This window comes from Neltuma alba, unplaced genomic scaffold (assembly GCF_004799145.2).
Source record: "Neltuma alba isolate B1F8T4 unplaced genomic scaffold, ASM479914v2 tig00004188_pilon, whole genome shotgun sequence".
NCBI classification, from domain to species: Eukaryota; Viridiplantae; Streptophyta; class Magnoliopsida; order Fabales; family Fabaceae; genus Neltuma; species Neltuma alba.
The window spans coordinates 1-52,977 of record NW_021633600.1 but is presented as its reverse complement, the minus strand read 5'-3'; the positions used below and the strand labels follow the sequence as shown (position 1 = coordinate 52,977).

At 33.6% G+C, this 52,977-nt stretch overlaps 4 protein-coding genes across 4 annotated transcripts; 1 reads left to right on the top strand and 3 right to left on the bottom strand.

The window, feature by feature from the left end:
* Positions 1–7,083: 7,083 nt before the first annotated feature.
* On the bottom strand, positions 7,084–9,609 carry LOC114743937 (putative F-box protein At4g38870). Its single transcript, XM_028932132.1, has 2 exons — positions 9,167–9,609; positions 7,084–7,707 (listed from the first exon to the last, which is right to left on the bottom strand). Exons 1-2 carry the CDS (start codon positions 9,600–9,602, stop codon positions 7,379–7,381), a joined length of 765 nt encoding a protein of 254 aa, XP_028787965.1. The 5' UTR covers positions 9,603–9,609; the 3' UTR covers positions 7,084–7,378.
* Positions 9,610–21,717: 12,108 nt separating this feature from the next.
* On the bottom strand, positions 21,718–22,923 carry LOC114743934 (putative F-box protein At3g16210). The gene has a single exon (XM_028932130.1). The coding sequence runs from the start codon at positions 22,921–22,923 to the stop codon at positions 21,718–21,720; it is 1,206 nt and encodes a 401-aa protein (XP_028787963.1).
* An 18,372-nt stretch (positions 22,924–41,295) lies between these two features.
* LOC114743935 (ethylene-responsive transcription factor 13-like) lies at positions 41,296–41,931 on the top strand. The gene has a single exon (XM_028932131.1). It carries the CDS (start codon positions 41,296–41,298, stop codon positions 41,929–41,931), a length of 636 nt encoding a protein of 211 aa, XP_028787964.1.
* A 2,042-nt stretch (positions 41,932–43,973) lies between these two features.
* Positions 43,974–48,290, bottom strand: LOC114743933 (ubiquitin C-terminal hydrolase 22-like). The gene is made up of 3 exons (XM_028932129.1): positions 47,204–48,290; positions 46,749–46,873; positions 43,974–44,858 (listed from the first exon to the last, which is right to left on the bottom strand). The coding sequence occupies exons 1-3, from the start codon at positions 48,076–48,078 to the stop codon at positions 44,083–44,085; spliced, it is 1,776 nt and encodes a 591-aa protein (XP_028787962.1). The 5' UTR covers positions 48,079–48,290; the 3' UTR covers positions 43,974–44,082.
* Positions 48,291–52,977: the final 4,687 nt, after the last annotated feature.

Here is a 52,977-nt window from a genome sequence, read left to right as displayed (position 1 = left end):
TAGCTTAAATTCGGATGAACAGTGTATGGACAAAATTAAATGTAAAATTTTGAAACTAAAATTTTTTGCTCGGAAACACTAGGAAATGCTTTATAATGGTTTCAATTGACTTATAATAGGATAATAAAGGAAGCGTTACATTGGTCTCTCAAGTTTGCCTTCATTTCAGTTTTGGTCCTTCAAGTTTCAAACTATAAGTTTTAGTCTTATTTTTTTTTTTTCCCCTCAATTTATAACATTGGTTCCTATTATCTAAAAAAAGCCTAAACCCAAGGCCGGAAAAAATGTGAGGGTCGGGCTTAAAATTTTTTTCTTCAAATGGGAAACTAGTTTAAAAAGGCTGATCTTGTTTTATGTCATATTTAAAAAATTTTATATAATGCTAATATTATTAATTTTTTATATTGTTAATAATATTTTAAATATTTAATTGTGTTATCATTGTGAAATTAAATTTCATAAAATTGTTTGCTTTATTTTGTTTTGGGCAATAATTTGTTCAATTTTAAATTTAAAAGAAACGTTAATGTGATCCTTAATAATGATTTGATTTGCATTATATGTGTTGATTTTTTAAATGATAATATTTAATAAGAGTGTTATTTTTATACTTATATAACTTGTGATTCGACAATTTCAAAATTTATGAGTTTCAACAATAATATATCTCAAACTAAAGTAAAATAATAGCTAGACTACAAGATTTAAAAGTGAAATTTCTATGAAGAGGAAAAACTTGATATTTTTACCACTAAAGAAGAGTATTTCATATAAAAAACAGTTGATGATAGTAATAATGAAATTTCAAAAAATTAATGATAATATTTATCTATTGCATATTTATACTGTTGATGAAACTTTTGGATAATATGTCTTGTTGATAGACGTTTTAAATGTTGATAGATATTTAGATATGATGATGTTTTATGTTTATAACTTAATTTTATTCAAATATGCCTTTATTAATAATTTTATTGCTTTATTTTTATTTTTTGATAAAACATATGAAAAATATGAAAAATTGTATTTTTTTTTAAACAGGCCGGCCATGAACCATCAGCTTAAGGGTCAGGCCTAATAAGATGGGATATTTTTGAAACTTTGGCCCTACAGAGCCGGCCCTTTTAAGCCTAAGGCCCTGAAGGGCCGACCATGCACCTAGCTCTTGGATCATTTTATCCTTTTACGGATCAAAACTTATAATTTAAACTTAAAGAACCAAAACCAAAATGAGAACAAATTTGAAAGACCAAAGATTATATTAACCTTTTACAAATATATAAGTCTATCAAAGAAAATCATTTGGAAAATCGCAACTAAAGACCCTAAAAATATAAAATTGTAACTTGGGTTTTTCAAATCACAAAATTGCTTTTAGAAACTGAGTCTTAAATATGAATTATAAAACATTTATAAAAAGACAAAAATATCCTTTTTCGTTTCTTCCTCTACCGTCTCATCCTCTCCTCTTCCTTCTTCTCTTCTTCTTTCTTCTCTTCCTGTTTCTCCTCTCCATCTTCCTTTTCTTTCTCCCATAACCTCACCTTCCTCCCTCCACCATATCTCCCCATTCCCACCCTACCTCTCCCCCCCCCGGGGGGCGGCCCCAAATTACTTGTGCAGCAAAGCCAATGACGAAGCGGGGTAACACGATTGAAGAAGCTTTAGCAAAACTGAATGAATATGCAAAGGGCAACTGCAAAATCTAATGCACACATGGTTGGAATGGGAGATTTGCAAGCTTTGCAAATTCTCTCTCTATGTTCCTTTTGGGTTTATGTAAAGATTATCATGAATAAAGCGTCAGATTTTTTAGCATTAACCTTTTTTCATCACTTACAATCGTTCAAAAAACTGGCTTGTATATTAGAAAGAAAACAAAATTTGTTAAAGTGGTGCTATGTGTGTCTCATGTTTGGAGCTTTGGTGGTAGGCATTCGCTGGAAAGTGAAACAAACTGTGAAATTGAAATAAAGATATGAATAAAGATTTGCTGTGACTTTATTGACTTTGAGCGCGAAAAATAATGTTGGTTTAGCAACATGTAGTGAAGAAAGCAATGCACGTGGCTGGACAAACAGGGAAAATAAAATTAATGGCAAGCTCTAAATTTTGCTGTCATGACCATATTGATTTTTTTGTTATTGGCCATAAGAATATTGTTATTTCCAACACAAGTGTTGTTATTGGTATACTAGTGATGAAGAATATTTTGTTGTCATTAAAAAAATAGTCGATGTCGTGGTCATATTGGTATTTTGTTATTAGCCACAAGAATATTATTATTTCTAATATAAGTGTTGTTATCAGTATACTAATAATGAGGAATATTTTATTTATTATTATTTTCACATTTCACTACTAAATGATAAGTATGGTAAGTCCAATGACAAGAGTAGTACGTAAGTGAAATAACAATTTTATGATTGAATTCTCATGAAATCAAGTTTCATGAAAAGTTACTATTATTTTCACATTTCACTGTCAAATGACAAGAGCAGTAAGTCAAATGACAAGAATAATAAGTAAAATAACAATTATGTAATTGAGTTTCTGATAAAATTAGGTTTTATAAAAAATTATCATTATTTTCACATTTCACTGCCAGATGACAAAACCAGTAAGCTAACTGACAAGAGTGGTAAGTCAAATAACAAGTTTCGTAAGTAAAATTACATGTTTGTGACTGGATTTCTCATTAATTTTAGATCATTAAATAGATTTACATTATTAGTATTTAAAATTGATAAATGCAAAATGTTAACATTGTTTTGTCCAAAAAACAAAAGACCAATATTTTCAAAACGTATTGTCATGTGACTACCATCATAGTAACAAGTCCGCAATTTCAACACTATCAGCAAGCCAATAAAAAAAAACGAAAAGCAAAAAAACCAAAGATGTTTTGGCAGCAACCAGTTTTTGAATGATTTGACAACAAGTGCACCTCAAACTAACCATAACTTATTCAATTAACATCTCCATCATCGACTTTGCCTCTCATTCTTTTCTACTGTATAGTAAGTGTAGTATACCAAATAATAAATTGTGAATGCCAAATTACAATTTTGGACTACGTAAATGCAACAACTTTTCACACACTTAGAACTGTAATATGTTTATATTGTTATCTTTTACAATGTTAAAATTTTGTATTTTGTAGTCACCAACAGAATACCAATATTGTCATGTAGTATTGCTGCCATTATAGTATGAAGTCTATAGTTATAATATTACCATGAAAAATTACAACAATGGTATAGCCAAATAACAAAAGGAAAATCAGTATTACTTTAACAGTAATCATTTTTTGCAATATTTAATGACAAGTGCACATTAAAATGATATAACAACTCAATGTTCCCCTATCATCAAACATATTACTTACAAACCACCTCTTCATAAGTTAGACATTCAGTTAATAGTCTATCCACTTAATGTTCACTCTAAACCATTACACATGCTTCTTTGACTTAAACCACCTCCCTCATAAGTTAGGCATTCACCACTATTCTCAACACTCATTGACACATGTTCATTATCAAAGGTCATTAGAACTTCATTCATTTCTTGTAATAGTCCCAGGAAATTTTCAATCCTACCAACATAATAATAAGTTGGGATGCATATATTCAAATTACAAGTTTGATTAATGAAATAACATTACAAATTACAAGTCTCACAAGTTAAAAAAAACAAGTTTGGATAAGGGTAGTGGAAAAAAATCTGAATATGAAAATTACAAGTCTAGCAAATGAAATACTCCTTCGGTCTTTAAAATAGAACCCAATTGTTGAGTTGGTTTGGTCCTAAATATAAGACTCATTTTTCATATTTATCAGTTTTCTCTAAATTATCCCTATGAATGCTCCATCAACCATAATCAACTAGAAGAGGAAGAAGAAGTATTAAGAAAGATAATTATGGTATTTTAGAAAAAACGTGTCACATTTTTTATAATTAACTAACTTATCTAATTTTTTTAATCTAATCAAATTAGTTAAATGGGTTTTATATTAAAGATCGAAGGAGTAACAAGTTTAGATATAGAAATTACAAGTTTAATTAAAAAAGTAAAAGCATGGATGTAAAAATTATAACTTCAGTTAGTGAAACCACAAGTCTAGATATGAAAATTATAAGTCTAGTAGGTAAATTAGCATCGATTTGTTGGCAAAATAATAAGTTTTAACTACAACACTATAAGCATAATAACAACATTTTCAAGGAAAATAACAACAATGCATTAGCAAATAACAACTTTTAATTGTAAAAACATAACCATTTACATTTCTACAGTATTCATTGCTCCAAGTTCCATTTTTCCCCCACATTCTGCCATTTCTAACATTCCTAACCCTTGTCCATCACAACCAACCCATGCAAATTAAAGATTAGGAATCAGACTATAAAAGCAAAAATATTCTATCTCAAACTAATCACAACCTCTTCCAACTAATATCTTTTATCATCATTTCATCTCTCACCCCCTCCTAACTTATAACACATTGAACCATAATGCAACTCACCAAAACGAAGAAGAGAATCACATTGCTCGATTTTAGAGGGAAGAATAGAAGAATATAGTTAGAAACTTTACTCACTTGATCACCACAGTTGGAAGCTACAAAATATGTCGACCTTTCCTTCTCTCTGTAGATCCCACCATAAATTTTCTTTCCCCACCTTCATTAACGTTTCTAAATAAAATAGGAGCATTTTAGTCTTTTAGGCTTCATTTTATATTTACAATTTAAGACCCACACTTCTCAAAAAATTATGTTAATTCAGGAACTCATTTTGTTATTTTATATATTCAAAGGTGTTTTTATGCGATTTGAATAACTACTCTAAGATTATATAACCCCATTTTAAAAAAGAATAATGATGATCCTAACCCGCAACAAGCTATGCATGAAAGGTGCCTTGTGAACTTTCAATTTTGAAGTCGAAAAAAATATCAATTTTAACCATCCACATAATTTAATTAAAAAAATCATATAAATAAATTTAAAAATAATGCGTAACTAATTAGCTTCAACCCATCGCCTCACAGATATCTAACCACCTATTAATCTTACACCCTATGCATCATTAGACAAAGATGAAGGGGAAATGAAGGAATGAGTTCAATTTAAAGAAATGGATAAGCAGCGTTCGAAAGGTTTAATAGAGAAAATATATAAGATGAAATGGTTAAAAAAGTAATTAAAATCTTTCAACCACACACCATTTTTTCAAATGATCATATAAAATCAATTTAAATGAAATGAACAGGAAAGAAAATAAAATTAACTTCACCTGCTTTTGTGTGCTCTCATATGATATAAAACTATTGGTATAATCCATAATCCATATATCAGCGATCTTATTGATGAAAACTAAGGATAACAACCTGAAATTAGAGACACACGCATGTGCACATATCTATACAAACAAAGCTAAAAATATTTGGCAGTGAATATGTAGCAGTGATGTTACTTGAAATTACAGTCAGAAATGCACAAGAAAATAGAACAGAGATATGGATGCAAATCTAGTACCGTATGGTTCGAAATTCATCACAGATTCACAGTACAATCGCAAAGAGAGAAATAACAGTTATAGTACTCAAGAACCGTCACAGGGACCCTAAGAAAATAACGGAAATCACAGAAAGAAAGGAGAAAGGCACAGGTTCATAGGGAAAGATTCACAGGTAGAGAAGAGAAGCCAGAGAGATTCTGCATAAATTCTTCCACACCCCACACTGCCTCCTATTCTCCCTTGTATTTCCATCTCCAACCCTATTTGGATTCCATCTATTTGGGTCCATGTAAATGAGCTTTGGGCCCATCTCTTTCCATAAGGCCCACACATTTCTGGACCATAACATTGCTTCCTCTTGAAATTGACCTTGTCCTCAAGGTCAAAGGTATGAATTAGTGTCGGATAGCAAACATCGAGCATCATCTCATTATAAAGTGCCAATGCAGTAGCTACATGACAGTTCTCAAGTGCAGTAGCCAAAGGGAATTTACAAATAACTGGTGAATACAGCATGCTGAGCAAATAAGTGTTAGGATACCCAAGTGGAGCAAGCCAAGCCAGAGAATAAAAGGTAATCATAAGCCAAACAAGGATATGCTTCACAGGAGGATCCAAACCATTCCAAGAAGTTAAATATAATAGATCCCAAAAACACGGTGTTGAAAGCATAACTGACTTGTAGCTTTGACGAGGGCGACAGGCAATTCAACCATCGAACTGAAAACTTGTAAAACATAGTCTTGATGTTTTTTTCAACAATAATACCACACGGCTCAATTTGGACAACCAAAAGAACTGAAACTTGCTCCCAAGCAAAAGGAAATAAGTTGATGAAATTAACTGCAAAATCCCTCTGCACTATGGGCAAAGGAAGAATTGACTTGCTTATGTGGGTCCTTGTATATAGGTTCATAACAATACAAATATCATTTTGGGCTTCCAAGGCATCACAACAAGGTACTAGCTGCTTGTGGAAAAACAACGCTAGTAATTTAGTCGTTTTTAAGAACAGTAGACATGAGGCGATGAAGAGCAACAGATGATCATCTAGCCAACAGTTATCGTGTCCACAATGATAAAGACCTTCAAACTGATGTAAACTTAATCCATATGCACTGAATTTACTGAGAACCAATCCAGTAATGTCCAGATCAATACTCTCTATTATCCATTTATTGTCGGCACTTGGCTCCATAGGTAGTTGTTCAAAGTTTGCATGCAGCACATGTTAAGCAAAATGCTCGTGTCCCCTCCAAATCAGTCCTTGATATGCAATAATTCTAACAAGTGTCTGTTATAATCATTCAAGCTCTTATAGGTAACAAGAGGTGAAAAAGTAGAACAAAAATCACCGTTAATTAGTTGCGGCAGAATATTCTTATCTGGAAAAATAATCACACCAGTAACTGAGACATTACAACACTTCAGAATTTTGGATTCAAGTTTCATGACTAATGCACAAATAGGTGCAATGTCAATAAAAACATTTATCATTGCCTCTGTAGTTCTTTGCCATCAAAACAAAATGCTACAGAGGTGAAACCAAAGTATGATACCCAAAAAGTACAAGGCATGGCCACAAATCAGTAGTTAAGAATTGAACAAGGATTGAGGGCCCGGGATCAAACACCAACTGTATATGTAAGCGACTATGTGATAAACAACAATGACCAACATCTGTAAAACCAGACAACAGGGGAATAGGTAAGGCATAGGCATAACATTCGAAAGCCAATGGTTTAGAATTTAATAAATTGAGGAAGTACCCATGGTTTTTCAAAGCACCAAGCATAAGCCTTGGGAGCTTAAAAGAATTTAATAGAGCTGCATTAGTAAGCGCATCAGAGAGTCACTGAGCAGAGTTGTAACAACTGCAAGTCGGCTTCACAAGGTGGGGTGCATCGTGTTTTTTGAGAATGTCATCTTCAACACAAATCTTGCTCATCGTCATCAATAAGGTGTCAGAATCCACAACAGTTGAAGCACCAAACCCATTTATAGGATCAGAACTCACCATGGAGCCAGTAAGCACTGAATAATTCGCCAAATGTGCTGAATCAGAACACAGAACATGGAACTCCAACCACTCATCAAAAAAAAACCCAATTGTAACCTCCGCCATATAAGAATCCAAGCCGTCAAAAATGGGAGAATTGATGGTAGAAGCCGAACTCGTAACTATCATGGTCGGCGAATACACAATGTCAGATTTGGGGTGGATATCAACTATGGCAGAAACAGAGCTCATATCCATGAAGGTAGGGGATAACATACGATTGAATTTATTATGTAGTGATTCCAATTTGTGTTTGATAGAATCAATCATAACGTTCACACGGTCATAGCGAGCTATGTCTGCAGAAAGTCGGCGCTCCAAGAAATCAACGAATCGTTTAGTTTTGGCGGCTAAATAATCAAAATCAGTGGTGGCAGACTTTAGAAAAGAATCTATCATGGTAGCGGAAGGCAATGAAAGCACCAATGTAGCAGAGGTGTTACTTGAAATTATAGTCAGAAATGCACGAGAAAATAGAACAGAAATATGGATGCAAATCTGGTAACGTATAGTTTGAAATTCATCACAGACTCCCAGTACAATTGCAAAGAGAGAAATATCAGTTATAGTACTCAAGTGCAGTCACAGGGATTCTAAGAAAATAACGGCAATCACAGAAAGAAAGGAGAAAGTCACAGGTTCAGAGGGAAAGAGTCACAGGGAGAGGAGAAGAGAAAAGAGAGATTCTGCATAAATTCTTCCACATGTTATAACATCTCAAAAGGGCATCAAAAGTTTATGAACAATCAAATGATCTTCCACCAAAAGTACTTAAACAAAGTAAATTTACAATGTAAAACTAAGATTAAGGATCAAAGTTCTTAAATGTGAATGTTACGAACTGGTACAAGGCTTTCCACATAATCTAAGATTCTAGTACAATAATTACAACTATAATTCTTCATAACAAACTTGTTAGATTCATAAGTGGTGTGAGATTCAACAAATATAAAGTTCTTCGATCCTCTATGACCTCACCAAATTCTTCAGTTCTCCGACTGAATTCATTAACTGTGCAGACAATTTCATTCCTCCAAATGTTCCTTGGAATTAAACAGTATGGATAGAGATTGGGACTGCTGCTATATATTTTAGTCCAAGTCCATCTCCCTCCTCCAGATGCACACGCATTCACCCCAACCACCCACAAATGAATGAAACCAGATCTGGAGTTTCCTATCTCTTTGTAAGAAATAATACCTGGTTTGTTCTCATAAAAAGTAGGAATACAAGTGGAGCTGGGGTGTAAATCAGGCATTGGTATTAATGTAAACACTTCCATTGCTATGTCAAATGAGACTATCAGATAACCATTCAAATTTTGTGCAAGCCAGATAATGGTTCCATTATTATCAGTGGCTGCTTCACAATAAATACGTATATCCTTTGTGTCCCCAAATTCCACATCTTTCCACAACCCCGTGCATAACGAATACACTAAAAGTTCATTCACACCCCTCTTGTGTACCCAATATGAACCCCTATTCATATCAAAATAAAACTCAGAAACAGAAATCTTAATTATCTTGTAATCATTAACAATCTTACTGAACCCAAATCCTATAGATAACTGATTCTTACAATTAGTAGCTTGGGGTACCTCTGTCACCTCCTTAATAGCTGGATTCCACACTAGAAGCTTATGAGGAGACACATAATGATCACAGAGTTCAACGCAGAGCAAGCCGTTGCTGGAACCGATCATCCGAACAACTGAAAAACTATCAGAACTGGACAAGTCGTAATCAATCAGAGGAGGGTTATGAGCTTCATGGAGTTGAAAGTCGCGATCGAATGAACACAAGTACAACGAATTGTTTGTCCGATAGAGTTGTTGGACGAGAAAATAAGGTCGATGACTGGAGTGGCGGAGTTGATCTGCAATGAACAATGGATCCTTCAAGAGATTTTTCCAGTTTTTACAGACACACTGAAATCGAATTAGGGTTTTCACAGGAAGTCTCTTGAGAATGTTGACGATGATCTCTTGCGGCAGAAAAGCGCTGTTGCCTTCCATTACCGTCGCTTCACAGAATTCGCAGACGAAAGAGACGGCGGTTGGCGTAGGGTTTATGGGTTTTAGCTTGAAGTGTTGGTGCATAAATATTTGATATTTCGATTTAATTTTAATTTGAATTGCAATTTCAATTTATTCCTGCTCTTAGTATAATACTCATTTAACTAATTTGATTAAGTTAAAAAAATTAAGTAAGTTAATTAATTATAAGAAAAGTGACACATTTTTTTAAAACGCCATAATCATCTTTCTAAATACCCTTTCTCTCTTTTCTATTTGATTATAGTTAACGAAGTATTTATAAAGATAATTTAAAAAAAAATGATAAATATAAGAAATAAATTTTATATTTAAAAAAAATAAAAATAAAAATTAGGTGCTATATTAAAAATAGTAGAGAGATAATATAATACTCCTCCGGTCCTTATTATAAGACCCAATTTGACTTTTTATTTGGTCCTAATTATAAGACCCAATCCATTTTCTCTTTTATATTTATGCATTTTTTTCCAAGATAATCCTTTTAATAATGATAGTTTTAGCCAATATACTTAATTAGCAAGAATATTTTAGGAATAACAACACTTATTTATTATAAATAACCAACTTAACTTACTTCCTTAATCTCTTTAAATAAATCAATTGGGTTTTATAATTAGTACCGGAGGAGTATTAGTATCAACGGAATTTGAGTGCGGTTTGACCAGTAGTATTAATAAATGGAAGAATTTCCCTACCAAACCCCCCCGGGTACTTGTTATCCAAAACCTCCCCGCAAAAACATTGTCAAATTTCACTGTACCCCTGAACAAAAATTAAATTAAATTTTATGTGCAGGTGAAAAGATATTTTTGTGGTTATTTATTGTAAATCCCTCACTATTTTTTTTTATAAATCACCTCATTTTTGTTGTAATTTTCTTATGTATTGTTAATTAGTTTATGTTTTTTATAAATTGTCTAATTTTCATTATAAATCTCATTATGTATCTTATAAATCCGCAATAAATAATCCTTTTTTAAGATAAAATAAAATAAAGGCATAAATGTCTTTCCCCTCCAAAATTTAGCTACAAAATAAACTTCATATCATAAATTATCGCTAACATAAGATATTATTATTAAAATATCTGCTATGATCTTCTTCCATTACCCTCTCTATCAAATCTTATTTCTAATTTTACAAATAATATTGCAGATTTTACAATACGAAAGAGACATCGGTTGAGGTGTAAAGGCATTATTGATGGTTAGGGTTTGTTGGCTTCAGCTTCTGGAGAGTTGGTGCAGTAACTAACAGGAATATAAGAGTTGTTTCCGCATATTTCTATTTAATTAATACTACTAAGTTATATTAAATCCCTCAATAAATTGTTATATATACATTAGAAGAGTTATATGAATCATATCTTAAATACTTCTCATTCCTTAAATAGTTAAAACATAATCCCACCATTATAAAAATAATTTGATATATATTTATAGAATATATATATAGATATATATATATATATAAAGTAATTGGGTTGGAAATTTCAATGTCAAATATTATTTTATAATTTTGTGCTTCAAGTGCTGTTTCTTATAGGTTATAACAATATGCTTTCAAAATTAAGTTTGATAAAGGACTTTAAATTGGTACTAAAATAATATAGTTAATGTAAGTTTTTTGTTTTGATTCATTATATCTAAGTATGATGTGAACAATAACAAAATAAATTATTCTTAAAGTTAGAAAGTAGAAAGAAAATAACAAGACAAGAATTGGGAGAAAAACCAAGGGATTATTTCTAAGGGTATGTTTGGCTCAATGAGAGAAAGGGGAGGGGAGGGATTTTAATGGAGGGAATGGGAGGGGAGGGGAGGAGAGTAGAAGGATTTTAATATTATCTTGTTTGAATTTATAAAAAAAAGAGGGGAGAGTAAGAGTATGTTTGGCTCAATGAGAGGAAGGGGAGGGGAGGGATTTTAATGGAGGGAAGGGGAGGGGAGGGGAGTGGAAGGATTTTAATATCACCTTGTTTGGATTTATAAAAAAGAGGGGAGGGGAGGGAAAAATATTTTAATATGGACAATTTTGCTCTTATTTTATTTAAGGCGTGGGCATAATAGTCATAACATGACAAAATATAAATATAATGGTCACAACATGACAAAATATGAACATAATGGTCATAATATGACAAAATATTGCCTTTTCCCTCCAAATCTTCTCAATTTTGGAGGGGAGGTTGAAGAGGGGAGGGGAGGGGAAATTTTAAAAAATTTTCCCTCCCCTCCTAAAATTTGTGTGTTGCCAAACAAGAGAAAATGATTAAAATCCCTCCCCTCCCCTCCCTTCCCTTCCAAATCCCTCATACCAAACACACCATAAGGAAAAATATTTTAATATGGATAATTTTGCTCTTGTTTTATTTAAAATATGGGCATAATAATCACAACATAATAAAATATGAACATAATGGTTACAACATGGCAAAATATGGACATAATGATCATAACATGACAAAATATTGTCCTTTCTCTCTAAATCCTTCCAATTTTGAAGGGGAAGTTCGGGAGGAGAGGGGAGGGAAAATTTTAAAAAAATTCTGCTCCCCCCAAAATTTGTGTGTTACCAAACAAGGGGAAATGATTATAATCCCTCCCCTCCCCTCTCTCCCAAATCTCTCGTACCAAACACATCCTAAAGTTATGGATTAAGAACATTCGAAGATAAATAATCCTGAGAGTTGGAAGTTATGGACATCCACATACACATATATATACACACACACAATATTTATAAGATATATATATTTTTGGATGCTTATAAGTTATAAATAACTAAGACGTTATAAATAAATTTCATATCAAAAATTTTCAATAACATAAGATATTTCATTATTAATTTATCCATATCTCCGACTTAATATATCGATCATAAAATATCTACTGTAATCTTCTTCCCTTACCTTCTCCAAGAAAATCTTATTTCTAATTATCTTCCAAAAAAAAATATTATTTCTAATTTTACAAATTTATAAGTCTATCAAAGATAATCATTTGATTGACATGTGAATCATTTGAATAACTACACTAATCTTATATAACTTCATTTTATATCTAGGCTAATTTTATATAACATTATTTAATTTTTGGGCATAATAAATCCATAGGTCCTTATTCAACTAATTTTAATCAATGCTCGCACTGCCAGTATATCAGTCGTGATAAATAATAAAGTTGATGAGTAAAGTATCATTTTCACGAGGATTTCATTTCAAAACCCGATCAAATACACTTTCATTTAATTTCACTAACACAAATATAAAGAGTGAAGGAAAAATATTTATAAAATTGAAAATTAATAAAAGCATATGATACTTGGAATTTAAGGATAAAATGGGATCTATGATTATTTATCATCCTTGTATTTATTAACATTCAATTTTCCTCACATAAATCCTTTTAATGATCTGTGATTCAAAAATATATTTGTAAAAGCTTTTCCAAATCAAAAACAAAGTGTTCAATTCTATTAATTGCTCAATCTCTTGTTATAATTAATAAAACCCAATTTTAAATTCCAATCACAAAGTGACTATGCAATTTTTATAATTATATCTCTATCTTACTAATAAAACCATCCATTCAACAAGTAAATTTCAAGTTCTTCCACAATTTTACGCAAGTTCTATCTCAATTTAACTCTCTCAAGTTTCAATCAAGTGAATCAAACAACTAAATAGTGATTAAGCACTTAGAAGCATTCCAAAAAATAAAAGTAAAATGAACACATGTATCATTAATTAATAACAAAATGAAGGGAGTAATCAAAAGTCAATAGAACAAAGTAAAATGAACACATGTATCATTAATTTATAACAAAATGAGATGAGCAATCAAAAGTCAATACATACAATGGCTCAAAATAACTCTAGAACTAAAGGTTTAGCCACATATATTTAGCACAAGCATTGAACAAAAGGAAGAGGGACAACATAGCTCCAAAACCTTAAACTTTCTGGTTTACTAGGACTTAGCATTTTGCTGTTAATGACAAAGTGCCCACGCCCTCGTTTTAGCGCCTAAGCACTAATGTTCTGTCTCCTTTCTGCATTGATCACGTGCGACCCAGGCACTACAGTCATGGCCTAGGCGCTTGGCCTCTCTGTTTAAACTCGGTTTCTCCATGCTTGCACTAATTTTCCATGGCTCTCTCTTTGCTGATAAATCTTCCAAGCTTGACAAGTTAGTTGTTACCACTTGATCATTGTATCAAAATATTCCTACATAAATAACATCAAAAGCATGAAAACTAACGAGGAGAATTAACAAAAGATGCACCATTGAGCAATGATATGCAGCAAAAAATCAAATGCGCATTTTCCTATCTTGAATATCCAAAATATGCATAAATGTATTCAAACGTATATAAAACTCAAGAAAAATGTGCTGAGATGACATAAAACCCAGATGTTAACAATCAAGTCTTTATAATTTTTTTTATTGGGTTCTTACATTTTACTCAATTATTTCAAGCCACTTGGGAAGCTTTTGAAAGTATTTGAGGATCAAGGTTGCTTTAGAATCATATTATGGTAATGAAAGAAGAACAAATAAACTCCAAATCATGGGTGGAACTCCTCATTTGAGCTAGAAGAACAGCAGCCAAATAATCTAACTTGTCAGAGGTTCATTTCTAGTAGACTATGTTTAAACAAAATAAATATGCAATGCAATAATCAAGATTTAGGATAACGATTTTTCTTGTCAGCACACGCCACGTATTCTTCTCTTTAAGGCAATCATATCTGAGATATTGTGCCACATAATGTGAGCATCTCTCTAAGTAGAGATTGGAACCTTCATTCCAGATAAGGCTTTCTTCCCCCCCCCCCCCAAAAAAAAATTTTCAATATGTATGTTACTGACTGAAACAAGGCTTTCTACATAATTGATAACATCACTAAACCCCAGCTGTTGATCAATGACAAACATATTAGATTCCTTAGTAGTGAGATTGATCAAAGATAGCACAGTCCTTACTACATGATCACTCTCCACTTCACATTCAGTTTCACTAAGAACCATAAATCTTAACTATTTATTTTGTAATCATTAACAATTAGACTGAACCCGAATCCAAAATAGCAATCGCCCAAAAAATCAATATTTCTGAGTACCAATTTATCCTCTCTAATCGTTGGGTTCCACAGAACAAGGGAAGTCGAATACAGATGAAGTCATTACTGGAACCGATTATCCTAACGTCGAAGGTGCCTCGTGAACTTCAGTTTTAGTGTCACAAAAAAAGTCAATTTTAACCACTTTTCAATCCGCATGACTTTGTTTAAAATTCTTATAGATACAATTAAAAATGTTGCATAACTAATTAGCTTTAACTCACCGTCTCACAGACATCTAACCCGTTAATCTAACTATATTTAACAACCCGTGCATCATTGAACATAGATAAAGCGGCAATGAACGAATGATTTCAATTTTTTAAAAAAAAATGGATAAGTAGGGGTAGAAAGATTTAATAGAGAAAATATATAAGATGAAAAGGTAAAAAATTAATTAAAATCACGTAACCACACTTCATTTTCTTTTTCAGATCGAATTCATTAAAATCTCTCATTATCTTTCTCTTATTAGCCTCAACCCAAACAGACCCTAAAACTAATTAAGTTTAAATACTCAGTGATTATTATATTATATTATATGAATTTACAAAAAAAAAAAAGTAATAGTATCCGGAAAAACAAGAACATGTTTGCGCAAGGGAAAAAATAAGCATATGATGAATTCCAGTAAAATATTGATCTAGCGAACTGAAATTAGACACACGCACGCGCATGTGCACATGTTCGTGTGTGTGTGTGTGAAATAAAGCTAATTTATTTGCTCATCATATTCTCAACATTGCGTAGAAGTGGGAATACGCAGCTCGGCCTTATAAGGCCGACCCTGTAGAGCCGACATTTTAAAAATACCTTGATTTGTTAGGTCCGGCCCTTGAACTGACAGGCTTAAGGCCGACTTGTGAGTTTTCAGCCCATCTAGGGAAAAAATATTATTTTTCTAATTTCTCACAATTTTTCTCAAAAAAATAAAAATAAAATAAAGAAATTATTAATAAAAGACAAAAACTTGAATAAAATTAAGTCACAAATACCAAATATTATCATATCCAAATATCCATCAACATCCAAAAATATCTAAAATATCCATCAACAAGACATCAACATTCCAATGTTTCATTAATAGTGCAAATATGTAATAGACAAACATTGTCATTAATTTTTTAAAAATTCATTATTACTATAATCAATTGCTCTTTTTCATGAGTATGCTCTTATTTCGTAACAAAAATTTCAAGTTTTTCCTTTTTATAGGAATTTCGCTTTTAAATATTGCAGCCTAACTATTATTTTATTTTAGTTTGATAAGGTTGTTGTTGAAACTCATAAATTTATAATCCAAATTATAGAATCACAAGTTATACAAGTATAAAAATACACTCTTATCAATTATATATAGTTTTAAAATATCAATACATATAATATAAATTAAATCATTATTAAAATCCAAATTAACCCATCTTTTAAAATTTAATTGGACAAATATTGTCTAAAACCAAATTAAATAAATCAAACCATTTTGTGAAATTTAATTTCAAAATGATAATAATAACTAAATATTTGAAATATTATTATAATATAAAAAAATTAATAATATTAGAATTACACAAAAAAAATTTTTAAAATTATAAAAGGACTTAAACAAGTCAGTCCATTTATACTCTTGACCCTATAAAACCAGCCCTTTTAAGTGGCCCGTTTAAGCCTTTGGTTCTATAAAATTAGCCTTTTTAAACCCATTTCCTATGTGAAAGGAAAAATTCTAAGCTTGGACCTCATAATTTTTTAGCTTAAGGCTAGCTCGATTAGGCTCAGCCTATTTTCCAAACTCTAACACTACGAGAAGCAGCTATGTCTTCTTATTCATTGTGAGAACTTCCTCAACTGCTACTCTTGAGGATCTCTTCAGCTCACCTATCGTCATTCCTTGTGATTTGAACAGCTGCGTTGGAAATTTAAATGACAAATATTATTCATTATAATCCTAAATGTGTATTTTGGGACAAAAGAAAAAAAAAAGAAAAGAAGTTAAGTAACCAGCAGTCAATCTATTTATTATTATATATAAATCAAAAGTAGACTATGGTTTGAACTATTGTGAAACAAAAAAGAAAAATCTACCGAAAAAAGAATTTTTATAATTTGGTGCTTGAAGAACTGTTTCTTATAAGCTATCGGTGATAACAACATAATGTGCTTTCAAAATCAAATTTAATAATTGGTTTTTTGGCTAGAAGTTTAATAATTGATTTTAAATTATTAGTATGAAAATAGTAATGTAAGTTTTTTTTTATTGACTATATCTAAGTATGACGTGAACAATATCAAAATAACTTTATCTTAATATTTTGTCGATGGATATAACTAACCAAGACCTTACAAATAAATTCCGTATCCTAAGTTATCAATAACATAAGATATTATTATTAATTTATCCGTATCTCTGACTCAATAACAATCATAAAAAATCTACTATGATCTTCTTCCATTACCTTCTCTAATCAAATCTTATTTCTAATTATACAAATTTATATCTCTGGCAAAGGAAATAATTTGATTGATATGTGAATCATTTGTATAACTTCATTTATATCTATGTTAGATTTATATAAATTTTTTAATCACATTAGACTTGAGACTAATCCCTTTCAAGAGCAACTAGAGATTTCTTCCCCGTGCGATGCACGGCTTAAAATATTTGATTAAATTTTAAATAATAATAAATTGTATTATTTAAGGCAGCTCAAAATTATATTCACTTTTTATAGAAGTGCAATTTTTTTAATTCATTCAAATGAGATTTAAATTAGAGATTCAAAAATTAAGAAGACCATAAAAAATTTCAATTTATTTATTTATTTTTCTGTTTAAACTCCCAATTGACGTACTATTTAATTATGATGTTTTTCATTTAATTCAATATATTCAAATCCCAATTAAGATATCATTCAAACTCAAAATTAATTATTAATTCCTTTATTTGACTCTCAAATTGAAATCCCATTTAATAATGATACTCCTCATTTAATTCAATACACATAATTTCTAATCAAAATATTATTCAAATCTCATCAATTAAATATATTTGGATGTCTTAATGTTATACCCGACCCGTTTTTAAAACGAATTGGATATTACAAGTTTTCAAGAATATAATTATTGATTGATTGATTATATAACTCTAGATAGAATTTGTCTCATTATTTTTGGGACGATTATTAATCAATAAGTCCTCATAATTTCAATTGATTTTAATCAAGGCTTTGTAATTTTTTTATTGCGTCCTTACATTTTACACAATTATAAGCATAAATCCCTATACTCATAAGTTGTTAATTTGTTAAAAAAGAAAATAATGTTAGTAACCAATGATGTGGTTCTTACTCAATATACACTTCGGTTAATTTCGCCACACGAATCTAAACAAAGTTAAAATCAAGAAGATTACAGATTGTGTAGATACAAGGAGATGATTACAGATCAATCCATTTTAACCTATTTTCAATCCTTTTGATTTGGTTGGAAAAGTCATTTAAAAAAGACTGAAAACAACTCATAACTCACAAAGATCAACCTATCGATCTAACTAGATTTTACGCCCTGTGCACAGTCAATTCTCTCTTTCATTCGATTCGAGGAAAATGAGGCGGATGGGGACTTGGGGAGGCATGAGTTCAACTTTTTTTTTTGGGGGGGGGGGGGGGGGGGGAACAGGTAAGTAAAGTTATAGAAGTTAAATAAAGAGAACAAAATAAGATTAAGGAGCAAAAAAAATTAATGAAAAATGTCAACTGTACTCTCCATTTTTAAATTGAATTCATTATAATCTCTCATCCTCTTCGTCTCATTGCGCTCAAATCAAACAAATCATAAAAACTAATTGAAGTTAAATCTTGAGTAAGTATATTAGTTTGATAATTTTACAAAAAGTAATAGTACAGAGAACTAGAAGAACATCTTTGTACAGGAGGGGGGGGGGGAAAGGAAGCATATGATTCGTTCGAGATAAATGATCTAAACTGTGATGAATTCAGTTCAACAAGCCAACATTTTTTCAATTAATTAATCAAATCCATCTGAATGACAAATAAAGCTTAAAAAATATTTGGTAGTGAATATCTGCTGCATCCATCATTCTGAATAACATCTCAAGGGGGCATCAAAAATTTATGAACAATCAAATTATCTTCCACCAAAAGTGCTCAAACAAACTGTAAAAAAAAGCTTATGATGTAACAAGTAAGATTTTGGGATCAAGATTCTTCAATGTGAAACCAACTGGTTTGAGGCTTTCCACATGATTTACGATTCCAACAAAACATAAGCAGAATTGTTGAGAACAAACTTCTTAAATTCATCAGTAGTGTGATTCAACAAGATTAAAGTTTGTTGTTCTTTATCATCATATACATCATCACTTCATCATAGTCAGCGGTTTTTGTTCTTTCTCCACTTTCTATTTAGCTCTCCAAACACTTTTAGCCAGTACATCAACTTTGCAAATCATTTTATTCCTCCAAATATTTTGTGGAATTAATAAATAGAGATAGAAATAGGGACTGTCACTATACTTTTTAGTCCAAGTATTCTCCTCATCAATCACCCACAAATAAATGAAACAAGATTCAAAGGTTCCCATCTTATAGTAAGAAAGAAGAGCTAATTTGTTGTCATATATCGTAGGAATATTAGTTGACCTAGGATGTAGCTTAGGCATTGGTATTAATGTAAACACTTCCATTGCTATGTCAAATCAAACTATCATGGGGCGCTCATCATTCTGCTTTTTGCCAACCCAAAAAATGGCTCCATTACTGGTGGGTGCTTCACAACATATATCTAGACCCTCTAAATCCCAAATTCCACTTCTTGCCATAGCCCTGAGACTAAAGAATACAATTTCACCCCATTCACAGACATTGTGCGAAGTTCAAAATCCCTACAGCCATAAATATGAACTATCTTGTAATCATTAGCAATCATACTAAACCCAGATCCTATAGTGTAATCACCTATAAATTCAATAGTTGTGGGGACCATTTTAAGGTCTCTAGTCGCTCGATTCCACAGGACAAAAGTACGAGTATGTCCAAAATCTGAGAATTTAATGCAGAGCAAGTTGTTGCCGGAACCGACAATCTGAACCTCACTAAAGGCTGTTTTTATTCTAAACACAAGTATTCTTCTATTATATTTCTATTCATGTCAGGCCACAACTTGGAGGTGATCAGCACGCAATATGAGAGACCTCACATTCCCAAGCCTGAACACATACAGAAAATTAACTTCACCTGCTTTTGTTTGCTCTCATAGGTTTTTTTACTCATATACTATAAACAGTAATTTATTTTACTCAGATGCTATAGCATGAAATCCCAGGGTAATTATGTCAAGCCACTTGAGAAGCTTTTGGAAGCATTTCAGAAACAAGGTTGCTTTAGAATCACATTATGGTGATGAAAGAAGAACCAATAAACTCCAAATAATGGGGGGAACTCCTCATTTGAACTAGAAGAACAGCATCAAATAATCTAAGCTGTCAGAGATTTACTTCTAGCAAAAAGCATTTCAGGAAAATAAATATGCAACATAATAATCAAGATTTAGCATAACGATTTTGTTAGCAGCACACATCACGTATTCTTCTCTTCAAGGTAATCCTACCTGAGACATTGTGTCAAATAATGTTAGCACCTCTCCAAGTAGAGATTGGAACCCTGATTCCAAATAAGGCTTTCTTGACCCCCCCCCCTCTCAATGTGTATGTTATTGACTGAAGCAAGGCTTTCTACATAATTAATAACATCACTAAAACCCCAACTGTTGATCAATAACAAACATCTTAGATTCATTAGTAGTGAGATTGATCAAAGATAGCAGAGTCCTTACTACTTGATCACTGTCCACTTCACATTCAGTTTCACTAAGAACCATAAATCTTAACTATATATCTTGTAATCATTAACAATTAGATTGAACCTGAATCCAAAATAGCAATCGCCCAAAAAATCAATAGTTCTGAGTACCAATTTGGCCTCTCTAATCGCTGGATTCCACAGAAGAAGGGAAATCGAATACAGACCAAGTCATTACTGTAACCGATTATCCTAAAGCCCGACAAGTTATTCATCGAAGGTGCCTCGTGAACTTCAGTTTTAATGTCAGCAAAAAAGTCAATTTTGACCACATTTCCATCCGCATGATTTTGTTTAAAATTCTTATAAATACAATTGAAAATGATGCATAACTAATTAGCTTTAACTCACCGTCTCACAGACAGCTAACCCATTAATCTAACTATATTTTACACCCCGTGCATCATTGAACATAGATGATGCAGAAATGAAACAATGAGTTCAAGTTATTAAAAAAAAAAACTGGATAAGTAGGATTAGAAAGATTTATTAGAGAAAATATATAAGATGAAAAAGTAAAAGAATTCCATTTTTTTAAAATCAAATTCATTAAAATCTCTCATTATCTCTCTCTTGTTAGCCTCAAACCAAACAGGCCCTAAAAGCTAATTAAGTTTAAATACTCAGTGAATACTATATCATATAAATTTACGAAAAAGTAATAGCATCCGGAACACGAAGAACATATATGTGCAAGGGGAAAAAATGAGCATATGATGAATTCCAGTAAAATATTGATCTCACAACCTGAAACTAGACACACACGCACGCGCATGTGCACATATATATATCTATATATGTGTGTGTGTGTCAAATAAAGCCAAAAATATATATTTGGCAGTGAATATTTGCCACGTTCATCGTCATTCTGAATAAACGTCTTGAAAGGGCATCAAAAATTTATGAGCAATCAAATGATCTTCCACCAAAGCACTTGAACAAAGTAAATTTACTACGTATTATCTTTGCCCTTAATTATAAGATCTTATTTGTAGTCTACAAATGATATCTTATAATTAGGGCCTAAAAACGAGGTCTTAGTAGTAATAACTAAGATTAAGGATCAAAGTTCTTAAATGTGAATGTTACCAACTGGTACAAGGCTTTCCACATAATTTAAGATTCCAGAGCCGCAAATAAAATTGTTCATAAAAAACTTCTTAATTTCATTAGTGGTGAGATTCAACAAATATAAAGTTCTTCCTCGATCCTTCAAGGCTTCACAATATTTTTCAGTCTTCCAATAGAATTGCCTATGAAGACCAGCTGTGCAAACAATTTCATTCCTCCAAATGATCAATGGAACTAAATAGTCTGGATAGAGATTGGCGCCGCTGCTATATTTTTTAGTCCAAATCCATCTCCCTCCTCCAGATGCACATAATGTATTCTCCTCAACCAGCCACAAATGAATGAAACCAGATTTAGAGTTTCCTGTCTCTTTGTGAGAAAGAAAAGCTGGTTTGTTCTCATAAAAAGTAGGAATAGAAGCTGACCCTGGGTGTAAAGTTGGCATTGGTATTAATGTAAACACTTCCATTGCTATGTCAAATGAGACTATCATATCACCATCATCATTTTGCGCAAGCCAAATAATGGTTCCATTGTTACCAGTGACTGCTTCACAATAAATACGTAGATCCTTTAATGTATTCCCATGTTCCACACGTTTCCACAACCCTGTGCCCAATGAATACACTAACACTTCATTCACACCCCTCTTGTAGACCCAATATGAACCCCTTTTCGGATCAAGATACGACCCAAAAAAGGAAATATTAATTATCTTGTAATCATTAGCAATCGTACTGAACCCAAATCCTATAGATACCAGACTCTTACAATAAGTAGTTCTGGGTACCTCTTGCGCCTCCTTAATTGCTGGATTCCACACTAGAAGCTTATGAGAAGACATATAATGATCACGAAGTTCAACGCAGAGCAAGCCATTGCTGGAACCGATGATCCGAACGTTTGAAAAATTCTCAAAACTGGACAAGTAGTGATCGATCACAGGTGGGTTGTGGACTTCACGGAGTCGAAAGTTGCGATCGAATGAACACAAGTACAGCGGATCGTTTCTCTGATAGAGCTGTTTGAAGAGAAAAGAAGGTCGATGATGGGAGTCGTGGAGGTGATCTACAATGAACAAGGGATCATTCAAGAGATTTTTCCAACTTTTGCAGACACTTTGAAATCGGATTAGGGATTTCACGGGAAGTCTCTTGAGAATGTTGACGATGATCTCACGGGGAAGATAAGCATTGCCGCCTTCCATTACCGACGCTTCAGAGTGTGCTGGGTAGTTTTAGGGTTTAGGGAATCTGGGTGCGGTTTGGTTAGTAGTGTATTAATAATTAATAAATGGAAGAATTTCACCATATCACCCCCGGCGGCTATTTATTATCCAAAATCTCCCCTCAAAAGCATTGTCAAATTTCACTGTACCCCTTGAACAAAAAGTAAATTAAATTTTATAGGTGAAAAGATATTTATATGGTTGTGTCCTTGCTTTGCAAACAAAAGTAATTTTTGTTTCTTATAAATGGCCTATTTTTTGTTCTAATTCCCCTTTTTTAAATCACCTCATTTTTTGTTGTGATTTTCTTATGTATTGTTAATTTCTTTATGTTTACTGTAAATTATCTGATTTTCATTTTAAATCCCCTTATATGTCTATAAATCAGCAGTAGATGATCCTTCTTTGCTAAAAAAAAAAAAAAGCATGAATGTCATAGGTTAAGGCATTGCCACATGCCTTATTCATTGCGAGAACTTCCTCAATTACTCGGTTTGGAATCTCTCCTCTTCTCTTCCTCTTACCTCTTTTTTCTTTTCTAACCACTGGATTAACATATTTCAATGGTTAAAATTTTAATTTTTATAAACTATTTATAAAATTTTTTTACAAATATTTAGTACATTTGCAAACCATTAGAATTAAATTTTAATAAAATTTTTAATTTATTATTTATTTATTTTTATAATTTAATATTTTAATAATAGTTTTAAAAAGATTTAAATCTCAACTTTTAAAATATTAATTCAATGATTAGAAAAGAAGAGGAAGGACTCAATTACTACTCTTGAGGATCGCTTCAGGCGCACCTATCGTCATTCCTTGCGATTCAGCAATTGGGTTGCAAATTTAAATGTCATATTATTCATTATAATCCTAAATATGTATTTTAAAAAAAAAAGAAAAGAAGTTAAGTAACCAGCATTCAATCTATTTGTTATTATATATAAATCAAAAGTAGACTATTGTTTGAACTATTGTGAAACGAAAAAAAAATTCCGTCGTGAAAAGAGCTTTTATAATTTGGTGCTTCAAGAACTGTTTGTTATAAGCTGTAGGCTATAACAACATATTGTGCTTTCAGAATCAAATTTAATAATTGATTTTTTGCCTAGAGGTTTAACAATTGATTTTAAATTATTAGTATGAAAATAGTATAGTTAATGTAAGTTTTTTTCTTTGATTGGCTATATCTAAGTATGATGTGAACAATATCAAAATAAATTGATCTTAATATTTTTTTCGATGGTTATTACTAACTGAGACGTTATAAATAAATTTCATATCATAAATTACCAGTAACATAAGATATTATTATTAATTTATCCGTATCTCTGACTCAATAACAATCAAAAAAAATCTACTATGATCTTCCATTACCTTCTCTAACCAAATCTTAGTTCTAATTATACCGATTTACAAGTCTATCAAAGGAAATAATTTGATCGATATGTGAAATCATTTGTATAACTATACTAATCTTATATGACTATACTAATCTTATATAACTTTTTTTTTTTTATCTTTCTAGTCTTACATAACTTCATTTTATATCTACGTTAATTTTATATAAATTTTTTTAGGTGAAACTAGGAAATCCCCAAATCACATCAGACTTCAAGCTAATCCCTTTCAAGGCGGGAGCAATTATAGCTTTAGATAGAATTTGTCTCATTATTTTTGGGATGATTATTAGTCCACAAGTCATCATAATTTCAATTGATTTTAATCCGGGCTTCGTAATTTTTTTATTGCATCCTTACATTTTACACAATTATAACCATAAATCCCTATAGCCATAATTTTTTAATTTGTAAAAAAAAATGTTAGTAACCAGTGATGCGGTTCTCATTCAATATACACGTAGGTTAATTTTGCCACACGAATCTAAAGAAAGTTAAAATCAAAAAGATTATAGATTATATATAGATACAAGGAGATGATGCCAGAGCAATCCATTTTAACCAATTTTCAATCCGTTTGTTTTAGTTGGAAAAGTCACATAGAAAAGATTGAAAAGAACGCATAACTCACAAACATCAACCTATCAATCTAACTAGATTTTGCACCCTGTGCACAATCAATTCTCTCTTTGGTTCGATTCAAGGAAAATGAGGCGGATGGGGAGGAATGAGTTCAATTTTTTTTTAAAAAAAAAAATCAGATAAGTAAGGTTATAAAAGTTAAAGAGAAAAATATAAGATATTAAAGAGCGAACAAAAATTAATTGAAAATTTCATCCGTGCCCTCCATTTTTTAAGATTGAACTCATTGGAATCTCACATCCTCTTCGTCTCATTCCCAACCTCACTAACGCCTGTTTTTTTTTTGCTCCCAAGCACAAGTGTTCTTCTATTATATATTTATTCATGGTAGGGCCTAACTTGAAGTTTGATAGGCACGGAATATAAGAGGCCTCACATTACCAAGCCTAACACCTGCATAAAATTAATTTCACCTGCTTTTGTTTGCTCTCATGGTTTTTTTTCCCCTTAACTCATATACTATAAACAGTAATTTATTTTACTCAAATGTTATAGTATTGAAAATATTTACTAAGATGCTACACTTCAAAGTCGATTGGATAGTGATCGAGTTTAAATTTGCAAAGAACTCGTTCTTATTAAGAACAAGATCAGTGAGTCCCATATTAAAAATTGGAGAACTCATTTTACTAGGAACAAGTTTAGTTGGCCCCACACTAACAAAGTGAATTTCTTCACACATTGAACAACTGTGATTTTGTCTTTTAGTACCCCTGCTCTTGAGTCTGCCTTTTTCTTTTTTTTTTCTTTAGCTCCTTTATCCTTCCATTCTTCTTCATTCTCTTTAAGCTTTTCATCCTTCCATTCTTTCAGCAGAGTTGGTAGTGTGTGCTGCATTTTATTTCATCTTGAAACACGATTTTTTTTTAATATGTTGAGTTTGTTTTTAAGTTTTATATGCTACTACCTCCGGTCCTAATTATAAGACCCTGTTGACTTATTTGAGGAAATTAAGAAAGTAAGTTAAGTTAATTATTTGTAATAAATAAGTGTTGTCATTCCTAAAATATCCTTACTAATTAAGTGCATTGGTTATAACTATCATTATTAGAAGGACTATCTTGGAAAAAAAATACATAAATATGAGAGACAAAATGGATTGGGGTCTTATAATTAGGACTAAACAAAAAGTCAAATAGGGTCTTATATTAAGGACCGGAGGTAGTAGCTTGTATACTTTGTATACATTGAATTTCATATGTAAAATTTTCTAAATACTAGTAGATACTACCTCTAGTCCTTAATACAAGAGTTAGTTAGACTTCTAATTTGATCCTAAATATAGACCCCAACCCATTTTGTCTCTCATATCTGTTCTTTTTTTTTTTTCCAAGGTAGTCTAATTACACATGTTAAAGATTTCATAAAATGATAGTTTTAGCTAATACACATGATTAGCATCGGCATTTTATGAAAGATAACACCTATTTATTATAAGTAACTACTTAATTAATTTTCTTGATCTTATCAAATTAGTCAACTAACTCTTATATTAAATATCAAAGATAGTATTTCATTTATCAAATTTATCAGAATATTTAATCACAATAGTTATTTGTAGAAAAGCTCTTCATTTGACAACCGTCTCTAATTTTAATTCTTTCCATCAACATTATCCTATTTACCAATCCTCCTTAATTTCAATCATTCAAGTCCTTATTTGATAATCCCACATCATTTATGGTTGAATATAATATTCTATTTTTGAGTAAGATGATCCATCAAATGAAGCATTTTCTACCTCTCGGCAATCAATTTCTTTAGTTGAATCACCTTTATTTGATTTAAATATGGCAATTACCTAGACAAATGAGACATTTGATCAAACTCAAAAAGAGTGAATATACAACAATAATCACAATATGTGCAAAGGACAACAAGATGTGTTACCAAGAGTCATTATTTGTAACCAAATTAATTTTCATTTTTTGTTCATGTCAATTTAATCATTACTAATTATTAATTTTTTTAAACCTAATCATTACTTATTTTCATTAATCACTTTGTAATTAATATAATATCATTTATTACTCTTACTATGATATAATGATTAACACTCATCCAATTATTTGCTCTTAATTTATTATTCAAATATAATCCAATCATTATTAAAATCATTGTACGGATAAAGAAGTTGTTCAAAGAGTGATGAAATTTAAAAGATGTTCAGATCAAAATGAATTTCAGTTACATGGAAAACGAAGTTTATTGAAAAAATTGTTCTTGGTTGGATGAATTTTACAAGTTATTCAAGTCTTGAACAAGTTTGACTATAGCATTTGGGGAAATAATTCCAACCATGTAGTATTTGGAGAATTTTTTTTAACTGTTTATAGGTTATTAGGAAAGAAAAACCCTGATATAAAACTATTGATACAATCCACGAATTCTAGATCATCCATATATATAAGCGATCTTATTTACGAAAAATAAGGATAACAATGAAATTACACACACACGCACGCATGAGCACTTATATCTATATATGTGTGTGTCAAACGAAGCTAAAAATATTTGTCAATGAACATGTGCCGCATTCATCATCATTCTGAATAACATCTAAAAAGAGCAATCAAATGATCTTCCACCATGAGTACTTAAACAAAGTAAATTTACTATGTAATAACTAGGATTTATGATGAAGGTTCTTCAACGTGAATGTTAGGTACCTACTGGTACAATGCTTTCCACATAATTTAAGATTCCAAAGCCACCACTATTATTTATCATAACAAACTTCTTAATTTCATTAGTGGCGAGAGTCAACAAATATAAAGTTCTTCCTCGATCCTTCAAGGCTTCCCCATGTTTTTCAGTTCTCCGAACGAATTCACTCTGAAGACTAATTGTGCAAAAAATTTCATTCCTCCAAGTGTTCAGCGGAATTAAATAGTTTGGATAGAGATTTGGGCTGCTGCTATATTTTTTAGTCCAAGTCCATCTCCCGCCTCCAAATGCACATCTATTCTCCTCAACCACCCACAAATGAATGATATCAGATTGAGAGTTTCCTATCACCTTGTAAGAAAGAATAGCTGGTTTGTTCTCATGAAAAGTAGGAATACAAATTGAGCTAGTGTATAAAGCAGGCCTTGGTATTAATGTAAACACCTCCATTTCTATGTCAAATGAGACCATTATGCCACTCTCATCATTCAAATTTTGAGCAAGCCAAATAATGGTTCCATTATTATTATCAGTGGCTGCTTCAGAATAAATATATAGATCCTTTATGTTCCCAAATTCCACATCTTTCCACAACCCCGTGTGTAATGAATACACTAACACTCCATTCACGCCGTTCTTGTAGGCCTATACGAACCCCTACTCGCATAAAAATAAGACCCAGAAACAGAGAACTTAACTATCTTGTAATCATTAGCAATAGGACTGAACCCAAATCCTATAGACAAGTGGCTCTTGGAATAAGTGGTTCTGGGGACCTCTCTCATCTTCTTAATAGCTGGATTCCACACTAGAATCTTATGAGGAGATCTATAATGATCACGGAGTTCAACGCAGAGCAAGCCGTTGCTGGAACCGATGATCCAAACTTTTGAACAAATATCAAAACTCGGCAAGTAGAAATCGATCACAGGTGGCTTGTGAACTTCACGGAGTTGAAAGTCGCGATCGAATGAACACAAGTACAACGAATTGTTTCTCTGATAGAGTTGTTGGACGAGAAAAGAAGGTCGATGACTGGAGTGGTGGAGGTGATCCGCAATGAACAATGGATCCTTCAAGAGATTTTTCCATTTTTCACAGACACATTGAAATCGGATTAGGGATTTTATGGGAAGCCTCTTGAGAATGTTGACGATGATCTCTTGGGCGGAAAAGTGCCTTCCATTCTCGTCGCTTCACACTTAACAGAATTCGCAGACGAAAGAGACGGCGGTTGACATTTAAAGGTGTTCTCGATCGGTAGGGTTCGTTGGCTTCAGCTTCTAGAGAGTTCCTGCATCATTTATGAGTTGTTTCAGCATCGTCCTTGAACTGAATATAACAATCACAAAATATCTACTATGATCTTATTCCATTACCTTCTCTACTCAAATCTTATTTCTAGGATTAATACTATGTTAGTGGTGTGATATTAGCCCCAACCTTTTTCTTTTTTGTTATTGAAAGATCATGGATAAAAATGTAACAAAAAAATTATAAATAAAATTGCATGCAAAAAAAAAAAGAGATAAAATTACACCAAATATTAGAGTGTTAGATGCATCTAAAAAAATAAGATAAGTGATAAATTTGTACCTTTGCCAAAACCAAAATGAGATTGGATTTGAGGAATCAAAATTACTGGTTTAAAATTTTAACAACTAAGACTTAAATAATAACAAATTTTAGGAAATAAAAATGGTATTGACTTTTTTTTTTGCCTAGGCAAATCTTATTTCTAATTTTAAGATAACTCTATCGAAGAAAATCGTTTGATTGACATGTGAATCATTTGAATATCTACACTAATCTTATATCCCTTCATTTTATATCTGCACCAATATCTATACTAATTTTATACAACTTTAAATAAAATTTGTCGCATCATTTTTGGGATAATCATTTGGTAAGTTCTTATAGTTTAACTGATTTTTTAATCTAAGTCTTTGTAATTTTTTTTTCCTTTTTATTAGATCCTTTATTCAGTTTTAGGCATTTTTTCAGTTCTCACTCAAACATATAACTGGATTAATTTTGTTACGTGGATTTAAAGAAAATTAAAATCAACGAGACTCTATATTTTATATATATATGCAAAGAAATCATTATAAATAGAATAATTTATATTATATTAATAATAGATAAGTTTTATTCGATATTTTTAACTTCTTAAAACCATTTTTAAAATTTTTTTTAAAACTTAATGAAAAGAACTACAAAAACCACGTTAGAAACCAGGTAAAACAATGTATCTACGGATACTACGTTAGAACTCATCAAATACCCGCCGGATTCTTTTTTTTTTTTTTAAATAACAATATGAAAACCTTAACCAAAGCCTACATGATCACTTGTCATAGCGTAGCGATCAGCAACCAAAATAGAAGACAGCTCCGTAGGGACAGCAACAACTGCATGGAATCCACTCACAGTGGCAAGCCCTTGTTTAATTTGGCAAAGAAGTCTGCAGCTTTATTAAATTCTCTGTTCACATAGGCAATATTCACCTCCCAAAACCCTGCTCATCAACGAACGGATTTTGTGAATGACGCCGTGGTCATAATGATGTTCCTTTGGATCATCTGTAATAAGCTTAATGGCACTGCTTGAATCAGATTCCAATATAATTTTGCGGTATCCACAATCCCCAGTAAGCTTCAATCCATGTAAGCACTCGCAAAGCTCTGCATGAAGTGCATCTCCATTTTCCAAATTATGTATAAATCCCTGTATAAACTGTCCTTCTAAATTTTGCAGTAACCCAATTCAAGTACAGTTGTGTTTAACAAAGGAATAAGCCCCATCCAAGTTAAGTTTGATCCACCCTTGTGTCGGAGGTTGCCAACCATGTTCTGGAGCAGTCAGTCGAATTCCTGGAAGTGACATGCCTGATAGATATTTCTGATGCCGATTAGTACTAGCCAACATAGCAGTAGTGTTGACAATAATATCTTCATTGTAGACCCTCTTTCCTTCGTAAAGAAAAAGGTTCCATATTTTCTCCCAAAGCGAATTTGACTCCATACCAGCAGTTGACAGAAGTTCGTAAGCTGACTTGACTGAAAACAATCCGCTACGTTCATGTTTCCATCTTGCAGTGGTTCCATTGGCAGCAACTTCTAGTCCTTCTTCAACCTTCTTCCATCTCTTCTTTATACCTAACTAGACATTAGATCCACCCCGCTCAGCATAAATCTCGGGGATGAGGTCAATATTTATCGTGAACAACTTTAACCCAGAAATCATCATGACAATTAACAAGTTTTCACCCGAGCTTTATTAGATGATCATGATTTTGAAATCTGGTATGTCTCAGCCCAAGTGCTCCTTTTGATTTCAGCTTGCAAACTGCATCCTAAATAACCAACGAAACCTTCTTCTGATCATCCGTATTTCCCCACAGAAAGCTTCTATTAAGATTGTCAAGAGTCTCACAACAGGTCACTGTGAGCAAAGATGTTTGCATGGTGTTACTTGGGATTGCTAACGTCACTAAGGTGATTAGAGTAGATCTCCCAGCAAGCGAAAATGAATTAGTCTTCCATTTGGCCAAACGTTGTTTAACCTTGTCAACAACCTCCTTGTAAGTAACTTTGCTCACTCTCTTATGATGAAGTGGTATACTCGAATATTTCCCCAAATCTGCTATTTGTGTAAACCCTATATTGGTGCTAATTTCTGTACATCTGTTATGATTGATATTAGAGGAGAAAAACACACAGGTTTTAGAAAAATTTACCTTGAGACCGGAACAATTGCAAAAAATGTCTAGACATTGTTTAATCAACTCCACTCGCTACAAAGACGCTTCCGCAAATAAGATGATATCATCTGCAAAGAACAAGTAGGAAATAGTTGGCCCATTTGTCATTAGCCGAAGTGATCTCCATTCATCATTACGCATTTTTTCTTGGATGAGGTGCTCAAGTTTCTCCATGCAAATCACAAACAGATATGGTGACACTAGATCTCCTTGTCAAACCCCTCTAGAACATTTAAATGAATGTGCATTATTGCCATTCTGCAATAATTGCAACTCAGCCGTTTGAACGCAATAATCAATAATTTTAGCAAAGATAGAAAGTAGCTTCAACTCCTTCAAACAACGGCTCAAAAATTGCCAATTGACTCTATCATAGGCCCTTTTTAGGTCAATTTTAATAGCCAATTAGCCTTTTTTTTCCCTCTCATATTCTCATTGAATGGATAACTTCTTGCACTACTATGATATTATCATATCGATGTTGGCTTGGCACAAAACCTCACTGATTTGGAGAAATTACTTGTGGTAAAAAATCTTCATTCTATTAGCCATGATCTTAGTAATCACTTTATAGACAACATTGTACAAACTAATGGGTCTAATCCTTAAAATTTCTAGGAGGATCTTTTTTAGGGATCAGCACCATTGAAGTTCCATTAATCTCTCTAACTTCTTGAGGATTATCAAAGATGTGTTTAACAAAATTAACAAGAGACTTTCCAACAGTATCCCACTGAGTTTGGCAGAAAAGAGCATTAAAGCTGTCTGGCCCAGGAGATTTCAAAGATCTCATGCTAAAAATTGCCCCTTTGATTTCAAACTCATCAACCTTTTGATCACAAATCCGTAAGCAAGCCTCATCAATAGAAGGGTAAGTAATACTAAAAGATAACTCCTTCTATTAGGCAACTCCTTAGTAAACAATGGAGCATAATAGGGTGTGGCTTCACGTTTAATGACTTCAAGATCATAACACCAATCCCCCTCCTCTAACCAAATGGCATCCACCCTATTTGCCTTCTAACACCCATTAGCACAGGAATGAAAAAATTTAGTGTTCCTATCTCCATAAATATTCCAATCCATCCTTGCTTTCTGGACCATAATAGAGATTCTTGAGCTAGAACATCCTCAAATTTCTTCCATAACTCAATCTGGATATCTTCATAATAATGCACATTCTACCCTCTCTCAATTGATTTGTTCACACCATCCATGCATCTTAACAGCTTCTTCTTTCTACCTTTGATGTGCCCAAATACCAGCTTATTCCAAGTGCAACATGCTGTTGTAAAATGGTTCAGATTATTACTCTGCCCAAGTCCATCATTCCAATTATCAAGGACAAAACTATTAAAGTCTTCATGCAAAACCCATGCTGTGATGAAGCAGAACTGTCGATGGGAGACCTCAGCACAATGATCAAGTTGTAGGAGGATAGGGCAATGATCAGATTTATAGAAAGAGAGATGAAAAACTCTTGCATTTGGAAAAAGTTGGCTCCAAGCATCATTAGGAAGAAAATGATCTAGCCATGCTTCAGAGTTACTCCTCTTCCAAGTAAAACATGACCCCACAAAACCACGATTCGAGGTGCATGAATCTTCATACCATCTACAGAAATCTCTATCAATAGAAATACCATGCCTGGCATTACAACATCTTTCTGCAGTGTACAATGTAGCATTGAAGTCACCCAGGGGTCATGCATGTCATGTTCCAGACAAAGGAGCTCAGTACACAAATTACGTCGAGCCACTAAATGTGGGCTTGCATAAATCACAGTCATGTACCAACGCTCGTGTCTAGTATTCTCAATGGATAAATGCATATATTGACGGTGCCGCTCAACAACTTCCACTTTACAAACCCCCCACATTCCATAAGCACCAAATACCATCACTAAAACCTTCAACTTCAATAAAAGCATAATCTTGGAACCCAAGACTACTAATTATCTTTTCTGTATTTTGTTTATTTGAACAAGTCTCAATTATAGCAAGAAAATCCAAGCAAAAATGTTTTTTCAATTCTTGTACTAGGTTGGGAAAAGTCTTCGCGCCGGTTCCGCTAGAATTCCATATCATGTAATTCATAGGGAAACATTTAATTGTTTTGGAGAAGCTTCAATGACCCTTCCCTAGACAATATCCACTGTAATTATAGAACTATCTTGAACCAGATTTTTATGAGGCCCAACCATCAAGACATCTCCATCTGCAGAATACTCCTTAATGGGACAATATCCATTGTAATTGTAGAACTAACCTGAATAGCCACCAGATTCTTATTATAACACTCATTTGTAGGAAAAAAATTTTAAAACTAAAATTTTAAAATATTCTTCCTCCCCTCCCCTCATGAATCAAACAACGTAATATTAAAACTCATCAACTCTCCTCTTTTTTTATAAATCCAAACAAGGTAATATTAGAATCCTTCCACTCTCCTCTCCTCCTCTTCCCTCTATTAAAATTTCTTTTCTTCCCTTCCTCTCACTGAGCCAAACAGGCCTTTATGGGGTATTTGGAATCACTACCAGAAAAAAAGCTTTTAACGGCGGTTAAAAGTGGCTTTTAACGGCGGTTTTGAAGGCGTAGTTGTTAAAGGCGACGTTGAAAGGTAAGGAAAACACGGTGGTTTTTAACCGCCGTGGAAAGATGACTTTTCACGGCGGTTAATTATAGAACCGCCGTGGAAAAGGGTTTTAACGGCGGTTATATGTATAACCGCCGTTAAAATTTTTTTTTTTTTTAAATTCTGCGAAATTTCCGTGTTTACCACCCTGCAGTTTACAACTCCAAACAAATGTAGGCAGTGCAGATCACGCAGAACAAGATCAATTAGCTAGTTAATATACAGCAATGAAATTTTTTTTTACACAATTCGAAAATAGGGAAACCGGCCAATATAATAGAACTAAGTGGTTACCAAGGAACACGTATTGGCTAGGTCCAACAATTCTGAAATAGAAGTAATTACTTCTTTGTACAATGGAAATCATGAACAATATAAGAGGGAACCGAGAGAAAGCATCTAACAATGAATTTTTTGACAAATAACCTATCTATTTGAAAGCTAAATTTCAATTTTTTCTACCAATGTTGTTGACAAAGTGTCTCTCATCAAGTTGATGTCATCCATGAGATATGGCGCAGTATTTTGAAATATCTGTTAATCAAAAATAACATAGTAAACTTAGTCAAAAATGTGAAATAAATTGAAGAACGTCATGCAACGTAACTCATCTTTACCTCGTCTAATTTCTCAGTCGTTCCTGTCTCAATTATGTCATTCATGTAGCGGATGACATAATATCCACACTCAACATGTCCTTGTTGACAACGGTACTAAAAAAATAAGATATAAAATTGAATATTAGACATTATTGATTATAAACATTAACTTTAATTCATCAAAAAATGTTTAAAAGTTAGTTCAAAACAACATATACCTGTGGAAGAATCCATGTTGGTGCTTGTCTATTTTGTTTAATCGCCACGACATTAAAACTATGAAAAGCCCTATCAACATTATAAGAGAAAATGATATTAGAGCATGCTTGTATGAACTTCACAAGTAATAAATATATAAATAAAAACTAACGTGTCGATGACATCTTTGGTTTCTTCGGATGGACTTCCACAGAGTGAATCGAACCAGTAAACTTTGTTGTCAAAAGGGGCACAAACAATTAGAGTCCAATGATAACTGCAAAAGGCAAACCATGTTAATTATAACCCGACACATACAACTTGTATATCTCAAATACAATAATACACTTACTCTTCCACGTAAGGTGCAAAATATATTAGCTTTTTGGTCTAACTCATTGCGGTCATAATGTAGATTGACCTTGCTTCCACAGTATTAAATTCTTTCTGTACCCTTTGAGGACACATAAAGCCATATGTTCTTTCAAGTCCTCCGTTTCGACAGATTTGATTAAAATGCCTGTTGTTCAAGTAAGAAACATTAGGACATGCATGAAGTATAATATGTAATAAGAAAATGATATTGTAACTTACCAAATAGCAAGCTGCATGAAGGCTATATCAAGCTCCTCAAAGTTGAGGAACTGAACAAGGTCCTTCTTGTCAATGGTGAAGTCGTATGTTATATCTGAACCCACAACCCCCAACGGCATCTTGAAAGTCACAGGCTTATCCATGTTTGGCACCATGGAATGAAGAACCTCCAAACTGGAATACATAAGCGCAACATCACTAGGAAGAGGCAAGAGTACAGGATCAGATGATGCGCTCGTTGTGGCCTTCTTTGCTGCCGCCTTCTTCACTATTGGCTTTGTAATAAGTCTCTTTGGCCACAAAATGAAATGTCCTTTAGCTTGGGCCAAGAGTCGAACCTCATCAGTAGGATTAGGCACTGATGTACCCCCCTGACCACGAACAATCCTCTCCACTGTCACCCTTACTTGATTGCTCGGAATTTTGTTGCCGTGAATCGTTGTGCCCATGAATGCTCGACCATTAGCAACATGAACAGGTGAATTTTCATAATCCACATAGAGAGAACACAGCATCCCATTGTCTTCGACAGAGTCAGGGCTAGGGTCAGGGTCAGACACTGTCAGTGGCTGTGTCTGATTATTACTGCCCTTTCCGCTTTTTATCACAGGTGAACCCTGAAACATAATATGAAATTAGTTAAGAAACATTAAATAAGTTTAAATGGATCAAATGAATCTTTAGAAGATTTAAAAAGATGTGTGATTATTACCTGGGAAGGTTCAGATACTCGGGGCATCTGGAATCCGCTCGTACCCATCATCATCAAAGTCTGTTGAAACTTGGCATCGAATTCATCACGTATCTTTTGCATCTCTGCCATGTGTTGTTGACTTAGTTCAGCTCGAACTCTCTCTGTTTCTTCTTGTAGTCGTTGGTCGAGCTCCTCTTTAGATACCATGTTAGTGGAGGATGATCAGGTGCTTCTTCGTGAAGCAGAGCCAAAAAATTCTTTAATACCAATCCCTTTAGGGGCCCCTCGGACTCTTCCGGGATGGTCAGCCTTTCTAATAGCAGTGGCCAAGATATCCATCCGTCCTTGAGGGATGAATGTACCTTGAGATAGTTGCTCCTCAAGTGTATCCTATATCATTAAAACAACAAATTCAATTTAAGATAATTGAAAAAAACAATTAATGAAGCATAATTCTTAAATATTACTTACAATCCTCTCAGCAACAGCAGCAGACTGTGGAGTAATGTATTGACCCTTTTTAATCCTCGCCGCCTTCCATTTTTCTTGGCGAGAAGGACGCTCAATAGATGGCATGTAGCCAGTAGGATCTGAAGCAGCAGCCATCTGTGCATTCTTCAGTCGTTCCTCCATCATACTTCTTTCCAACCCACCATACCCTGCACGAGACATGGTATGTGAGTATACATTCTGCTCAGATATTTGTTTGTTCTTCTGACTCAATGCCTATGACAATGAAACCAAATCGACAAAATTAGTTTAGTTAAATAAAATATGACCTGATTAAAAATTAAGTTTGAAGAAACCAAACCTGAAATGCGGGGTCTTCATGTTGCTTCACAAAATTCTCCCATGCCTCATCGCTAATAAACTGGTATCGTTCCTTAGGATGCACACCCTTTCTTTTTCCATTAATATAATGTGTTGTAAGCATGGACTTAAAATCCCTCCACCGTTCAGCAATTTGCTTCAACAGACGGTCTCTCATTTGTTTAGTGGCAGGAATATCAAATGTCAGCTGCATGCAATACAATAATAGCATAGAGTTATAAAGTAAATAAACAACTATAATTGAAACAAGTAGAGAAAAAAATGCACAATATACCAATATATCCTCCCAAAGGTTTTTCTTCAAATCTTTGTCCACCTTCTTCCAGTTAGGAATGTCAATGCTAATTTTACTGCGTGCGAGATAACCCACATAACTAGTAAATTGAGCCCCATCCTTTCCTATAGGCTTCAGATCATCATCAAACTCCACTGTAATTCTCATAGGCTGTGTGCTCTCATCACGTAAAGCTAAATGCCTCATATGGGTTGGCCCTCTACCCTTTCTCCGGCTAGTAAAAGAGTTGTCATCACCAGAACCCTGTTGACCGGATCCGTCCATTTCCTGTTTAAAGAACAAGGAATTAATAAATGTAAGAATAAAAAATATCAAGTTAATATAAAACACTATATTATTAAGTATATTTAGCAAAAAAAATATCAAAAAATTCATTTGAGGCTTACAACGATTATCCTCCCAAATTCCTTCACAATGATCATCTCTAATAGCATAGTCATCATCTACCAAATCTAATTCAACTGCTTTAGGTCGAGTAGAAAACTATGTAGAGGATAAAGGTGTCTCTGCATCACTACACAAAGTTTCAAAGGTGGAAGAAAACTGTGTAGAGGATTCAGACCTTATATCACGAAACATATCCGAAATTCTATCACCAAAGTCTTCATTCACAACCTTCTCATTTGCAGACAGTGTAGTCTTTCTAATTTCTCCATGCCATATCCAATTTGTATACCTCAAATTTATCCCATCACAGATAAGATGCTCTTTTATCTCAGAAATACTCCGTCGACTATTGTTTAAACATTTGACACAAGGACAATAGTACAATCCATCTCCTTTACTAGGGGCATTTCTCTGAGCAAACTCAAGAAATTTTTCAACCCCATCCTCATATTCCTTGCTAATTCTCCTAGCTTTCATCCAACTACGATCCATTGTTCTACAGATTATTTAAACAATACTTTACTATCAATCAAAATTCATAACGAAGGAAAAAAACACAAAATAACTAACAGATTATTTATCACTAAATTCTTATATTTATTACAAAAAATTATCAAAAATTCGAAATAAATATCAAAAAATTATAAAAAAATTTAAAAACTTCACAACTAATCAACTCCAAACATTTTAACATATTTCTAATACAGTATGTAAAAAGGAATTAAGGTTTTCTCACATCTAATGCCTACCAATTAACACCAATCAACGGTTCAACCACATAAAAATACAAAATGAACAATAGAAGCTAACCACAATGTAAAACTAACAACCCATTTCATATATAACAGATTTTCATGGTTAAAACATTCAACAAACCAACAAAAATTGAAAAAAATGAAAGAAGAGGATACTCACAGAGCAGAGAAGCTTCAAACGCGAAGTGAGGCGGCGGCGGACGGCGGCAACGCACCGGTCTTCGGTTAGATAGTGGAGGGTAGGACCGATTTTCGGTGGTGGACCATGGCTGAGCAAGAACCGACGGAAATGGGAGGCGCGGTCGACCACGGCGGAGTGCAGCGCACGGCGGCAAGGCTCCAAGGGCTCAATGGAGGAGTTTAAACGGTGGGCTAGAGGCGGGAATGGCCGGTAATGGCAGTTTTACGGTGGTAGGGCAGAGGGGGACCACGGCGCACTGAAGAAATGAGAAAGAAAGTGAGGAGTCGAGCGGCCGAAGGGGGTAAGAAGAACACACTTTCCACGGCGGTTTTATTGAAAACGCCGTGGAAAGGGTTTTTAACGGCGGTTCTTTAAAGAACCGCCGTTAAAAATACTTTCCACGGCGGTTCTTTAAAGAACCGCCGTGGAAAGTCATAACCCTTTCAACTTATTTACAAAAATGCCACCGCGTTTTTTTCCACTTCGTTTTTCTGCTGAACCGCCGTTAGTTTGCGACGTTAAAGGTCTTTTTTCTAGTAGTGAATAGCCCAGAAGTACTTTTAAAAAGTACTTTCATACAAATTGAAGTAAAATTGTTCTCATATACTTATCTTGTATATCATAAAATCATTTTTAAAATCATGATTTCTTCAAATAAACCAATGCACTCCTCTGATCGCATCTATAAATTACTTCTAATACGTTTCATATAGACCAAGAAAAACCCTACACTTTATTAACTTTCTAACATTGTCCTATTTAATATACATTATACCTCATATAAAAAAAGTCAACACAATAATAAATGAAGGATAAAATTGTACATCCATATAAAAAATTTCTCTAAGCCCCCTATAAATGGAACAAAAAAAATTATCTTTTTTTTGGTCCTATAAATAGGTCTAGAGGATATTTAATTCATTTCTCTATCATAAATGCAATGAAGAGGTAAGAAACCTAAACTTGCTTTATGTATAACTATTAGTATATCCAATGCAAGTACCAAAAACTAAATTATAAATCCGACTTTGAAATAAAAGTCAAAAACCAGTCATATAGAGCTAGAAATTAATGATAGTGCATATATACATTATCATTCTGGATAACATATCAAAAGGGCAGCAAGTATTTATATGCACAGTCAAATTATCTAGCCCGTCAAAGATAAATTTCTAGCGAAAAAGAAAGTGTTTAAACACAAGTAAATATGCAATAATCAAGATTTAGGATGAGGCATTTTTAGAGGCAATCCTTTTGAAACATCATGAGACACTAAATATAAGTATCTCTTCCTGCAAAAATTTGAACCACGCCACTTTGTAAGGGACTTGCCCATTGCGCCAAGCCTATCCCAGGGGTATTTAGGACAAGGCTTTCTTTCTTTTCTTCCTCTTCTTCTTTTCAACTGAAACAAGGCTTTCTACATAATTAATAACATCACCAAAACCCCATCTGTTGATAACAAACATCTTAGATTCATTAGCAGTGAGATTGATCAAACATATATAGTGCAGTCCTTACTACTTGATCACTCTCCACTTCACATTCAGTTTCACTAAGAATCAAGTTCGTTACATCATTCTCCATTTCACTTAGAATTTTCCCAGCGTGTTCGGGCGTGGCAACAACTGTACCAACAATTTCATTCCTTCACAATTAAACTTATAAGGGAAAATCAATTAAAAGTTCATATTTAGAAATTTTATTCATTAAAAATACTTCATGATATATACTCTACAAGATTTTATATATAGGAAATATCGGTACTATCGTATTTAGGTTTCTATGGTGAATAAACTTGTTAAAGAGCAACTATTCACCAATTTTCTCAACTTAATTATATTCGGACATTTGAGTGGATATTTCGATTTTAAAAATATAAAATATTCCCCTGATCCTTAATTTAAGAGGAAGTTAATTAATTTAAGTAATTTAAGAAAATTAAATAAATTACTAAATTCTAGCATATGTGACCGGATCTCTCTAAAATGTTCCTATAGTATAATATCATATTATATGTGAATTTATAAGTTAAATAAACTAGTTTGAAAAAAATAATAATTAAATATGAAAAGAATATATTAAGGTCTGATATTTAAAATTACTAACTATTTCTTAAATTTAAGATTCAAAGAATACTTATTCACTTGTTCAAACAAGAAAAAGATGATGCCTAAACATGATAAACCAATGTCCAGAGTCGTTAAGTATTCAAAACATCTTATTAGAATCCAAGACCCAACAGAAAAATTATAATTTAAGGTAGTATGAACATAACATTATTGACTCCACGTGGAAAAAGGAGGACATATCGGAATGGAGCATCTTCCAACCAAGACACCAATAAAGTAAACCCCCGCGCCCCCCCCCCCCCTATTATTCAAATACCCAAAGCAACAAATTGGGCAAATCCCCTCATAAAATAACAAAACCCATCTGGAAAAATCCCATTCTTAATTAATTTCCATACTATTTTATATACATCGATTATATAACACGTGAATGGTGATGCAAAATCCGAACTTTCATGGAAATTATGAACAGGCTTTTTTAACTCAATTATGTAACGCAACAAAGGCCATCACACACACACACAGATACATACATACATATATATATACACACACACACACATTTATATGTATATATATATAGCTCGCGAAGCAGAAACATCATCTCATCTTACAGCAATTATCCTCTGAAGCATGGATAACAAGACTACCTTTGACTACTCCGACATAGTTCTTCTACAATCAATCCGGAGCTACCTTCTTGATGACGAATCCGATGCTCTCATTGCCACTCCGGCCACATTCGCCAGCGACGCTCCGGTTTGCCGCCTGATTTTTAGCTCCGGGATGACGGAGAACAGCGACGGTGAGATTAGCTCTCCATCTTTCTCGTCCGAACAAGCAAACACTGCCACTGTGGCGGAGGTTTGCAATGCGGATGCAGCGGAGCGTGGAGTTCACGCGCCGCCGAGTGGGAGGGGCTACAGAGGAGTGAGGCGGAGGCCGTGGGGGAAGTACGCTGCGGAGATTAGAGATCCGAAGAAGAGCGGCGCCAGAGTGTGGCTTGGGACTTATGAGACGGCTGAGGACGCGGCTTTGGCTTATGATCAAGCCGCGTTCAAGATGCGCGGCTCCAAAGCCAAGCTGAATTTTCCTCATCTTATTGGCTCTAACATGTCGGAGCCACCGAGAGTGACCGGAAAGCGGCGGTGCCCGGAGCCTTGGAAGGAGGACGCATGGACGGAGGTTAACAGGGGAAAGAGCCTAGTGAACTTGTCCATGCGGCATACACGTGAGCCAAGCATTGGAAGCCAAGATGTGGAGTTGTAGTTGGGCTCGGTGGTGTTTTATAAACATTTTTTTTTGGCCCGAAATTTATAAAGATTATTTTAAATGACAGCGCCCATAACTTTTTTCCTCTGGTTCATTTTAATTTTGTTTAGAGAGAATTACAATCAAATCTTAAGAAAAAAATAATTATTAAAAGAATCCTCATAACAACCTGATCAGCTTGTAATAACAAGTTCTAGAATAGAGAATGATAATCTCTAAAACTTATTTTATAATTTTTTTTTCCCTTCTTAGAAGTCTCATTGTAATTCTTCCTTTTGTTTATCTTCAAATTTGATAGAAATGCAATTGGAATAACGGATTTTTATTCATTTCATTTTTCATATTTGTTTGATATGGACTTCTTCACATATTTCCGTGAAGAAAATCCAAGTTAAGAGAAAGACCAAATTAACCTTTGTGTGAGTGTTTGTTGTGCTCTCTCGTTATATGTGTCGATTGTGATTTCATTAATTTGTACCATCCAAATCACCAAATCTGACTCAGAAGAAATCTTGCTTTAGGACAACAATAGAAGATTTAGATCTCTCTGATATGTTGTTCATAAAAATTGTTGGGCCCAGCTGCTTTCACTTTATCATCAAATTTGGGTTCTAGAATTTCACAAACAAGTAACAAGGATGAATTTGGATTCTGACAAATGTGAATTTGAAGAATGTCACGAGGACATACTTTTACCATTTGAGCGAAGTCCATTGAGCAAATTTGATAGTACAATAACATCCTCCCTAGCATTCCACTAATTTTGACCCCATAACAAAACATCGACAAAAACATAAGCAAAAAAATAATGAATTATATCCAGACCAAAAAAAAATTAAGAATGACAATAGTAGACAAAGTCCATGTTCATGGAGGATTAAAGGACAAATTTGTCCTGAATTTTCACTTAAGAGCATCAAACACCCAAAAAAAAAAATTTAAAACTTCAATATTACTTTGAAGGTTCAAAATTGTGACACTTTTTTCTTTTATTATTAAAAACTTAACATTGACCGTTAATATTTTTAAATTTTCAAAACAATATTAAATCTAAAAGCATTTCCAAGTACCTATCACTTTGAGTAAAAACTTTCCAAATAAATTTACGCCTTAATCACAATAATTCTGCTGCGATTCATGTAGCCAATTTCATTTAGAAAGATCAAACTTGTATTGGGTCTTTCTCCACACATGAAAAGAGTATACCCAACGTATCTCTATTCACACCCAACATATCTCGACTTACTATCCCTACACGCTGCCAAAATAAATTCGCACCAACTTGTCATTGTTGTTGTAGTAAACAAAGTATTTCCTCCAATTGTCGGGTAGATTCCTCATTTCCTGATTCATGCTAAGTCAACGAGATTGCAACTTCTGATTTTATCAAAATTTACATTTTTGGGTACCATTTTATGATCCCCAACCCCCCTTAAAGCAAAATCAGGACGGACCGACTTAAACTAGTCTACTAAACAAGGCTGACAATCGAAAGACACTCCTTATAGGTTGAAAATGCATAACGAGATTGCAAGTTGCTACTTCTGATTTCAAATGTGCCAAATAATAATATGTAACCACAAAACTGACAAAAGAAAGAAAAACGTCTCTGTTATGAATAAGTTGAAGAAAAAACTCCTTTGTTGCAGGAGTTAACTTTGGTCACAAAAAGGAAGTACAGTGAAAAACCAGGCAAAGCCAGACCCCAGGACCCTGGACGGACCACTATGGTTTTCAATGCATCCAAAGGAAAAAGAATGAAACTAGCAGCTAAAAAAAAAAATAAGGATGAGATGAGATGAACAGTAACAAAAAAGGGGGATAAAAAACAACTAAAGGGAAGAAGAACAGTAGGAGAAAAAGACCAGAAGGCAACAAAGAAGAAATCAGAAACTTGCTTCTGACAATACCATACTCCTAAATATGGTTTCCAAACAGTTGGAGTGCCTAAAAAATTCTGGCTTGCCTAAAAAATTCTGGCTTGCTTATTTGTGATTCCAGAAAACTGTCTTCTTTTCTCTTTCCTTTTTTCCTTTTTCAATCTCAAGGTATATATGAATATAGCATTGGCATGTCACAAATGTGAAAAAAATCATGTTATCCGTGACACCCACTAATTTGGAGGACTATCTTCTGGACCACAAAACATCATGAAGCGCCTTGTTTCTCAGTTGCTTTGTAGTAAAGCATCTTCTGTACATAGAACATCATGTAGCCCTGGGCAGCCCTAACAATGTTCTCATCAACCTGAGTGACCCATGCATCATCGCACTTGTACCATTGATTGCCTAACCGCAAATAAGTCACATAGTGGCCAGCATCTAGCTTACCTGAGTGAGTGACAACGGCAAACAACTCAAACTCTGATGCCAATTCACTTGTAGCATCAGGCTGCTCATCATCATCAAAAGGAAAGATTCTGTTCCCAAAACGGCTCCTTAAGATTGAAGAGGAAAGGTAGGGTGACATGTCAAGTGACAAGGGAAATTGCAGATAGCGGTCCACCTTCCTTGACATCTTTCTTGTTGAAGAATGCTCAAATCTTTTTATGTGGAAGCATGAAACTAAAGGAAGCTTTCTTATGGACATTTGCTTGAGAGATTCCTGCCTCACTTGACACTGTTGACAGAAAAACTTTTGGTCGGACCCCAGCCTCTCAGCTCTTGTAAATTGCTCCAAGCAACCCCTCAGAGTTGATGTCCCACAGGTTTGACCTGGTTTCATGCAATCTGACTCACCATTGCAAGAATCTTTTGATGTTGTGGTAGTCATCTTGGCAGAACCGCCTTGATTTGGTTCCAAATCCAGTGAGATGTCAACGCAAGGGTCATAAGTTGTAGAAGTGAAACCACAGGCCATGCACATAACATCAGATCGCAATATACCAGAAAACACCCTATGAGCAATGCAACAGTCTCCAATGCCTGTGCCATCAAGAAGATAGGGTCATGTAAATGTTGCAATGGAATCAAATGGCATCATTTTAAAAGCTCATGTACCAACGTTGTTTTACCTTTCAGCTGTTGCATTCAAAATATTCAACAGATGATGATCAATTGCAAAACCAGTTTTGGTGTAAGATTATGACTTGATCCACAGAAACGCACCAAAAATGAATTATTCATGCTATCTTTGCAATTAAATGTCCTTTAAAATGAAGCATGGGAAGGATAAATGAGGCAGCGTACAAAATAATCTAACACCCTGGCTTGATGAACTCGACTCCTAATCTAATATTTCATTATCATTTAAGTATGTCTCAATGACTTTCAATGTGTACAAAGACATTCACTCGCGTCTACATTTACCATTGGTTCAAATAACAGTTACATATTATCTATTAAAGCCTTTTGAAATTGAGAGGTAGAGAACTTTGCATGAGCCAATTTAGCAAATGTTCCATTATTATCTTCTTGGACCACTCCAAAATTCAAGGTCAGTCCAAGAAAGCAAAATTCATAGAGAACTCGTATATATCTGCCTCAATTTATGTGCTTCCAATCACCGCTTTCAAGTGAGATTAGAACAGGCCACAATGGAGCAAGGTGAACAACTTATGAAAAGGGGAGTTTTAGACTTTCAGGAGCATCTAACAAACTCCCAAGCGAAAAGAACTATATCAATATCCTCCAAAATCTTAACCAGGTGGGAGAGAGCTCATATCGATTCCAACACAAAGTAATGTATGGGAACCTAATGCAAGTTTTCCTCCAAGCTAGGATAAGCCTTGTTTAATTATAATCCTAAAAATGGCAAGAGATCGAGTTAACAGGAGCATCATTTCAGCTAAACATCCTATTTGAAGAAACCATGCTAGAGAGATGTTGACTTACAGGGACTCACTGGTGTGTAGCAGCTAACACCATCAAGCCAGCAGGTTGAGGTTGATAATTAGCCCTAATTTTTTGAGCAATGGTCAACTCCTAGAGCAACAAGCAAGAGACCTAAACCCATACCCTGCAGTTAAATGTTGAGGCAATTTTGTTATCTTAAATAGTACTTTGAATTATCTTAAATGCAAAGCAATATTAAAGGCATGGAAGTCATCAGGACAGTGACACTCCTTTGATAACTTTGTATTAGCTGGGCAGTAGCAGCTATCATTTATGCATTGACTCGTCACGTGGTGGCAATGACAACAGATTACCATCTTATACCACCTACAGATTTGCGTACTTGGCCGCCCATTGCTAACATTTAAGAACTAATACAATAGATATCAGCATCTTATTATTCCGCTAGGCCAAAGGTAAATTTTGGTCATCAAGAATTCCACTAAATTACGGACTAACCACATCATTATTGAAGATATAAAAAAGAAAAGTAAGCACATCATCCCACAATCCCATATTTTCATTTTCTAATATGATGGCATTGGCATTCACTAACCTCAATAATTTGAAAGTATTGTAAAGGGCTGCACAGAAAAGGGGGCGACTCCACAACAGCTTAAATGCCACAATCAGAATCCACAGAAACAAACACGTCTTACATATTTGTACACACACACACATATATATATCAGCGGGACCAGATAAACATCCAATTTTCACACAAGGAAAGGCCGGGACAAGTTGATTGTATTTTCACATTTACCCGTAGAAAGCAAAACAAGCCCGCTCTAAGGACAATGAGAAATTCCAATAAGCTCCCTAGATTTATCTTTCTTTCCAACTTTTTTCCTTTTTGTCTTCTAGTATTTGTTTAGGTTAAAAATTAGAATTACCCCACACAAGTATAATTTGATTGACAGACAGTTTAGTCACAGAAGGCAAGAGAAGGAGTAGAAATAGGCGTCACTGTCAGAACATTACCTTGGCTATGAGGCTTCCGCCGATCCCTCTCCACCTTTTCACATAACCCATCCAGCATGGAGATGAAAAATTCATGTGCATCCTGCTGTTCATAACCTGCAAGGTTCGCTGCATGTTGCCACCAACTGTGCCATGAAAACAAAGACATCGTTAAAGGAATAGACCATCCCATAGGAAGTGAACTTAAAGAACTGGAATCCCAACAAAGCATTTCAACCAGGCATAAAAATTAAATATTCCAATTCCACCACTGCTTCCACAAAATTAATAATCCAACAAATACAAAAGGAATCACAGGCAGCGGTAAATTTCCGTATAGAAGTTACTGAAGACCTAAATTCAACCTATATTACCCGCATTTACATAAACCCCCCCCCCCCCAAAAAAAAAGTCCTGCGTTAGCACCTAGCTGAAAATGCTTAATTCCACGATTCTTCTTTTTACACGATTCACACCTGTATAAGAACTTTGCGGGGCTGTAGGGTTTCCGATCTCCCGAAAACACAGCGGAAAACATAGCATCCAGATCACAAGCTAAGCATACTCGCACATTCTTATTCCCATTGCCGCCATCCTTGTTATTAGCCGTTCTCCTCTCCGCATTGCCAGCATTACTGTTTTTCTGACAAAAATATCGGTTATGCCTATCGCTCAGAAAATAATTTCTCAGAGGCGGCGTGTGAAGCAGAGCCTGCAAGACAGAATTCATAAAGCATGTATTCCCCAAATTGTTCAACCCACGCAATCCCCGCGGCAGATCCGAAGAACAATGGTCACCGTCCAGTGGACTTGAACCGCTTCCCATCAAAAACTGCTCGCGCTGATCAGGAACCCACGGCCGATAGTCCACTCTGCGACGCTTCCGAAGATTCTCCGGCCGTGGAGACGGAATCGCGGCTGACCCACCACCAAGAGTAGACGCGCTGGTCTGAGCCAATACCACCGCAGCATCGAAATCGCGATCGTAAATCTGGTCACGGCACGCGCAGCAGAAGAGCTCGGCCCGATCAACATCGACAGCGATCTCATGACCCGGCGACATTGCGGAGGCGTGGGCCGCCGCATGATATAGCCCCCCAGCGGGCGCGTGACAAGACACGGTGGCGCACGCAATGCAAGCATATAGGCGGGAAGTAGCTGAGTCCCCACAGGTGGAACAACGTGGAACCTCGTGAGGATCCCGCCGTATGGAAGCACGGCCTGGCTTTACCCGAAGGCAATCTGGAGCCCGGAAAGGGTGGGACCCATTTCGAGATCGGAACTCGGTCAAGTGGGGACATGACGGCTGAGCAATCGGATCAATGGATGAGCGATTGATCTTGGAAGACATATTGGAAGACGAAGAAGAGGATGATGATGATAATGTGGTGGTCGACGATCGATGGTAACCCTAGATGGTCTCCAGAGCATTGGAGAAATCAACGGCTGAGGTTACAGAAATGAAAGTGACAGTATCATGAAGGCTGATCAAGATTGAAGATTTCCAGAGTGTGGAGCTTCTTCTTCGCTCCTCGCGGGGATTGCTTGCTATAATTTGCTCATTGCTCTTTGCTTACAGCCACACTGTGGGTCTTGTTTTTTCGTTTCTCCCCAGGACACAGTTAAAAAAACATAACTATTAACTCTTATTTTTATTTTAATCGTAAATATAAAAACTCAATTTATTTTATTTTTTATATTTATTTATTTTTTTAAAATAATTTTCATAATAATAGTAGTTCTAATTAATACACTTAATTGACAAGGATATTTTAGAAAAACTAACACATATTTATTACAAATAACTAACTTAACTAATTTTCTTAATCTATTCAAATTAATCAACTAGTTCTTATATTAATAATTAAAGGTAGCATAAAGGAAAAAAAACATAGGCAAATAAAAGGAAAGATAAATGATTAACAATGAAAATGTATAGAAGTGCACCATTTTTTGAGCCTTTTTTTCTCTAAATTTGAACCTATTTTGATTTTAACCCCTCAAATTTTAAAATTGATGTTTTAGTCCCTAAAATTTTATCTATATTAAAATTTTAGTCCTTGATGATGCGACGTTATCAAAATCTGCTGAAGTGATATCAATGACATTAAAAGTGGCAATGTAAACTCAACAAGTGATGTCTAACTGAATTTTGTGTGAATAACAAAATGTAACATAATGAGTAACTCCTGGAAATAAACAGTAAAGAAGAAAAAATAAGAGGCTAAAGAGGTATGTTCTGCAAAACATGTTCTCTTTTATTTTTCTATTATCTATACAAGATCCAACTATGTGCTATCTGATAAGTTTACATCACCATCATTTTAACGATGTTTATGGCACTTTAATATATCTTAATACTGTTATATTTTTTAGGATTAACGTTTTAAAACAAACTAAATTTGATAAACTCAATTTATTAGTTTGAAATTTAATAGACTAAAATTAAAATGTCTAAATTTTAGGGACCTAAAATTACACTAATCCTTATTTTAATACCTTCTGTTTTCCTTTCTAATTGAGTTTTGGTGCTGGTCATGGCATGTTTTCCATTCTAGCATCTTATGTTAAGCCGCCAAATCTTACAAGTGGTACCATACGACTTTTTTACTTCTTTTAACATTTTATATTGAGACTCAACTAAGCTTGGCAGTCAAACGAAGAAGCCAACCGTTGGTTGCACCAAAAATTCCGAATAAATTGATAGAGTTGAATTTTACTTCTTCTTTTTTTCCCTCTTCTTATTGAGCATGAGCTGATGTCATTTTGAGTTTAAAAAAATAGTAATTTGTCATGTTTATATTTTAATACTTCTGTTTTGTTATATTACTTGTTGTTTATATTTTAATTAAATTATATTCTCTTAATGCTTTATTCAATTATGGTTAAATCGTTCACCCTCAAATCACTGACCTATTTAATAACTGATTTTATTTTTAATATCTCGCTTAATCCTATATATAGAATATAGAATGCTTTACAAAGAACTACATGATACTCCATTCGGTTCCTCATATTCTTGAGTATGACGATCAAATAAGAATTAAATTAAACAGATTGCTCTTTATAACTCATTTTATCTCAAGCAGCAATCAGAATTGTTAGCAGCCAACATTTTTACCCCATTTTGTATTAAGTTGCCTTAACACATATGAAATCAAATTGATACTAGGGTTCAACATGAGATCACAAGAAAATTCATTTGCTAAGGAAAGATGCTCCATTTCTCCCAAATTGAAACAAACAAATTGCGTCAACCAAGTACGATTGGCCAAAGTGGTATGACGCATTATAACCTTACAAGCTCCTTCTCTTCTTTGTATCTATTCCTAGTTATTATATGCAGTTAAGTTTAACCATTAAATTACGTAGTTTAATTGTATCTTCAACAAATCAAACTTAACAGCGGATAACAAGCAGAAATGCTATGAAATAAAACTTTCAAAACATATAAGAGTCAAAAAAAACTTTCAGGTGTTGAGCGCTTCTTCATAGATACTTTCGGGATATTTAAACAGTTTATCCTGTTAAAAAAAATAATATAATGCTTCTTGGTTATGGAAAAGTTTTCCAAAAAAAAAAACTTCTTATATAATTGTCAAGAAGTTAAAATGAAAGACTGGCAATGGCTCGTTAATACCTCTAAGGCATGTTGCAGATGAATTTACTTGCGTGTTGCAGATCTCCTATGTACTCACTTAACCGGAATCCATTGCGTTGGAATAAGCCTTTAATCTACAGTTCATGCTCTTCCACTATTGCTTACACAGCTATTCAAACCCCAATCTCTTCCCCTGATGACTAGGATCTGCCTTTATGGGAAGGATATTTTTCAAGCTTGTATTCTACCAAAGATGGCTTCAAAATTTAAAACATTTATTCATCTCATGCCCATATGCGAGTGTTTTTCCATTAGGCCACCTAATCTCAATTTTCCTCAATTTAGGTTTTGGCTTCCAGAACACCTTGTTTCAATTACATAAGAACGGTCTTGAATTTCTGATATGTGGTATCATAATCCTCGTTACCAATTATTATTGTTTGCCTCTTTTAATGATGTTTGGACAATATGTAAATGCTTGTCTCAATCAAAACTCTTCTCGTATACTCAACTCATATTTCGTAAATTACAATTGAAAAAACTGCTTTTCACATAACTCAAACCGTGATTATGATTAGCTTCTACCACCTAACTCAAACAAAAGCTACGACATAATAATTAGCTTTTTCTCTCAAGCACAGTGGCATGTTTGCTTAGAGCCTTGACTTGAGGAGTGATGCTATGTTTGCAGTACTTTTGTCGAAATCCCATAAGGATGAGTGATTGTAAAACAATAATTATGTTCATCCAAAGGCCAACCTTTATAATTGTTTGTAATTATTTATCTTCCCGTAAACCTGACAATTTTGCTCTTGTCAATTAATAAATTAATCTTACTTGTACATGCATAAAATTTCACAGTAGTAGTTATATTTTAGTCTTCAAAATTTCACTTACTTTTACATGTTTTTTATGGAATGATTATGTTTTCAGTCTTCAATATATTTATTAATAATTATTATTTAGTAAATAGTGCCCCTCTCCTTTTAGGCTGCATGCCAAATTAATTCCTTTTTTTTTCCTGCAATTGTTGTAGGGTCCCCCCCTCTTGCTGATAAACCTTATAATATTTTATAAAATTTTAATAAAAACAAAAATTGAAAAAGCTGTATTATTATTTATTAAGTCAGGAATAACATGTCCCAAAAACCCATGCAAAAATAACAAAAATACTATCATTAAGAGATATTTCGCAACCCTCCATGAACTAAGAAATGGCACTCTTTATATATGATTAAACAAACTCTTTCCTATATGATTATTAGAGTGACAGAACAATGAGCGGTAAAAAAACTCAACAAGAAACAAAAGTTTTCTTCTTCTTCAAATAGAGTGATGATGAGGATATTTATCAATAATGAAGTGATGTCTCTCAGAATGGTACATCTCTTCAATTAAAAAATCTTAATTGCATGTTATATTCACGAATCTCAGATGTTGATTCATAAATCAACATAAATTCTCTAATTTATGAGCACATAACTTTTCAAAAAAACATCTCTTCCTATTAAAAATATTTCAATAATATTAGAATGATTCCTTCTTTTACATACCCACACACAATATTTACTGCACAATATAGTTAATTTCAAAAGTTGATATTTTAATAAAGTTGTAATTTTATTGAAAAATATTTGCATTAATTTATGTGCTGTTTTGGTCAAAAAAAGTATGTGTTGTTAATTTTTTTTATCCCTCAGACCCAAAATTTATCAAGGCTTTTTTTTAATTAAAAAAAACAGCGAAAAAGAATACCCGTCAAAGGCCTAGTTCAATTACAAATCTTTAAATTTGACCCAAACTGAACTTTGGACCGGTTCAGAGCATCCCAATACCAGCACGTTGTTTGTATCTTCAGCTTGGAAGTTATAGGCTGCATTATGAATTGGGTTCTGCATTAGCGTGGCCTTTTAATTTGTTGGGCTATTACTTTTATTGCTTAGTCATATGGGCAGATAATTTGTCAAAATTTGATATGCATATACTCCCTCCTCCGATCCCAGTTATAAGAATTAGTTGACTAATTTGAAAAAATTAAAAAAAATTAAGTTAGTTATTTGTAACAAATAGGTATTGTCTTTTCTAAAATATCCTTACTAATCAAGTGTATTAGCTAGAACTACTATTGTTAGAAGGATTATTTTAAGAAAAAATACATAAATTGATTAGTAAGGATATTTTAGGAAAGACAACACATATTTATTACAAATAACTAAATTAACTTTTTTTCTTAATCTCCTCAAATTAGTCAACTAGCTTTTATAAATAGGATTGGAGGTAGCATAAATATGACCCCAAAAAATATTATTTTTTTATTAGGTACAGATATTTTTTTTATTAGAAGTAATCTTATTTAAAGTACTGTCAGATGCTAAATATGGACACCTCTTATAGCAAAGATTTGAATCTTGATTCACTACATTGTGGAAAACTAACCTTTCTATTAGACCTAACCCCGTTGATACCAAAAAAAATTATTTTTCTCTCTAACTTATAAATAAGAACTAGGAGGCTGGGAGTAGTGATCTTATGCTTGAGGCCTCAAATTGTTAGTCTGTATGGCCCTTCATATAGATTGCATATTTTGGACCCTCATCAAAGACCACATTAGATATGAAAGGAGGCTCTTTTTTTCCCTCTCTTGTTTTT

Excerpts from the sequence above, each read along its gene's own strand:
- LOC114743935 (XM_028932131.1), top strand. The coding sequence starts at position 41,296 with ATGGATAACAAGACTACCTTTGACTACTCCGACATAGTTCTTCTACAA.
- LOC114743937 (XM_028932132.1), bottom strand. The coding sequence starts at position 9,602 with ATGGAAGGCAACAGCGCTTTTCTGCCGCAAGAGATCATCGTCAACATT. Across the intron at positions 7,708-9,166 it reads GGTACCCCAAGCTACTAATT|TTACGAGTTCGGCTTCTACC; the intron begins GTAAGAATCAGT and ends CGACCATGATAG.
- LOC114743933 (XM_028932129.1), bottom strand. The coding sequence starts at position 48,078 with ATGTCTTCCAAGATCAATCGCTCATCCATTGATCCGATTGCTCAGCCG. Across the intron at positions 46,874-47,203 it reads CCCGCAAAGTTCTTATACAG|TTGGTGGCAACATGCAGCGA; the intron begins GTGTGAATCGTG and ends TTCATGGCACAG. Across the intron at positions 44,859-46,748 it reads GCGGAAGCCTCATAGCCAAG|GCATTGGAGACTGTTGCATT; the intron begins GTAATGTTCTGA and ends TTGATGGCACAG.
- LOC114743934 (XM_028932130.1), bottom strand. The coding sequence starts at position 22,923 with ATGGAAGGCGGCAATGCTTATCTTCCCCGTGAGATCATCGTCAACATT.